The sequence below is a fragment of the Ictalurus punctatus genome, chromosome 9 (assembly GCF_001660625.3).
Source record: "Ictalurus punctatus breed USDA103 chromosome 9, Coco_2.0, whole genome shotgun sequence".
NCBI lineage: Eukaryota > Metazoa > Chordata > Actinopteri > Siluriformes > Ictaluridae > Ictalurus > Ictalurus punctatus.
This window is the reverse complement of record NC_030424.2, coordinates 3,029,222-3,100,242: the sequence shown is the minus strand read 5'-3', so window position 1 is coordinate 3,100,242 and position 71,021 is coordinate 3,029,222. Positions and strand designations below refer to the sequence as shown.

General features: G+C 40.2%; 4 protein-coding genes across 9 annotated transcripts in view; 2 read left to right on the top strand and 2 right to left on the bottom strand.

The window, feature by feature from the left end:
• map7a (microtubule-associated protein 7a) overlaps positions 1-11,560 on the bottom strand; it is an 11,860-nt gene extending 300 nt beyond the window's left edge. The window contains exons 1-15 of one of the 2 annotated variants that reach the window (XM_017476281.3): positions 11,224-11,560; positions 9,702-9,809; positions 8,402-8,476; positions 8,142-8,305; positions 6,955-7,057; positions 6,718-6,831; positions 5,849-5,991; positions 5,635-5,744; positions 4,432-4,655; positions 4,102-4,249; positions 3,807-3,975; positions 3,331-3,414; positions 3,086-3,133; positions 2,776-2,989; positions 1-1,957 (exon numbers count right to left, since the gene is read on the bottom strand). The exon at positions 1-1,957 is cut by the window's left edge and continues 300 nt beyond it. In XM_017476281.3, coding sequence (XP_017331770.1) covers positions 1,947-1,957; positions 2,776-2,989; positions 3,086-3,133; positions 3,331-3,414; positions 3,807-3,975; positions 4,102-4,249; positions 4,432-4,655; positions 5,635-5,744; positions 5,849-5,991; positions 6,718-6,831; positions 6,955-7,057; positions 8,142-8,305; positions 8,402-8,476; positions 9,702-9,809; positions 11,224-11,332 — 1,824 coding nt within the window. In that variant the 5' untranslated portion in view covers positions 11,333-11,560 and the 3' untranslated portion in view covers positions 1-1,946. The remainder of the gene's footprint in view (positions 1,958-2,775; positions 2,990-3,085; positions 3,134-3,330; positions 3,415-3,806; positions 3,976-4,101; positions 4,250-4,431; positions 4,656-5,634; positions 5,745-5,848; positions 5,992-6,717; positions 6,832-6,954; positions 7,058-8,141; positions 8,306-8,401; positions 8,477-9,701; positions 9,810-11,223) is intronic. The other variant, XM_053682862.1, reaches the window with a different exon arrangement.
• A 15,069-nt stretch (positions 11,561-26,629) lies between these two features.
• Positions 26,630-34,396, top strand: LOC108269564 (uncharacterized). The gene is made up of 6 exons (XM_053682650.1): positions 26,630-26,723; positions 28,627-28,875; positions 31,122-31,203; positions 31,811-31,865; positions 32,156-32,463; positions 34,360-34,396. The coding sequence occupies exons 2-6, from the start codon at positions 28,629-28,631 to the stop codon at positions 34,394-34,396; spliced, it is 729 nt and encodes a 242-aa protein (XP_053538625.1). The 5' UTR covers positions 26,630-26,723; positions 28,627-28,628.
• znf395a (zinc finger protein 395a) lies at positions 32,313-40,621 on the top strand. 5 transcript variants are annotated; one of them, XM_017476282.3, is made up of 10 exons: positions 32,313-32,463; positions 34,360-34,602; positions 34,679-34,866; positions 34,950-35,056; positions 35,148-35,338; positions 35,448-35,548; positions 36,623-36,845; positions 37,848-37,943; positions 38,571-38,692; positions 39,050-40,621. In XM_017476282.3, exons 2-10 carry the CDS (start codon positions 34,399-34,401, stop codon positions 39,159-39,161), a joined length of 1,344 nt encoding a protein of 447 aa, XP_017331771.1. In that variant the 5' UTR covers positions 32,313-32,463; positions 34,360-34,398; the 3' UTR covers positions 39,162-40,621. The 5 variants fall into 5 exon arrangements, with proteins under 5 accessions (XP_017331771.1, XP_017331774.1, XP_017331773.1 ...); XM_017476284.3 differs by lacking the exon at positions 32,313-32,463 and adding an exon at positions 32,544-32,801; XM_017476283.3 differs by lacking the exon at positions 32,313-32,463 and adding an exon at positions 32,544-32,903.
• A 1,424-nt stretch (positions 40,622-42,045) lies between these two features.
• Positions 42,046-51,657, bottom strand: pnoca (prepronociceptin a). The gene is made up of 3 exons (XM_017476286.3): positions 51,574-51,657; positions 46,190-46,342; positions 42,046-44,984 (listed from the first exon to the last, which is right to left on the bottom strand). Exons 2-3 carry the CDS (start codon positions 46,310-46,312, stop codon positions 44,394-44,396), a joined length of 714 nt encoding a protein of 237 aa, XP_017331775.1. The 5' UTR covers positions 46,313-46,342; positions 51,574-51,657; the 3' UTR covers positions 42,046-44,393.
• Positions 51,658-71,021: the final 19,364 nt, after the last annotated feature.

The window sequence follows — 71,021 nt, the reverse complement described above, 5'->3', positions numbered from 1 at the left end:
TGCTCGCTCGACCATTTAATAATGATCTCTGTGGTGCAATGCTTTTGGGAAACCCAGGACGGTTATGTTCTTACTCTTATTTGGAATAGCTGATTAGCAGCAAAGCTAAATGTAAAGTTTACTGATGAAGCAGCTGAGCTCAGCGCTCGTATCCCAGCAGCAGGGTGTAGTACCGCACAGCAAAGCACATCTGACGCAAAAGCACTTCGATTTCGTACTAATAAACACAAAACAACCGCTTCACAACGGAGGTTCCCGAAGCCGAAGTCGTACGCTTGTATACGTAACAAGTAAGAAGTCTGTACATCAGTGTGTGTACTGTTTATAGATTAAACACTTAACATTTCTCCTCGAAAGCATCTTCACGTTTCAGGTGAAGCTCGTCGGGTAACACTTTCTCTGAAGCATGCGTCATAAGGCTGACATAACCACGTTATAAACCCGTCATGACAGAAACGATACTGCCAGGTTTATTACAATGACAACTTTCTTAACGTTTGATGACATGATAGCTAGCTAATGTTACCAGTGCTCTAGTTTGCATAGGTTTTATGATATGACATGTTGTATAACGTTGATACAACATTACTCATCTCTGATTGGCTAGCAGGTTCTAATACATTATGGTTTCTATAGTAACAGCTCATTCACGGGGTCTTGTACGGCAGACGTTGATCATAAACTAATAATAATAATTTTTTTTAAAAACAGACTTGTAATATGTTGTTATTTAAGAAAAAATGTTCAATTGACCATTTACGGAAGGAGTCTCCAGTGTCAGTGCTTTGTAACAGCCAGTTTTTACTTTCTTTTTTCGAATTTCAAGAGAAAACAGCGAGGCTGGTGAGGAAACGAGTGTTTATAGCTGCTATAACGTAAGTGAGAACAGGATTTAACTTGTTTAAATGTAACTACAATTGGATAAAAATTACGATGTGTCTTTCTTTAATAAATAATAAATAATATTGTAAATATTATAAGAGGAGTAAAACACTTCCGGATATGTTGTTATAGGAAAATAATCCGCTTTCACTTCAGGGTGGTAACAGTAACATGAGTTCCATATTAAATAGCTAACCGTTAGTTAGCTGCTAGTAAACCAGCTCACATTTGTCACAGGTTGACACAAGTGGCGTTTTAGCATCAGAGTCTTGATTTTTATCCTCAATTCCTCACTGTTTAATTAAAACACAGCCAAACGTGTCAAAATACGAGGTTTATCTATCAAACACGATTTGGCTAGTCACTAAGATTAGCCAGAATAGCTAGTTCTGTGGCTAAATGTTTTCAGATATCACGTTATCCTTTGGTAATTTGCATATCGGAAGTGATTGGTTAAAAATCCTGTGTTGTGACATCACAAACTGAGCTGTTCTGAATCAGCTGTGTGGTTTAAATGGAAATTTAACACTGCTTCACATCGGGATGCACTGTTGATTATTTAAAAAAAAACAGCACCCCCCCCGAGTGTATTATTCCTTACATATATATCATAAAATGTTATGAGTTGCATTATGACATGTTACCGCTAAGTCTATGGCAGCATTATAAAGCATGTTTACCTTAACATCTACCTTTACTATAACGCACATGCTAGCTAGAGGACACTTAGCAAGAACTTAGCACGTGATGTAAGCGGACAGTTATCTGTAACGCTGACGTGACAAGTCTGGACATGACGATGCGCCATGACACGGGTTTGACGTGGTTGTGTCACGTTTATGAAGTTTTCCGTAAAAGGTTACACTGGGAAGTCATTAGTTAAGTAGCGAGTTACCAAAACGCCAAGGACAAAATAAATAACGTTTCAGCAGGGGGTCAAATACTTCTGTTTCACTTCAAAGGTGCGAAAGGTGTCGAGGGTTCTTAAAGTGCAGGTGAAGCGTTTCTGCTTGTTTTCATACATAAAGTACAGAGTTGCAGGTTCCTTGGAGATCTTCTCATCTTTAGATGACTTCTGAAGGATGAAAAAAGGAAAACAATTAAAAAAAAAAAAAAAAAAAAAAAAGAAACTGTTAAGTTATTATCCATGAATGTGAAATTCTAAACCATTCACAATAAGCTACCCAACATTACAAATTCACCCTCATATAAATACCAGGATCTATAAATATACATGATATGCAAATTGGAAAAACTTTCTTGTTATTCTGCCATATTAAATAGCTAACCGGTAATTTGCATATCGGAAGTGATTGGTTAAAATCTTGTGTTGTGACATCACAAACTGAGCTGTTCTGAATCAGCTTTGTGGTTTAAATGGAAGTATAACCCATGAAACAATCTATATAATAGGAATTAGCTAGTCCTTTAAAGATTACCCATCCCAAATTGCTAACAGGCTAGGTAGCTGCTGATGACCTGGCTCATATTTGTCAACGCAAGTGGGATTTCAGTTTCAACTGTCATCATAATTGTTTTCACGGTGATTTGCATATTGGATGTGATTGGTTAAAAGTCACTGTGTCTGTGTTGTGATGTCACAAATTCTGCTTCGCTGAAGGTTTTATACAAAATTATTTTTATACAGATAAAAAGTGTGTTTAAAATGGACACATGACCCAAGAACCAATCAGAATGAGCTATTCGAGAGGAGTTCAAACATTTAAATCAAGCTTTTCGCTTTAAGGGAAGTTTAAATTGTTATCTCCGTCAGTGGCTCCTGGTTCAAAACGGATTAACCGAAAGACTGTGGTTACTGTGCCATCGTAGTTTACTACATCATGTTAAAGACGTCCCTGAAGGCATAGCTTTTGATATTTTTTGGGTCCTCACCTGCCCTTTGATGGGCCTGGATCTCCTCCAGACCCGTGAGGGTGCGGATGGACCTGCGCTCCTTGAAGGCCACTGCAGGAAGAATGTCCTCCTCGTTGGCTAAGCTCATCATGGAGCCCTTGGCCGGGCTGGGAAGCTTGATCACTTCTTCTAAGGGGAGGCTACGGAGGGACGTCACGTTCTCATTCGGTGGCACAGACGACAACTGAGGTTTCTACGAGACAACGTGAATTTACGTATGAATACGTGGTTTTCTTAAGACTTGTGGAGAAACAACTATTGAGGTATAATCCGTAATTCTCTTTATTACCATCTCAGCATCTGTCTTCCTTGTTCTTTTCATAATTTCTTCTAACCGCTGTGGACACCAATATAACATATTAGGACATAAAACAGCTCTTTGGGTATTTTATTTTTCTGTATGGAGATGGAGATAGAGATGGCTGGCCTGTAATTTTCTAGGATGCGAGATATAAATAATGTCGACGAGGCCAGCGTTCAATCTCAGTGCTCGGGATGACCTACATTCACACCGTGAGCTGACGGCCATCTTACCTTCTTCCTCTCCTGCCGCTCGGTTTCCTCTCTCTGGAACCGCGTCTCTCTCTCGAGCTTCTGCCTCTCCTCCTCTTCTTCCTTCTGAAAGCAAAGACAGAATGTAGTACCTTTGTGAAACATACAAAAGAATATTGGATAGTTAAAGAATATTTAACTACAGTTACTGTAGTTAAAGGAGCAGTTTGAGAGGTTTAGAGCCCTCTGCTGCCCGTGAGGCGAACTGCAATTGCATTTAAAACATGCATCACTGATATGAATTTAACCTCCTTCTGTGTTTTAACTTTTTTTTTTTTTTTTTTTACGGAAAAAAGACCAAGACGTTAGCAGCTTGTTTCTAGATTGGGGTGGAGATCATTTCAGGGCCAGAAAAAATGCTGTTATAGAAAATTAATTAATCAACACCTTCTGACCAATCAGAATGGAGAATTCAACACCACGGTGATTACACTGAAGCGTATAAACACACGTGTGACCTGTTGTTGAAGTCTCCTCTCCTCCTCTCTTTGCTTCTGAGCCTTCTCCTCTTCTGCCTTCCTTCGCTCCTCCTCCTCCTCCCTCCTCCTTTTCTCCTCACACCGGGCCTCCGCCTCATGCCTCGCTCGCTCCTCAGCTCTCCGAAGGGCCAATTCTTCTCTCCCTCGCCTGAACACACACCCACACACACACACACACACTAATGCGTAGTAATTGTACACTTTTACGACTTTAAGAAATACATTTTTGAAGACTGAATTCTGTATAGTGTGCATTCTCCCTCTTTCTCCTCACCGCTCTGTTTCCTCCCTATGCCTGCGTTCTTCTTCCTCCCTCTCTCGCTGCAGCCGAGCTTGTCGTCTGTTCTCCGCCAGCAGACGTGAAGCCTCTTCAGGGTCTGTGGTTCCTGCTGAGGGTCTGCTCTGGGTTCCGACACTTGGCTCTAAAACAACAACAAAGAACAGTTGTTCTGAGTAAAAAAGCACCAATGTTTGACCATGAAGAAATAACCGGGTGCCAAAACTTTAGGGAACGTGGTGGGGAAAAAACCCTATAACTCGGCAATTCTGTCCTGAAGTCAAGCTTTTAAACTGGTTGCGGATCAAAAGCTGTTCTTTCGCTCACCGTTAGGAGTGCGAGGGCATCCAGGAGCAGCCGGAGGTCTGTTAGAGCCCGGGATTTCCCGGACCAGTCCATCACACCCAACATCCTCGTGCGAGCACACAGCAGCTGGCTGGTCACGTTGAGGCCGATGGGAGTTCACTGTGCTCTCTGGCCTGGGATTTTCCTCCTCAGGCAGGGCGGGCAAACACTCCTGACTGGGGGACACTCTCGGAGTCAGCCTCAGTCTAGTAACACAGAGAGAATCTGTTGATTTATCTTCATATAAAACAGCTCTGATTATATAACAGCATCTCTGACAGCACTGCAGCTGCAACTACACAGCTGTGTAATTGTTTTCGTTAAGTGGCGCTAAGTTAGCGAATGATGACCAGTGATTGGTAGTTGGCTACCAATCACAATCAGTGATTGGTAGTTGGTCATCATTGGTCATCATTGCTCCCAACAACAACAACAAAAAAATTCATAGATCACTATTGTTCTTAGCATTATATCACTGATTACGTGTCTTTCCCAACAACCAATCACTGATCACCATTATTCCCACTGACAAATCACTGCTCACCATTTTTCCCCCAACAACCAATCACTGATCAATATTATTCCCAACAATCAATCACTGATCACCATTCTTTCCCAACAACCAATCACTGATCACTATTATTCCCAACAACAAATCACTGATCACCATTCGTTCCCAACAACCAATCACTGATCACCATTGTTCCAACAAAAAAAACAAAGCAAAATCACAGATCACAATTGTTCCTAACAACCAATCACTAATCTCCATGGTTCATTGCTCCCAACAACGATTCACTGATCACCATGAAACCGTGGACCGTGAAATGTGAAGGATGTGGAGAGATTCTGTATGGAGTAACGGTCTCAGATCCCTCGCCATGTATTCTCCAACCTCATCAGGGATTATAGGAGAAGACTCAGAGCTGTTATCTTGGCATAGGGAGATAGCACAAAGCACTGACTAAAAGGGTGCCAATAATTGTAGCACACCTATATTTAACAAAGATATTTTTAGATAAACCTGTGTTTTGTCTGCAATTGCTTGATATCCATGAGAGCAGAGTATTTTTGTGAATTTTTTTAAACAAAAGAGCAAAAGCTTAAACAATAAAGACAATTTTCCACTGCCTTCTTTGCTCATGTTTTCCAAGGGTGCCAATATCAGTGGCGTATATTACATACCCTGTTAACGAGGATATTGTTTTGTTCTCTGTCCCTGATGTGGAGCTGACTTTAACTCTCGCCGAGTGAGAATGGGGCTTTTTCCGTTCTCGCCTCTCGAGATTTGAACCCTGAGACCCATACGACACGCACAAACAGAGACAAAGAGCTTCCATTACATTAGCAAGTCAGTGCACATTATTAGCAGTCTTAAGAAACAAAGCAGAACTCTCACCGGTTTATTCCCGGAGGTTTGGTGGCTGCCATCCTTCACCCCGGGCCTGAGAGCCTTGCAGTGTGCCGATGCTCCACCAGGTTTCTGAGGACTGCTATTGCTCATAGTGTGGCATGAAACTGCACGTCGACAAATATGAACAACTGAACAATGACAACATGGGTTGTTTTTTTTTATAAAATAAAAAAAAAAGAATGAAAATGAGTGAAGCAAAAGAGGACGAGAGAAAAGCAAGCACTAGCGTTAGCACAGCTGCTTCGCCTTCGGTTTACTGTAAATCTCTGAGCGATTTGCTATTTTTAAAGGAGCAGTTTGTCATTTTTAGGGCTCACGCTGCTGAAACTTATGCTTTCGGAATCATCTAAGCAGTATTAATTCACTGGGAGGTGGAGCCAATTTCAGGGCAAGAAAAAACATAAAAAGAAGCTTTAATATGAAGAAAATAGCCTGATCGACTGGATGGGAATATTCTGAACCAAAATGTCTCTAAGATGCCCATGAATATGTAATATTACTACATTGTGAAAATTACAAAGGGCACCTTTAATATACTATAAACTGCACCTTTAATGCATCTCTCTAGTCATCTCCTCTCTGCTGTCTGCAAGGTAACCCACTCCTCGCCTCAAACTACTTCTTTAGAAGTAGAAGGCGGCAAAGCTAAGCAGTATTACTTTAACAGGAGCTAATTTCAGGGCCAGAAAAATGTCAAATAACACTTTAAAATGAAGAAAACTGTGTTGTACAGCTACACAGTGCTTCACAATGCTTCTAAGCTGTCATCAATCATTACAGCTCGTGAAACGTTGTTAAACTTACAAACCGCACCTCTAATATACTACAAACTGCACCTTTAATACACTGTTTACCTTCTTCTCTGGACAGACATATGGCACTCCTGCTCCTGGCTAGATAAGAGATGGTAGGAGTCTGAAGGCGATTAACCAGGTTTATCTCCCACTGACTAAGAGAGCGACGTTTAGCTGGAGAGAAGCAAACCACAGACACTTAAAGCAAAGAGGATCGATACGAGGTTAACGAAGAACACGCGAGAAGCCAAAGAGAAGGGTTTAGTCTTTTAAAGACACACACTCGCAGAATTTTACCGTTTGTGTTGTTCTTGGGGTTGCACACTCTCCTCTGTGTGCTTCTCTGTTTGGCTTTCTGGCTCCTCTCCATGGTCTTCTGCACCACAGACTCGTACCGCTCCTGAGAGAAAAGTCCAGAACGTTACGTTACACTGCTAGTTTGCGTAATAATATTCACGTAGAACCTCCACGTCCAAGTCAACAACTCAAGTCATAGACAAGTAAGTCCAAGTGAAATCACAAGTGATGAAAATGACATCCTGGACTTCAGTGGAAAAAAAATTAGGACTCTAGAACCTGTGGGAAGCCTTAAAGGTTCTACATAGGATCCTCCAGGAGAAGACATAGAACCCTTTTGAGAAATTAAGAAGCATTATATCCGAAATTATCCAAAGGACCTTTCCTCTTCTCTAAGAGTGTAGAGAAACCGTTACAGGTACGCTTATGTGTCGCTTATCCAAAGGACCAATGATGAAGCTTTAAATGATTCATTTTCTTCTACGAGTGTGTTGAAACGCTTAAAGCTTCCATGCAGGTTCTATGTAGAACCATATACCACTTCTTCCCCAAGAAGAACACTTAACTATTCGAAGAACCCTTGACGAAGAACCGTCATTCTTCTACTACATGACGACACGAGTATTTCCCTTTCCGAAAGGGTTCCAAGTAGATCAAAATAAACATTTTTTAGATAAAAAGGTTCCTTCTAGGAGTCCTCTTCATCCTGTTCATTTGGAGGAACCCTTAAAGTTCGCAGAAATAGAACCCGATCGTAGCAACCGATAAATGCTGTAAAACAAAAACAGTTCACATTCAAGCGTTCTTTGTCATGTCCATTTGGAGGACCCTTCAAAAGGTTCTACATTACATGGAACCCTACAATACAACAGCATTGACATTTCACAAAGGATCCCAAGCAGATCCTGTGTATTTAATGAGCTAAGAACCCTATAAGGAACCCATTTTTCTATCAGAACACTGTTAGCCACCAGGAAATGTCCAAAAAAATAAGGCAAGCAAACACTCTTCGAAAAAAAAAAAGGGTTCTTTCTAGAACCTTAAAAGATTCACTGTCCTGTCCCTCTGTGAGGGTTTTTTTTTTTTTTTTAAAGGTTCTATGTAGAACCCTACAACAGGAAAAAGAAATACTCTTCCTAAGGAAGCGTTCTATCCATGAACCCCTTGAGGAACCCATTTAGACTCACTCGCTCTTCTTTGAGCCTCTGTCTGCGTTTTTCCTCCACCGCGTTCCTCCTCCTCTCCTCCCTCTGCCTCTGCTCCTCCAGCTTTTTCCGACGCTCCTCCAGGTGTTTCTCGTAGTACCTCCGGGCTCTCTCCTCCCGGACCAGCCAGCTGTGCTCCCGTGATGCTAAACACAGCCGCAAGCTAACAGTTAAGTAAAAAAACAAAAAAAGACACGTGAAGATAAAAACACGTAGAAAATGATGCTTGTGGAAATAAATACCGAGCTGTTTGAGGTGCTCCTCTCTCCGTTCTCGAGCCAGTCGCAGTCTCTCGTCTACCTTCAGCGTGTGGGACTCTGAGAAACACACCTACAGTCACCGGCTGCTACGTTTTACACGTTATACAACATGCAAAAAGAATACTTTTATATTTTACTGAATATTATTGAAAGTTGTACTCTTACGTAATTACGTTTCCAAGAAATAAATGTACTTTTAACTCCTTACATGATTCGTTTAAGCTTTCAAAAGTACTCATTAAATCGTCAACGTTTTGTTTCTAATCCAGCCAATGACCGTGCTGCGGGGGTTGTCTCCGGGTACTCCGGTTTCCTCCCCCAGTCCAAAGACACGCACGGTAGGCTGATCGGCGTGTCCAAAGTGTCCGTAGTGTATGAATGGGTGTGTGAGTGTGTATGTGAGTGTACCCTGCGATAGATTGGCACCCCGTCCAAGGTGTACCCCGCCTTGTACCCCATGCTCCCTGGGATAGGCTCCAGGTTCCCCGTGACCCTGAAGGATAAGCGCTATAGAAGATGGATGGATGTTGAGGTAATTTTCACGAATTTGTTAATATTAACTGACGATATTACCTCAGTTTTTGTGTGTGTATGTGTGTGTTTTGCTAACACCAGGTTCGACTAGCATAAATTCCAGTAGCTAACATAATTAGTTTGGCAGCAAGTCGAATTCTAGCTATTGCAATGTTTACAGAGAACGAATGATTTATTTATTTTTTCAGGCAAATTTAAAAAAAAAGAGAAAATAGTTTTAGATAAGAGATGAAAGTTTACATAATTAAGATGACGTTTCAGCAGTTTTTACTGCTTAATACTTTTAAGCACTTTTAATAGTAGCAAGTTTTTGACTTTCGCTTGCGTACATTTGATCCACTGTTTAGTGAGTTTGAAAGATTTCAAAAGATTCTGAGATATTATCTCTATTTACTTTCATTTCAGTATAATTTCTCAGTACTTTGTCCAACCTCTGATCTGATCTAATCTGATCTGAAAACACAATATCAGTCTCATGGTTAAATGAGGACACTGAGTGAATCAGATGATTTTTTTTTTTTCTTAATCTGATTTACTAATGGATTTTTTTTTGCTTAGAGCTTTAAAAGCTCTTGTCTTTTTGTGTGTTTTGTTGTTGTTGTTGCCCCCCCCCACTTTCTTTGACCAGTACAAAGAGGCCCGTTGTGCCACTGCACCACATCAGCACCACAGTCTGGCCCGAGACCGCTGAAGTGAAGGAGGAAAGCAGGACAGCAGGACTGACGGTCAAGCTCGAGCTGTTTCGCACCTGCAGCAGCAGCAGCGTTTCCGTTTCTTCTGAGGTTACTCATCTGTGCTGAGGGAGAAAAGGACGCTCGCTTCTGCTCCGGTTTGGACTTCACATCGAGGTTGGATCCTGACAAACAGCATCAGATCAGAATCAGTGACTCTGTTAAAGGTTAAAGGTGAAAGGTGTCACGGTTGAAAGTTTTACAGACCTGTAACGTTCATGTTCAACGTCTTCCTAAAAACTGTGATTCACAATATGACCGTGTGATGGATGCCGCTAATTTCTAATGTACTAATGTTGGGGGCGGGACACTTCAAATTCTACAGAGCGTATGATTGGACAGAAAATCTGATAAGGTGCTGAAGTGCAGTATGATGTCATCAGAATCGTTGATCCGTATCAGTGGTAGAGAGAGACGGTAAATTTTGAACTCGTATATCTTCTAAATGCGAATTTTGTCATTGTTTTGGAGCGCACTAGCTTATAGCTAACCTTAGGGCGAGCATATTCATACTAAAAGCCAGAAAACTTCCATTTTGATTTCATGGGGACTTTAAGTGGGCGGCCATCTTGGACAACCGGAATCACTTTTTTCTCAGCACCCCCTAAGCCCCGCCTCCCAACGTTTGAAGGCGGGACTGTAGCAGAAAGCTGCGAATGATGCAGATGACCATAAAGTTCTGCTGTTACAGAAAACTGTATGGACTTTGAATTAAGCGTGTACGTATTTTAGTTGTGCAAACTCCCTCGACACCTACAAATACGCTACTTGCCATAGCGAAACATAAATGAAACAAGCTAACGGACAAAAAAAAAAAAAAAAAAAAACGCTCCTGATTACCTCAAGCTCAGTTTTAAAGCACGTTTGTGTTCATGTGAGCCGGTTTTCTGCTTGACGTTGGTTGATAAACAGAACGTCGCCGTAGAAAACAACGTTTTGCTTTGTTTAGATTGATTTAGCACTTTAAGATCTTTAATAACCAGCAGGCCGACGTCAGACCCGTCCAGTGCTGACTCTGAGAGTGTTGTGCTGTTCTCCAGCACAGCCCAGGGCCTGAACAGAAAGCTACAAAGACGTTGTTTGTTTGCGTCGAGAGTGTGTCCGGGGGATGGCGTGGATGAGATAACAGATCCAGAGCGCCTGACTACGGTTCCTCAAAAACTCCATACTCGGATGCTGGATGTTAGGACAGAGCTTGTGAGAAAGGTATGCTTTGTGTGAAGTCAGATTGTTCCAATCTTTGCTCTGTGTGTGTGTGTGTGTGTAGGTGTGTGTGCGCGTGTTACATAACAGAGAACCATGTGATTCCAAGAGAACCCTTGGGAATCAGTAAGTTCGTCGTACGGTACATGGGACGGTTCCATCTGTTATGGTGACACAATTCTATACTGTATTTATTCATAAACATCCTGAGAAGCGAGCATGTACTGTGTACATTGTGTATGTAAATGTCATTGACACACATACAGTATCGTCCACCAAAAAAAAAAAAAAAAAAAATACCTCATCATGCTCGTTAGTGTTAATCCGTTCACCCACCTTTCATCTTGTCTTCTTCTGGAAGGATGGAGAGCCTGGGGAACGTCACCTTGCCAGCCTGCCTCCAGTTCCTCTGCTGCCCTGCCAGGCTCATACATGGAGCTGGCATTGTGCTGTTACACCCTGATTCTCCTGTGTGCTGTATCTGCTCCAGGATGTGTGTGTGCGTGTGCGAGAGAGAGAGAGAGAGAGAGAGAGAGAGAGAGAGAGAGAGAGCCTGGGCTGCGTCCCAATCCCACTCAGTACGGAGTGCTCTGTAAATGAATCTATTTTGATTTGCACTCTTTCTCTTCCCCTTTAAGAGTCTGCATCGTTCACGTCAGCAAGGATGAGGCGCATTTGGAGCTGAATAAAAACACACACACACACACACACACACACACACACGCACGCACACGCTCCACAGAAGTTACCAGAGCAACAGTGAAATATCAGTTTGACGGCATGACATTACCCATCTGTTAATAAATGGGAGGATAAATATTACATACAAAGAAAACAAATATAAATAAATCTTTAAAATAATTTGCATAAATGTGGGAAAAACTACAAACAACTACATTAAAATAAAATCTTCAGAAATAATTGATATAAAATTGCAATACTTACAGAGACAAACTAAATACGGGGGGAAAAAAACGAAATAAATATTAAATAACTATTTTTAATCATAGAAAAAAATAATCTCAGGAATACATTTGCATAAAATTGCAACACATGGACAAAAACTTTTAAAATAAACAAAGACAAATCAATCTTCAAATATAAATTTAGTAAATTTATTAAATTTAAAAAACAAACATTAATTTAATAAACATTCATGATAAAAAAAACAATAGCAGTGATATAAAATTCCAGTATAAACACAGGCAAAAAAATTTAATATACGGACTAAACTAAATAAATATAATTTTTTTTAAAAATCTTAAAAACTAATTAATATAAAACTGCAGTATAAACAATGGAAAAAACTATACATTAAAAATATTTAATAAACAAACAAACAAATATTAAATCTTAAAATATAAATTGTGCACATATCCCATAATGCCCAGCTCTACAGTATGCATGTCTCAAAGTACATTTTTTTAATAAACCGCCATTAGGTGGCGCTCGGGATCACATGATACCACATGATACCCCCACCCACACACACACCCACACACACACACACACACACACACAACCCCAGGACATTCAATTATTTATTCTTGGCGTCATTTAATTTTTTTTATTTTTTTAAAAAATCCTTTTATACAGACATTTATACAGTAAAGTGCAAAAGTTTGCGCACACATCCCTTTCAGCTAGGAAAATGTACGTCTGTTTTACACTGAATCTGATTTACAATGAAATTCTATTAAATTAAGTTTAATAAAAGATGCTGATGTTGATATTATGTAAGGAAACAACGAGTCAAAGCATTTTGGGTGAACGTTTGAGGGTCAATTGAAGATCCAGAGGCGATAAAAGAGCATGGAGACGGTTACAAAGGCAAAATGTGCACATTTACAGCACTGAGCAGCCGAGCTTATCCACAGAGACGCACGTAAGAGCTTTATGTCTCCATAAAAACAAATCCTTATGCTGGAACAAACAGATCAGGGTCAGGGCTAAAACGCTGTTAGTTAGTCAAGTCACGTTACAATATATTTATTATAATGCACATTGAAAAACAACTTTCATTGACCGATAAGCTGTGAAGTTTTTTTTAACACAGTTAAGATAAAAAGAGAGAAATTATAAACTAGAATAAAATAGAAGAGATAACAAAGAGGCCCTCAACTCCGTGTTCAGCAACTGATATCAAATCAAAATGGCTGCTCATAGCATCAGCAATACCTTGCACTGTATATACATTAGCTTTAGATCGCACAACATATATACAGACATTGGAATCTTCTCCCATTCCTCATGAGCAATGGCCTCCCGTTCGGTAATATTCTCGGGTTTGCGTGCTGCATCCGCCTTCTTCAAATCCCACCAGAGATTTTCTATGGGGTTCAAGTCAGGCGACTGTGACGGCCCTGTAGAATCTTCCAGAACTTCTTCTGCAACTAAGCCTTGGTGGAATTTCAGGTATGCTTGTGATCATTGTCGTGTTGGAAGGTCCGATGATACCCAAGCTTCAGCTTCCTCACAGATGGCATGATGTTTTCTCCTAGGATTTCCTGATACTTCAGTGAATCCATCTCACCTTCCACACGCTGCAGGATTCCAGTGTCAGAGGATGCAAAGCAGCCGCAGAGCATCACCGAGCCTCCACCATTCTCGACTGTGGACAGAGTTTTCTTTCTTCATTCTTCTTCCTCAAGACGTACCGCTGATCCATCGTGCTGAAAAGTTCCAGTTTTGCTCCATCGCTCCACAGAACAGAATCCCAAAACTTCTCTGCCTTATTTATATGATTTTGAGGCGACTTTTCTTCTGCTTTTGGGTCAGTAGCGGTGAGCGTCTTGGAGTTCTGGCACGGAAACCTTCTGCGTTTAGTACGCGCCTTACCGTTCTCGCTGAAACCTCAGCGCCTGTTACACCGAGTCCTGCTGCAGGTCTTCTGCGGTCGCTCGAGAGTTTTTCACAACCTGCCTTCTGCAGCCGTTGATAGTTTTTTTTTGTTTTTTCCCCCGCACTTTTAGGGAAGGTCCTGATGCTAAGTGGCAAAAAATATGATATAATTATATAGTTAAATATGATCGTTCAAACGTTAAAAGTACATGTCCGCGCATTTGACTGAACCTTTACATGTAGTTCACAGAAACAAACTCTCCTCGTGTTCTAGCTAAGCAAATGTTGTGACGTGACACAAAACACACTCTCTAACACACTCTAGATGTGTATGTAAATATCCTGAGCAAAGGAAATGTGGTATGTAATTACAGGGAACACTGATAAGAACACAGAGAGAGAGAGAGAGAGAGAGAGAGAGAGAGAGAGAGAGAGAGAGAGAGTGAATGTGAGAATGAGAGAGAGAGAGAGAGAGAGAGAGAGTGAGAGAGGGAGAGAGAGAGAGAATGAGGAAGTGACGCTTTTCAGTAAGGTGTATATCACCTGTGTGTGACACACACACACACACACTTTCAAACACTCTCACTCAGACAGGAGACGGCACTGAGCCTCATATTCAACCACACTGACATGCAGGACACACACATGGAACAGGAGCTCTGCTTGTGATCTAAGAAAAAGGTCAAGAGGTCAAGAGGGACATCATCAGCAGTTGGACGAACGTTTCAGCGAGAACACGTACGTGACTTCATCTTCCTTTTTTCCTTTTCAACGAAATTAAAAGAACAGAGCTTAGCTTGTGTATACACCTGCATCACACTTCACTATCATTTTTTTTTTTTACGCTTTCATTTCGGATTGTTTTTTTTAGTTTTGTCTTTGTTCCTGAAAGAGAGTCGTTGTTAATCATAAACAAACAAAATTTTTCGGAATATTTTCTTGGGTGAGGTGAAGTGAAAAAAGCGCTGCGGACTAGTGATAGTCTTATCTCAGGCTGTAAGAACCAGTTCCCGGCTTTAATTGCGGTTTTGGGGTGGGGCTAAAACAGCACATCCGGGCTTTTAACATCACACATCATGACCTGACATTTTCATTCCTGAACTATATCATTAAATAATAATAATAATAATAATAATAATAATAATAATAATAATAATAATAATCCTAAATTCTGCATAAATTATTGTTGTTATTTAACTGGTAACTCTTTAACTGGGGCATTTTATTTATTTATTTATTTTTTACAAACTGGCACAAAGTTTTCCATTATAGCAGCACGGTACATTTAATTAGTGTACGAGTTTCATCAAATTAATGGAGGTTAATTAACCTCATATTAAACATACGGGAACAGCGTTCGGTTTATTCGCGTGAGGAATTGAGGGACGATGCGTCCTGGATATATTTTGACTTATTTCATTCAAGCAGCAGACAAACCTTGAATTATGGCACGATGCCAAGTGGGCGTTCCCATCCTTTGTTTCAACTTTGAAGGGGGGGGGGGGGGGGGGGACTGCAGTAAAACCGCATTACACACTAATGTACTCAGCCAGCGCTGCGCTCTCCTCCCAGTGATCTACCCAAAGAATTGGACACACCTGATCTAGTGATACAGGTGACGATATGCATCAGAAGCACTCTACTGAGCACCTCTTATAGTTTTATTTAGTGTTACAATCTAAAAACAAACCGATTGTGTCGTAAGTCTACACAAAAAAAAAAAGAGAAGCCAATTAGTAATAGTGTGTAGAGTGGCTGAGAACTAACCTATAAATTACTTCTGGCGCACCATGATGAATGGAGGGTAATTAAAGTGTCCAAGTATAAATACACCTGTTCCTGGAAGAACCTGGAGTTTATTACTTCAACAAACAACGTCATGAAGGCCAAGGATCTATGAAAGAAGTCCGGGTCAAAGTTCATGAAAATGAGGAGTTGGTTACAAATAAAATATCCCGCAGATATAAGAACATTAAATCTCAAAGACGGGTTTAATCAGAGAAGCAACCAAGAGGCCAAGGCTAACGCTAAACACGATGCTACCACTACCATGCTTGACGGTAGGGATGTTGTCGTCCAGGTACATTGGCCTTGCATGTACTTGGAATTTGTTTTGGTATAAGAAATACCTTAAACGGTACAAATACCACAGATCAGATTGTTGTTCAGACGCAGGTTAAATGGTGGTTTAACATAATCGGACATATTCAGAAGGGCTTTTTTAGGTTTCGGTCCAGGATTTTAACAAGAAAAAGAACACCGTCTTCCTTAGTGAGGTTGTTTAACAGTCGAACCATTTTCTTTTTAGTAAGAAGGAAACGTCCAGCAGGTTGGTCGTTTGTGAGATTCACGGCTCGTTATTTTATACGGTTTATTTAAAGGGGTGTGGCCACATGGGTATCGCAATGATCTGGAACTACAGAGCGCCATGTGAAGCCAATACAATAACCTCGCGAAGCGACTGTTAATTCTACAGAATTGTAGCGACTAATCTGGACGCTCCCCTTTTTAAATGTCGTAGCAAATACAAATTAACGTGACTAATTGACTAAATGTGAGTTATAGCAGGTTTCATGTTATCCTTAGAGATCAACTACTCAATGACTTAAAGGTGCGGTTTGCAATCGAGGCTTGCCGTGATGGTCAGGTGATAATCATATCAGACATGGCTTAGAAACATTTGCAGATTAAAATCTGACCAAGCATGTGGATCGGGGTGTTTTGTGGTTATTTTCAGGCTTCGCTCGAGACTATTCTAGCTCAGAATTAAGCTCCGCCCCCAACACCTGCTCAGCTCTGACCCTTTGTCTGTCGGTCGATCGGAAGACGTGGGGTCGGATTTGGAGGAAGCGGAAGGATTGGGAAACGTGTCGGCGGTTTGTATCGCAAGAAGCAGCGAGCTCTAAAAATTACAATCCCGCTCGTTTTCCCCCCGTGTCTCATTTGTCATAAACAAAACGTATCAAAACATATTTCGCCATCGAGATGATAATCGAATGGGGTGAAGAGAGTTTAAAAATGTAGAACTGATGAAGCGGGAAACAGGTACTGAGTGAGGAATGATAAAGACACAAGACGCAAGACAAAAATGAATACAATTCAAGACAAAGTGCAGCGGGATGCATCGTCACATAGCGTTCATGTTGGTTTCTTCAGGGTTCTCCAGGTTCCTCATCCAACCCAAAACAGCCAGTAGGTGAATTAGTGACCCCAAACTACCCCTGAGATGTGCATGGTGCCCGGAGATGGACTGGCAGGGGTTTATTCCCAACGCGATCCCAGTATTCCTGGGATTAGTCTCCAGCTCCATCACATAAACATGCATTGATGAATTAAATAAGCTATTAAATATATAGGTGTAACGTGTTCATTGTGGATGCAGATGTTTTCTGCCCAAGTGTTACTGTGAAAACAAAATAATATCCTTCGGTGAATATACGTCATTTCCTCTTGCCATGATCAGACACTGTGAGAACCTTCACATCAAACAGACAGTTTTACACCTTTACAGCCCGTAACTCATCACCCATAACACATCACTCGGGTTTCTTTCTAGACTTCTTTAGAATCAGGATCATGGCAGCCATCTACGTCAACCTGCAGGCGTGGGAAGCGGCAAACCTCCCGGGGATGGCGCTCCTCTCCGCGGTCATCCTCATCGTCCTGGCCATCACGCTCCTCGCTCTCTGTACCAGCTGCCAGAGGTGAGGGCCGCCGTGGAACGCGTCTCGGCTACGAGTCTCGTTGTCCTTCTCGCTCTGGGGCTCTTCATTCGTCTGCTCCTTTACTACGGCAACATTCCAGGACAGCACGGTCAAGTTTGTCAGCTTGAAGGAATCTGTCAGGAATTAGGCGTGACCCAGTCATACCAGAGTCTGCAGACAAGAGTTACAGAATGAAATAAGCGTTATTAAATATAATGATACAGATATGAGTTTGAGCTCAAAATAAATAATATTTTAAGCTTAACGTCAGCTGAAATAAAGAGCCAGACTGGGTCAGGGATAAATCTCATTTAAAGAAAGAAAGAAATGTAAAAAAACAAACAAACAAACAAAAAACACAACAACAAAAAAAACAAAAACAAAGAAGCACAGGTATTTTTAGTGATTGTATAATTATAACAACAACACCACCAAATGGAAACTTTTATTATATACAATATTACAAGTTATGTTTCATACCTTTTTGAATTACTAGTAGCTTTTAAAAATAAATAAATAAATAAATAAAAGCAGTACTATTGTCACACTTTAAGAGAATTATTACCTAAATCAAACATTACACACATTGTTTACGTTTTCAGCCATTTGAGGAATTACCTTTCCTTTACCTTTAACCTCCTTCTTTTCAAATAATAATATTAGTAATTATTGGCACCCGCAATAGACTATTTAAAATACATTTAAAGAAAACAAAAATGTTTTGTAAAAGTCACTTACTTTTTGAATTTTTTTATTTTTTATTTTTTGAATTGTTCCTGTATCCAGGAAAGCATCCTCTTCTTGTCTTCTTTGACCATTTCACATTTTTTGTTTTTGTCATTCGTCACCATGTGGAAAACCAAAGAGCTTTTTGACACGACGGAGACACCTGGCTGTTGAGCCGCATACTGAAAAGACTAATACGTTGGACCAAAAGTCTATACGGCTGCACTCATTTACAAGCCAAATCTCCCTCTCGCTCCCTCTCCCACACACACACACACACACACACACACACACACACACACACAGAGCAATAGACCCCCAAATTTTTTTCGTTACCTACAGACAAGGTGGTGTGATTAAAGAACGACACATCATACTTTTTATCAGTTTATAGTTACATATGTCATGGAATGTCCTTGAAATGAGTTAGTTCCTGTTCTCACTTACGTTATAGCAGCTATAAACAGTAGTTTCCTCACAAGCCTCTCTTTTATTTCTTAGTAAGTTAATGAGATTTTAAAAAAAAAAAAAAAAAAAAAAGAGTGTAGAAGTGTAACCTCCCCTGTCCTGAGGATGTTAGAAAATTTTAACCAATCAGAAATGTAAATATCGGATCCGGAACTGAACTGAAACCGATCAGATCAGATCAGATCAATTGAAGTGTAGTGAGCTGTTTTATTAGTAGTTTTATTGGTTTTGTATTATGCCGCGCACCATGTATCGAGATGTGTATCGTATTTTCTAATAAATAAATAAATAAACAAACAAACAAACAAACAAAGTGGGAGATTAACCTCTCTACTATATCTTGAATGTAGTCAAACTTATCTAATATTTCCTAATATAAGATTCGGACAAACCAAATGTAAGATTATTAGACCTAATTCTAGACAGCAAGCTTGGACTAATGTTATTCTATTGCCCGATAATTTTGTTAGAATTAAGTATTTATTTCCAGAAAGAAGCAAAATGATCTGATTTTGTTTACTGTGATCGTATAATAAGAAATACTAGATAAATACGACTATATTCAAGATATTGTCATTTGCTAAGATGTCATTTTTGCAGGGATGTAAAAAAAAAAATTGTAACATAGAATTCCTCTAGAGCTGCACTTACAGATATTTTAATGAAGGGTGCCAATAATTGTGGTGATTAATAATTAGGTTACATCTTGCAGTTAACTTAACTTAACCGCAGCCAGCAGGGGGCAGTAGAGGATTTCGGTGAATCTCATTTTTCAAACGCGTTTGGGTTTAAAATTAAAATGAGATTTGTAGCCACTAGAGGGCAGCCGAGATTTCTCTGAGAAATGCATCATGTGGCATGTGGATGACAATTAATGTATTTTTATTACATTTATGCTAATAAATGCTATCTTAACATCAGCTATTTTGTGGGTTTTAACAGGCAGTCGTTTTCTCTGGATAACAGCGTTACAGCGGACAGAAACACACCCACAGTGGTTCAAGTTGTAAGCAAAGCCATTATCCGTTATGCCAAATTTGATCCATTTTCATCCAGATTTGCTTTGTCAGGTTTTAAAGAGTTTGTACATGTGTGAACAGGTGAAGCCGGGAAACGCCGCAGAGAACCCCACTCCAGGAAGGAGTAAGCATCACAACAAACAGAGCTGCACATTCCTGTCTGTAACTCTATCAGCCAGCACTCATACGACCAAACGTTCTTTACTCTTATCTCAGCAGATCTCACTGTGCTGCCCGAGGACTTACAGCTCGGTCCCAGTCAACAGTTCAAAGCCTGGAGGAGTCACACACTAGGCACGCCTCTGTCCTTCTACACGCACTAGCACACAATCTGCTTTACTGAAAATGTCAGACCTTAGTCACGTTATGTTTTGTACGGCTTCCTAAATGATGATAAGACGTGACATCTGATAGTCCCATCTGTCATGTTTGTGTGACTACCATACCAAAACGTCTCGTTACATAAAACTCATTAAGGGCTGTTCATGAATTACACCACTAATACTGCAGAATAGGTGTTATAACGAGACAAAAACGGGTGTTACAACAAGACATTTGTTAGTGAAAGTCTTACCAACACCGTGTGGAGCGATAGTTCTGGTTACTTTTGTGATATCTTGCGCCACCAAGAGGAAAATGAGGCCTGATCCATTTACTTTGAGCTAGCAGCGTTCCTAGGCATGTTTACGTTCAGCTAGCAGTATTAGCTGCATATTAGCGATCTGCATTTACTTTGAGCTATCAGTTACCTGTTTGCTACTTTTGCTAATATTGTTAGCTAAAACTAGCTTCATTCATAAGCAAAGCATATAAGTGTAGAATGAGACCGCTAATAGAGAAAGTCTTACCAAAGCTGTTCTTTTCTAACACTGGAGTAATAATACACTAAATACCATTTCAAATTACATACACTTTTCATTAAAATTTTGTGATTTTCACACACGCTCAGTCAGAAAATGAGGCACTTATGTATTTAAGCTAGCAGTTAGTGTTCACTGGTTGTTTGTGCTGCTAACGCTAAGGTATCAGAGCTAGCCATTTGCTAGAGTGGCTAGTCTTGTTTACTTTGAGGCTAGTGTTGTTAACTTTAAAGGTTCAGGTTTACTAGTGTCGCTAACTTTGAGCTAGCAGCGTTACCCATGTGCTAGACTTGCTAGTCTTATTTATTTTGAGGTAGCAGTGTTTTTCAAAACGAAATCTCGTCCCCCTAAAAAAAATTAATACAAGTAATAAAAATGTAGTTTACTTACAACATGTGCCATCAGTTGCAAAAATGAAGCACTTCTGTATTTATTTTAAACTACCACTGTTAGCTCAACGGTAGTTTATTACCAAACTAGTGTTGCTAGTCTCGTTTACTTCAAGCTAGTAGTGTTAGCTAGTTTCTAGTCTTGTTTACTTTGAGTTAGCAGTGTTTGCTAGTTTCTAGTCTTGTTTAATTTGACCTAGCAGTGTTAGCTAGTTTCTAGTCTTGTTTACTTCGAGTTAGCAGCGCTAGCTAGTTTCTAGTCTTGTTTACTTTGAGCTAGCAGTGTTAGCTAGTTTCTAGTCTTGTTTACTTTGAGTTAGCAGTGTTAGCTAGTTTCTAGTCTTGTTTACTTTGAGTTAGCAATGTTAGCTAGTTTCTAGTCTTGTTTACTTTGAGTTAGCAGCGTTAGCTAGTTTCTAGTCTTGTTTAATTTGAGTTAGCAGTGTTAGATAGTTTCTAGTCTTGTTTACTTTGAGTTAGCAGTGTTAGTTTCTAGTCTTGTTTACTTTGACCTAGCAGTGTTAGCTAGTGTCTAGTCTTGTTTACTTTGAGCTAGAAGTGTAGCTAGTTAGAGTTGCTAGACTTGTTAACTTGCTAACAGTGTTTTATTTGCAAAACACAAATGTTTTTCAGAATAGAGCCCAAAGAGAAAATAAAAAGTGCTGCAAGATTTCAAAATTCACAGATTCTTCCATCTGAGAAAGTACTTCCATCTCTGGAAGGATGAATTACACATATTTATAGCCTCATTTACAAATAACTGACTAAAAAAATGATCGTTTTAATAGTAAGTAATCTCTTCTAAGGATGCCATGTCTTGCAAAAATGTAAAAACAGATCATTATTATATATTTGTAACGTCATGATGTATCCCCCCCCTCCCCCGCAGAACGCAGCCCACAGACGGCGGCGAACGGTGTCATGGTGGCTCTGTAGGGTGTATGACGATGAGTATGTACGCAAATCACGTTTTTGCACACATGAACTAGCAATAAATAGAGCTTTTGTCTTTGATCCGTCAATGCTCTTATCTTCTACAGGAACAGCATCATCCTGCTCAGGATTTAACCAAATTTTTCATGGAATTGAGTCTCGAACTCTGTCTACGCACACTGAAAATGCTTACCATAAAAAAATTTTTTTTTAAAAAGACAAAACCTCTCAAAAAAGATGCTAATAACACCACCCACACCTTGCTGTTTCCATACCATGACTTTAGCACATCTACGAAACTGTTGGAAGAAAGAAAGTTGCAGAAATCTTCACGGGTGGAGCTCCGTCTTTTACATCATGACTCACTGTGCAATAAGCCAAAGCTTCTGGCTAGCAGAGGAACCGGATGATTGATCTTGGTGGTATTGATATTAACATCACAAGTGTGAGTAAGAGCATCTAGCACACCATAAGAGTCAGAGGAACCTGCTCTACCTTCGCCAGGAAGAACATAGAGAACTGAAACGTTCAAGCCTACTCTTAAAGAACCATCACCGTACAGTCTTACAAAAACAAAAAAACTTGGGTCCTCAAGCGTTCTAGATTTCTGAAGGGGTTCGACAAGAAACCATATATTAGCGGTTCCTCAGGAGGAGACAAACCCTTTATGGTGCCCACTGCAAAGGTTTTAGACTGGGATAGGAACTTTCTGAGTGAGCTTTATCTCCACAGTTACAATCAATTTCATGGAACTGCACTGATCAATGTTTCATTTCTAAAACAATAACATGTTTAAAGTAATATCTAAACCAGCTATCTCTACGGGGTGTAGGTCAATTTATCTTGCAAACATATGATGTTTTAAATATTATAAAAGTGGACGCGGATTTATAATTTTACCTTCGGTGTTGGGGAATCTGAAATTTCTGAAAAGAAAAAATTTGAAAATTCAAAGCACTAAAAGCGAAGTATATCTAGATTTATCCCATATTATTATTATCTGAACTAGAAGCGATTAACAACTAACATGTGAAAATTAAAGAGTAGCTTTTGGTAAAGCTACCCAGTCAATTATTTCCCAGAATTTCCCTAAAATTCTAAAATCATGAAAGACACATTCCAGCTCACACTACAGTCTGTCTGTATAAACGGTTCGCACTGGGCCTCGTTTATCAATCCTGTTGCGAGTCTCTTTTTTTCCCCCTTTTTTCCCCCCCATACACCAAACCGAACAAAAAAATTCCCACCAGATGTACAAACGTTTCCCTGATTTTCTTCATAAAACTCTCATCTCTTCATCAAACTCTTCATAAAACATGCGTACATTGATGAATGGCTGCAAAGTGCTGATTTACATTTAGCCATGTGCACAAAACACCATAGAGACAAAGCGCACAGAGAGCTAAAAATGACAAAATGGCAACCGGACGCTAAATATTCCAGTAATGCTGCTCAGCCACCGTGGCGCATATCTCTCTAGACACACGCCAACTCTTCCTCCTCTTATAGGACGCCATTACTTGTGTCCTAATTGAACAGCAAGTCTTATGTAAATTTATACCTTCGACTTTCACGAAACGTTTATTAAACCGGTGTGTAATTGACACGAATAAGCGATTTAAACTCGAATCGGTTTATAAAATCGCAGTAACTCATCATTAATTATACGACTCGAAGCCGATCAATCGAGGTACAGTTTACCGAGTGTCCTTATTTACACAAACTCGAGAGCTAAACTAACTGGATTTTCATGAATACCACATTTACTTGTGTAAATACTCTGCAAACGATTGACAGAAAACCTGTTTGTTTTCCAGCGTGATAAACGAGGCCCACGCCAAGCCATCACCAGTTAATCAGTAATCACCTGCGGTAGAGCTTCGCGAATAGGACGTGAACCGTAACACAACCAAGGATGTCGTGTGTGTCTGTGTGACTGAAAACATGCAAAAACCTAGTCAACTCCTTGTAACCTCTTTTCTTTTTAAACTATTTTATACGCATGTATGCAACACACAATGGCATGAAAATAAACGAGAGAAAATGTATCTGTGGCGGGGTTTTTTTCTTCCATTCTCATACTTTTCCTCACTATTAAGAGGGACTTTAGTCTCTGTCGTGTCTCAAGATAAAATTGTCAACTAGATGCCCAATGAAATCAGGATAAGCAGGTTTCTCTACCTACCTGTCAATCATGTTACTCCAGAAAACTCTCACTTATACTATAGCCTTCAGGTGTTACAGGCTAGTCGTGCAGGTTGGGTATTACTGAGCTTCAGGTGAGGTCTGATAAAACAGCCAACAGTACTGTTAAGCCTAATAATCTTAACACTTGTAATAACAGTTCTCTCTCAGGTAAAGTAAGAGTAGCTTATTTACCCTTTAAGACATTTTGCCTAAAGTGTTACAGCAGAAATTAAATCAAATCAAGTTTTCTTTCACTAACACCTTGTTCTGAAATAATCTGGAGAGAGCCGTTGAGTTTTTTTGACACACAAAAAAACTATTTAAATGTAATAGTAATAATAATAATAATAATAATTCTCAGCTAGGATGTCATTTTTTTCTGGATAGTATAAGCCAGTACTTAGAATAAGTTAAATCTGAAACATTGTTGGACAGTATAAATACATTTCAGGCTATGAATCAGGGAAAGGAGATTATTATTACTGACTATTAACGATTTCTGATTAATACATCGAGTTTATTATGTACAACTAGCGATCTACGTATTCCATACAGTAGGTACTATTTACACAAAACTTACTGTACTGCAGTCTCACCTTTCCTCAGTTGGTACTAGTTCCTTTCTAGTTTAAAACAATAGACAACATGCTTATACACAATAACCTCTCGACCTGTTAGTCTAGGAGTGCCTCAGGGTTCAGTTCTTGGCCCCACCAACTTTTTTTTTCTTTTCTTTCATTTTTTCTCATTCACACATTCTCACAATTTTTGCATGAACACTACGAATGTCATTCGGAATGAACAGATAATGTTTTCTGATAGAAAAACACAAATACAGATATGAATAGGAGGTTAATTGTTATTGTTTTTTTTTAAGAGACCACAGCTGTACATCAGGACGCAAAAAAAAAAAAAATAAATAAAATTTTTTTTAAAAAAAGTCACGTTCACTGGAGGTTTTTAAATTTCATGTCAGCGCAGGACAAAGACAACATTCATCAACGGGAGCATGTGGTGCTGCATGATGCATTTATAACGTCCTCCGTAACGGTGGTTTCTCTGAAGCTGGTTTATATTTTTGGGAAATAGAACCAATCTTAACTCATTAGAAAATATTACAGATTATGAAAACAGTCCTGTACACATCTCTAGTTGAGAACTGGAGTGACGTAGCTGAGGTTGAGCAAGAATTCACGTACCACGCTGATGTTTCTAGATTTCTTCCACTATTTCCTGGAACATAGTGGGAATTATGAGCTGTTACAAGGGTGATGTTACTGCAAACATTCTGTTTAAGTCTTGCTAGCGATGTCCTCCAAGTTACTTTGCAATTTTGGTCTCTTTTCTGACGTTAGTGAATTGACTGAAATGGTGTTATTTCTTCATTGCGACATCGCTGACCTCTGTAGGCTTCTAAGTAATACGAAAGATGCTAAAACTGTGGTTCGTGAACTTCCTTATTTGATTACTGATTATTCAATTTCCTTTTAACCGGTGTCCCAGACTGCACTGCCATACCAGGCTCTGATTAACACTTTCACAGTCACATGCGGAAGACCTTCAGATCACATGTCGGACTCGATTCTTCTGGGTCACAACGTTTTCGGTGTCATATGTCCTCATACGTCCTCATACGTCCACATGATTATTCACGCAATGCTAACGTGACACACAGATACATAGCGCAGATGATTATATACAGTACAGTGCATCTAAAAAATAACGTTCTGTATATTCATTCTACAATAACGATGTCCATAAAAGATCAACAATGTCCCCATAACGATTCCTTTATATTTAACGTCAAATGAATGCATCCCTTGGTTTGTTTAAACACATTTTATTCATTACCACCAGTTATAACATTATTAATATAGAATCATTGATTGATGGGAAAGCATGAGCACATGACAAAGATATTTTATTTCAACACATTTCTTGATCCACGTCTGAAATCAAGTCCTGGTTACACCACTGCGCTGAACTCTCTACCTCTACATTCAGTATCTGTAATGGTGTAAGCAATTTTATTTCCGTTAAAGGGATATGCCAGAGTTTCTCAACCCAATCTCGATATCTATATCTGTAGTGCACGAATGATTACTATTGACAAGACATTTCAGAAAACCAGTTTATTCCAAACTCAGTCTAAAGTCAGCTAAATTATTCAAATACTAGTCTAAACACTGTAATTATAAAGGCATTTACGTAAGACAGACATGAGAGAGAGTCCAGAGGCTCAGGAAGGCATTTTGACACACAGACAGGATGTACAAAGTGACATCATGCTAAATGAAGTCATTATATGTTTCCCCCCCAAGAAAATGAACAGTGTGGTTCATTTTTTTTTATCTAACAGAACGTATTCCGAGAAAATATACAGTACAAGATAGATGACACTGATAACACGAACGTTTAAGGGTTCTAGATGTATCCTTCTTTTCTAAAAGTGTATGAAAAAAAAAACATTATTAATATTCTTATTATTATGCAAATTCCAACTCTTTGGAATGGAAGGTTAATGTCCTACCTTTCCAAAAAAAAAGTTATAGAAGAGGAAACCTGTTGAATGTTTCAACAGGGACAAATGGAATAAAAAGAAACCCCACCTAGAAACTAAAAAGCAAAAGGTCACTGGATGTGGAAGGTTGGAGGTGGTGGGGGTCAGTAAAGCAGATTTTATCTGAGCTTGAGGATGGTCTGGTATTGGTATGGTGCTGTGTTTCGTTCATTCTATTATTTAATTAAAGAAATGACTCAATGTTATTTAAATTCCCTCGAAAGACATCCGGTTCTTAAAATCTACCATTATAAAGCTTTTTTTGTTAGGCTTTCCTATTTGTGCTGTACGTACTATGTGGTATTTGCTCCTGATTTGAGTCTTTTCTTGCTCTAACTCAATCACTTCACCTCAGCTGTTAATTAGCTGATCAATTAAATCAGGAATGTTGGGAGAAGAGAAACACTAAACTGTGGATTCTCCAGCACCAGAGTTGGGAACTTGTGAATTTGAGTGATGAGAAAACACAGTTTTGTATTTATTTTGGACTCTAAACACGAATTATGCAAGAAAATGAAATGAGTGTCTGACTTAAGCCGTGTCATTAAAGAATCTGGTGTGGCTTTAGCTTTCTTTTCGGTGTAGTAAAGGGAAGAATGTGAAGAATCGAATCGTTCAGAAAGAATCTTTGAAGTGAACCGGATCTAAAAGACTTGTAAATGTGGTGCTGATTATATTCGGTCATATATATCTTTTTTTTGTAACAGATGAGTCAATAGAAACTGGCAGGCATTTAAGTTATGTAAATGCCCCTCACTCAGTTTAAAACAACAACAAAACACACAACCGAACGACTCGGAACGAATCAGTGAGTGAAGGAATCGAATCACTTTGTTGTACTGAACTAAACAAATCGACTCACTATAAATGAAGTGCTCTGTACACCACTGTGGCATTCATTGTCTTACTGTAATTATCATCGAGTTCATATTACGTACATCAGGTTATTAGCAGGCTAATGCTAAAGCGCTAAAAAGTAGTTTTTACCGGAGCTCACGGTGAAGGGGGGCGGGGAGGTGGAGCTTGTGATGCGACGTGCAGCGCGAGCTCGCGGAGCCATGTGCTCTTCTGCACGTTCTGCACGTACACGTTCTTTTATTCGCAGTGCAACTGCACAGCAGTTACTCATCAGCGCGCACGTAAGAGTCGTCCACTGGGTGTGCGCGTGCATGCAAGAACACAGCAGGGTTAACCAAAAAAAAAAAGAGAACACCATCACTTGTGCGATCCAAGAGAGAGAAAAAAAATATGCATGCAACAAACAAACAAACACACAACTCCGTTACGTGCATGCATGACGTCACGAGCACTCATTTACAGGCTGCACTACAGTAACCTACATAACCGATGAAAAGCTATGGGTTGTCATCTATATAACATTTTTTTTAAATGGTTGCTTTTCGTGCAACTTATCTCTCTGTCTCTTTTAAAGAGAGTAAAAGAAGAGCGCGAGGGTGGAGTTGCTGGATTTGTGTTTACGGATTAAGGATTTATGGTGTGTGTGTAATTAGAAACCACACTGAGCTATGCTATGGAGCAGTTATGTAATCACTTCCCTGTTGCCCCTGCAAGCATGCATGCTGCTCTGCACATCTCACTGCAGCTCATCTGAACATCCAAACAAAGTGGAATTCTCATGCACTTGATTAATGATTAAAGTGCAAACATGGCATTGTGGCATTGGTATTGCACCTGGACTTCTGTGGCACTACTACTATTACTAAAGCATGCACTTGTGAGTGAAAATGCGTGCACATTATTCTGCCATTATGCTGTGAAATTTACATTTGTTCTTGAGATTTCTCTTCCTTTTTTAGATGATCTACTCTGCAAAAATACCTTCTTTGCCATTGTGGCCAATGCCTCCTGCACGCAGGGTTGCCAAATTGCATGGGATTTTTTTTTTGACTCTCAGTCTAGAAATGAAATTCCTCCTTAATGCACAACAAACTGTAGCTCTGACACATGAATGCTGAGTATAGAGTGAAAAATAATCAAGCAAAAATGCTCCCAGAAATATACCCGAGTATAACAACACGTTTTTATTTCCAGGAATGAAGTTTAAAAACAAAGAAGAAGAAGCCGGGTTTGGGAGAACAATCTGGCAACCCTGGCCACCAGTCTGGCGTAAACAAGTCGGGATTTTAGGGTGTGAGTCTTACGAATCGCCTTTCAGCCAATCACAGCTCACATCCTGCCCACATGGCTGGGTTGTTTACTACAAGAACTGGAGAGAGGAACCGAGAAACCCAGGAACTGACTCAAACCGGCATGTACAACACAACACATACACTACAATGGGTATGCCTCAAAACACACACTTCTGTACTACTATAGACTGAGGGTTACACAACTGTTCACACACACACACACACACACCTTACATTAAAAACATCAGGATGATGAGATGTATAAGCCAAACATTTAAAAAAGTGCATGAGATTCTTCTTTAAATGCGAGCAGTAACTGTCAGCAGTGCTCACTGTACACTTTAAGTTCCTGAAGTTGTCGGAAATCTTAAAGTGTACAGCTTTATCTCTGACCGTTACAAAGCGCTAACACTGGAGACTCCTTCCATAAATGTTAAATAAACATCTTATAGAATGCGCACAGCTCGCCATGTTACTGAGAAATCATAAACTCCTCTGTCCTGAAGACATCCATCCATCCTTCCATATTCCATACCAATTATCCTACATAGGGTCGTGGGGGAGACTGGAACCTATCCCAGAAGACTCGGGGGACAATGGTCCTGACTTACAAATAAGGAAATACAAGCAAGGTGATATATCAAGCGGAAAACAATACAAGTCGTGCTACAATGCAAGATTTATAATTGAGTTCTAGAGAAGCTAAGTGCGCGAGGTGTAAGAGCCAGAGAAAGTTTTATTTATTTATTTATTTATTTTAATAAATAATGTGGGGGTTAGCATTTTAGGGGTTAGTTAGGTGTTCATGGAAGAGGTGGGTCTTTAGCTGTTTTTTGAAGATAGTGACAGATTGTGCAGTCCAGATTGAGGTCGGAAGTTCATTCCACCACTGAGGAACCGTTAGTTTGAATGTTCTGGAAAGGGACCTTGAGACACGCTGAGTAGGCACTTCTAAGCATCGGTCGTTAACCGATCGCAGATTGCGTGAGGGAACGTAGCTTCTCAGGAGAGTGTTGGGGTAAGGGGGCGCTGTTCCAGACAAGGTCTTTTACGTGATCATCAAGGCCTTGAATTTGATACGGGCGTCTACAGGAAGCCAGTGGAGGGAGATGAAGAGGGTGGGTTCTTTTGGGCTGGTTGAAGATGAGACGTGCTGCTGCATTGTTGCAGTAGTCCAGTTTTGATATGACAAGAGTAGTATCTGCGTAGTCTGTTCGGAGAGATAGGGTCTGATTTTCTTGATGTTGTACAGGATGAACCTACCGGACCGTGCAGGTGTTGAAATGTGGTCTGTAAGGGTCAAGCTGTCATCAAAAGTCACCCCAAGGTTCCTGGCTCTCCTGGTTGGCTTGAGTTTGGTTGAGCCGAGCTGTACAGTGAGGTTGTGGTTGATTGAGGGGCAGGCTAGGATGACGAGAATCTCAGATTTTGCCAAGTTGAGCTTAAGGGGGTGTTTCCTCATCCAGTTTGAGATGTCAGACGGGCAAGCAGAGATTCGTGCAGAGACAGATGGATCATCAGGCTGGAAGGACAAATAGAGCTGGGTGTCATCGGCATAGCAATGATATGAGAAGCCATGAGGCTCAATCACCTGCCCCAGAGATGTAGTATAAATAGAAAAGAGCAGAGGACCCAGGACTGACCCCTGGGGAACCCCAGTTGTGAGTTGCTGACACTGATACTGGACACTCCTTCCACAAATGTTTCAAGTTTTATCGTCATGTGCATAAAGAGTGCTGTAAGCATATATATACAGTGAAATTCTTTTGGTACTGGTGCAGAGACAGAGTGCAAAAATGAAACAAAGTGTAAACACGTGCAAAGAACGTTTTTTTTTAAACCCTAAACATTGTACGCAGTCAAAAAAGTGAAACGTTAGGGGGTAGTGCACATACAGTTAACTTTGAGTAAACATCCATTTTCCATACCAATTATCCAACACAGGGTCGCTGGGAGCCTATCTGAGTGATCAACACAACATGTTAAATTATTGTCGGATTACGTTGCCGACTGCGCTGCCGACCTCATCATCCAACTCTGAATTCCCTTAAAGTGAATGTTCGTTGCTTTGACCTTTTGATTGTGAGTCTGAGTCCTGATTTGAAACCAAATAACCACAGGTAAGTTAGCGTTCATCACTATTTAGCGTTAACGCTGCTGAAAACGCCTGGCCGTGTTTGTGATATTTAGTCGGGGAGCTCACGAAAATGTTTTCATTGTAAAACCGTAACTCAGCGAGTGATAATTAACTTTACTTATCGCTACGGCTTCAAATGTGAACATCCTGTACTGCTTCCTCAGTGTTAGCGTGACACAACTCGCGTCATGTGTTTATGTTGGCTGTGAAATATGGACCGAGGTTATTCTCTAAATCTCTGGGTCTGTATCTTATCTGAGGCTCGGAGTTAGGGTTAGCTACCTGGATGCCGTCATCAATCACAGTAGGGATGAGTGATGCTAACCGAGACGCTCACCTGAGGTAATAACATTACTTTAGCATACAGCTCGCGGTATTCCCATGACCTTTTTGAAAGTTAACATTAACGTAGCATCACACCTGTACGCCATGATGTAATACAGAGAGCGGGTTAACGTGAATTACATTTAGCAAGTGTTTTTGAGAAGGCAAGCTGTAGTGATTAGAATTAGGAGGATGGGTTAGAGTCATGTTTGTTCATGTATTCGGTGAATGTTAATGCCGGGTAACAGGTGCAGACAGTCAGCGGCTAACGGAACTTAGCTAGCTCAGTAATGTCGAAGCCAAAAGTTCTTCACAAGGTCAACATGTTAAAAAGAGAGGATGGGGTTTACAGTAGATTGTAATGCTTTCCACTATCTTTCCACTATAATGTTGGTTGACTTAATTACTGCAGGTTGTGCAAATAAATTAGCGGTGAGGTGCTAAAGGCAGGAAAAGAAATATTCACAAGTTAGCTAGATTTCCCTAGCGAGTCTACAGCGCCATTTTGTTCATTAGGAGAGTATAGGTCACATTTCCAAAATTACCCAATTCTGTAAAGCAAATGCATTTGTCTATATTTTTGTAGCTAACAACTAACCAATACAATTTTTTTGCTCTTTTACAGCTTTTCACATGGAAAGGAGTGGGACTCCTGTCTTCCCAGATGGGCCGGGAGATTCGTAAGAAGATGCATCTTCTCCAGTTCTTACATCTGTGGAACGTTGAAATGATTTTTAATAAATGTCGCCTGAATGTCATGCAGTTGTTTGTTTACGTTGTGAGCATTTTAGTAGAATTTTAGCATACGAACAAATAGCATTTTAGGATGATTGGGGGGGGGGGGGGGAGTATAAACAACACATCTCCGTGTTATTTTGTACTAACACCCTGATTGTGTTGAAAGCAACTTAACTAGACACGTAGGTGTGTTCAGACTCAACACGTGATGGTGTTATTTATCTGTTTTAAGAGGGTCGAAGATGAATCAACGACCTCTGACCTTGTAAAAGTGAGCCGTGAAAGGCTTCTGCAAGTGGACACGCTTCCTATTACAAACCAAGTCCATCGAAGTGGAAAGCTGAAACGAATGAGTGACACGCCCACCGGTGCACGCCTTTACAGCACGCGCTCCTTCAGCAATCCAGTGCGGGTTTTGTCGCGTGCCAGGAGTGCGCATTTGGAAAGGGTTTCGAGTCGGAGCCGGTCAGAGCAAGTTCAGAGTGAAAAAAAAAAAGAAAGAAAGAAGGGGGAGTGTGAGCTGGAGAAGACTACAAGCAGGTACGAAATGTTCATTCAAAAAAGAAAAAAGCTAAGGTATAGATTAGTATGTACGTGAGTGCGTGCGTGGTGGTGCAGTTGAGCGCGCGGCGTTTGCGCATTTGTTAGGAGAGCGTTTTTTTATATATATATATATATATGTGTTTTTTTACATTTATTTTATTTTTTTGCAATTTTTAAATTTTGTATTATTAGACCGAGTGAAAGTAACGAGTGGGTGTGTTGGAGTTCGACATTCCTTTAAGGGACAGCAAGCGCGTGCTTCGTGTATTCATGCGAGAACTTTAAACAGACATTCTGTAAGGAAGGAAAAACAAACAGCGCGCGCGCGCACGCGGGTGGGTGTGTATGTGTGTTGCACATTGAAGAGCAAGCTTGCTTTGCGATACACGGATCTTTATTGCACTTATACTACAGTAACCAGAGGCAAAGTACACAAGGTCGGTGTATATATATATAAGAGCTTGAATATCTCTGTAGGCTGCTGCATTAGTGTGACGTCATCCATACATCGATGACGCGCCGGTGGGTTCTGTGAACTGATCAAGAAGCGCGCGAGGGGTGTGATGGTGGCTTCGTTTGCCTTGTTTTCATCTTTCAGGCTTTAGAACCTTTAACTAGAACCCGTGCAGTGCACTCAAGGCATTTCCTGTGGGTGATGGATGTAATGCAGCTGGAGATTAAATGTCTCTCTCTCTCTCTCTCTCACACACACACACACACACACAGACACAAAATACTGCTGAGCTTCTTAACTGTTTATGCAATATATATGAAACCTGTGCATTATCGTTACAACGGATCACGTGACTTGAAAGCTTTGTTTCCATATTAATTAACCAACCGTGCTGTTGTTGAACATAATTAAATGACAAAAAAAAAATTCTAATCAGACACTGGGAAGTTTATAGAGTAGTATAACCATGGTGCAACAGGAGGAGGAATGCCACTTGGAAAGCATGGAAAGTTCTATAAAGATCACTTTCGCTCATGAATCAGCCTTTATCGGAATCATGGAAACTTAAAACCCAGCTGTGCATCGCTCCTTCCCACTGCCTTTCATTGTAATGGCTTTTAGGGCCGAACGTTCCCTCATTATTTTGCCCATAATGGGTATAACTCTAACCAGAATCACAGGAGGGAGTGTATACGGGTGTCATCGTGTTGCAGCCCACTCGGATCTTCTCTCATGCTAATTCGGATGTTCGAGAGAAAGTCCAAACAAAGTGTAAAAGAAAAGTCTACGACCTTTCCAACTGGCAGTTGTCGCGCTACGTGATTCGGCTCACGAACGGTCGAGTCCTGAACCGGTGATCATGAGATCGTGGTGTCGCTGTCAAGTTTTGACTGGTTTTCGTTTGATGAGTCAAAGTGTGACGCCCGGTCTTTCAGGATTTTGCATCATACCGTGTCGTGGTGTTTGAGTAACTCAGCCAGTGAGTGGACACGCACCTGATTGCCGGGCTGCTGCGTCAGGGTGTAATCAGCGGGGGTTTGAGTGTACAGTTAGGCTTTAATTATCGCACGGCGTGCTGTATTATATCGTAGTATTTTTAACACCGTCCTTACCTAATCGCTTCTAGTCGCCTGTCGTAGTTCTCAGGAAAGTGATGTTTGATTATGGCGGAATTAACGAGACTCGGCGTGCGATCGAGTCAAGCCTCGTTCAGCACTTAACGAGAGCAAAGCATCTACCTTGACCGGCGTTTGTTGGTTAGTTGACCTGTTGTGTGGTTGAAGAACATCCAAAAATGGAGACGCTGGAGCCTCCTTCCATACATGTTAAATAAACATCTGGACATTTGAATGCGAACGAGCTGTTACTATGGAAACGATAACGTGTTTGAACGTGTGATTTGCAGCTAGTCTCTAACCCAAACTTTTCCTCTTCCTCAGCTTTTCTCTTGGTGCAGCTGATCTCCTGCAGGAGTAGCGATGGAGAAGGTGCTAACAGCGACGGTGCTTCCGAGGAGCCGGTTAGGGAAGCGCTCTCCACTAGGAGCCTTGGTGTGCAACTCTTCAGCAGAGGGTCTCGTGGACATAGGAGGACACGGAGACACCGACGGCGTTCCTGTGATCTCCGGGATCGGAGCAGGAGTCCACGGTGTCCACAGGGTCAAACTGCACCCGGGACAGCGGGTAAGCAGGAGTTCTGAAGTATCGAAGGACGATGTTTTGTCGATTTTGCTTTCTGATCTGTTTTTGTGTGTCTCAGGTGTACGTGCATTGTGGTGGACAAGAGCGTGCTGGCGCTGTGGAGCAGCACAACCACGTGGACAACGAGGTGTCCATATTCATACAGCAGCTCAATCAGCGCGTGCACCGGAAACTGGAGGACGTGTGGTTGAGCCCGTCAGGCGTCCTCGCTCACCCTGTGTCTTTATCAATCGACGTGCCAAAAAGGTTTGGTTTTGCTTTCGTCAGGGATTTTCTGTTTGCTTGAATCGTCTCAGCTTGGTTCTGATCTTCTCTGATCTTCTGTTCAGGAGCGTAGAGAGCGCGGACATGGACGAAATCATGGCTGCTATGGTGCTAACCAGTCTGTCCTGCAGCCCAATGATCCAAAGCCCCGTTCATGGAGAACCAGCGCCAGGTTGGCTGACTTCCAGATTTTTGGTGTGACTTCCTTCGCCATGTCAAATGTGTTTTTTAATAAAAAATTTCTGCATAACTTTTGTTCGCAGTGTCAAACGGGACAGATAGCACTGGTAGCGAAATGTCTGATGGTGGTTACTGGAGCTGTGACCATGGAAACAGCAGTCCTGCGCCGTCTCCACCTGACGCAGAGGCGGACCGCACCCCTCCTGTCGACGATGGCTTGGACATGGAGATGGATCAAGTGTTGTTTGATGAACCAGCACCGAGGAAACGCAAGGTAAATACTTCCTTCTGGTTTTGCGAGGTTTAATATACAGCAGGGGATTTAAAAAAAAAAATGTTTTTGTGGGACTAAATTGTATTCCTACCTGCTTTATTTCATTTAGAACTCGGTGAAGGTGGCGTACAGGTGCCTGTGGCCAAACTGTGGCAAAATCCTCACCACTATTGTAGGCATGAAGCGCCACATTCGTACTCTTCACCTGGGGTAAGTTTCCACAACAGGAACCTTTTCAGAAACCATTCGAGAACTCGCAAAGGACCAGGACCTATTTTCATTCCCGGTTCGTAGTTTCAGAAATGTTCCAGAGTAGGTATCAGGAACCAGAGCTTGCTGATTGGTCAGCGGCACGCTTTACAGAACAGCCTAAACTTTAAAAAAATAAAAAACCAACAACAATCCTTCAAGGGTTCTTAGCTTGTTATAGAGATTCTGCATGAAATCCCTTTGTTACTGTACTTTTCCATAATGGTCACGTCCTGGAATCGTGAAATTCTTGTTCGAAGATGCTCTCTTTAGTTCCTTAGGAAGTTTGAGAACTTTATTAGACACATTTGTTTTCTCCAAGAATAGTTCAGGAACTCTTTGGTTCCTCAAGAAAGCCCAGAAACTCAGTGGAAACATGTCTGAAACTGTCTGAACTGCTCCGGAATCTTTGGTTCCTCAAGAAAGCCCAGAAGAAACATATCGTAACTGTAGGAATAGTTCTGGAGATCTTTGGTTCCCCAAGAAAGCCTAGAACCTGAATAGAAATGCATCATAACTGATTTCTGGAACTTTTTACTTCCTCATAAAGTTCCAGAACTTCAGTAGAAAGAAGTATTTACTGACAGAATAGGTCAAGGACTCTTTGGTTCCCCGAGAAAGCCCGGAACCGCAGTGGAAGCATATTGTAACTGTTGGAATAGTTGTAGAACTCTTTGGTTCCTGGGGGAAAGCCCGGAACCTCAGTAGAAATACATCGTAGCTGATTTCTGGAACGTTTTACTGCATAAAAAAGTTCCAGAACTTCAGTCGAAGCATGTCTTAACTGACGTGTTAATTGTCCAAGAAATACATTTTAATTTGAACAGGATTATTCCAGAACCTTTTTAAGCTTTATAGAAGGTTCCAGATCTTTGGCAGAAACGTTTTATTTAACAGGGTCGTTCCGAAACCTTTACGTTTCTTAGAAGGTTCCGGAACTCTTTTTAGAAACGCATCATCTGCTCGCCTCTCTCATTCGGAGCTGTTTGAAATCCGGAGCTTGCTCTAACACTGTACTGTGCTCACCTTCACCAGCCGACAGAGCGAACAGGAGCGCTGCCAAAGAGAAGAAGACTTCTACTACACGGAAATCTACCAGGACGCGGAACAACCGGCAGCTCCGGCCGGCTCCGGATCACCTTCCAGTCCGAGCCATCAGAGATCCTCTCCACCGACGCCGGAGCCTCTTCAACCCAGCCCGCTCAGCCAGTCGGCCCCCAGCAGCATCTGGCAGGTCCACTCCGAACATTCGTACCAGGTGGGTCACGTGACATGAGCACCTTGTCCTGCTGTCTTACTGTGATACACTATGGTAACTATGGTAACCACGATATTACCACAATATTGCGCTACTTATGTTACTGTTCCGTTAACAGCAGGCAACGTAAGACGGACACATAGTGTAGTTTTTTTTTTTTGTTTTTTTCAAAAATTTGTGTTTTAATGGTTAAAAAGTCTTTATAACACACCGTGGTCATGCTTTACGCAAGATCCACTCGTATTTTAGTCAAAATGTAGGCTTTTTTTAACAAAAACCAACAACAGCACCCTTTTATCAAACTGCCTGTGGTTAACCCGGGGTTTCACAAGCCTTTGGTTTGGCTTTTTTGGTTTTGTTCCAGAAACCCAACTCCTTTGCACTCAGCGGAAACGCGTCTAAGCTCTAACTCTGGATTAGCAGCTGTCATATGACATGGAGTTTTCAGGTAGCGGCGAGAATTAAACGAGCTACGACTAACCTGAAAGGAAGTTGTGTAAAAAAAAAAACAACAACAAAAAAAACAAGTACAAACCATTGCGTGATGCAGTTACGGAGTGAAGTAACAGAATTACATACGGAATAAATGACTCAGTGTCATGCTGTTATAGGGAAATAATCATCTACGCACCAATAACAGCATGTCCCCGAGTTGGTTTATTTCAATTAGGGACTGTTACTGGAGACTCCTTCCATAAACACATTGCTCCTTACGGAAGACGTCGCCACGTCGACGGTGACACCGTGTTTTTTTTTTTTTTAATGCGTTTGTGTGAAGCATCTGTCCTACACGTCCCTGTGAATGAGCTGCCGCTATATAACGTAGTAACGTAGCGAGCGTGTTAATATAAACCTATGATTTGCATCTGCGCTTCTGTCAGAAAAAATTAAACCGCTGTTCAAGCCTGACGTCCATCCAAACACGCAAACCGTTGACTTTCATAAGGATTATTGTTGTAAGAATCGTAACTCATCGAGCCTCTCTGGCGTGTTGCTTTACAGGCTCCGCCTCCTGTTGGTTTAACTCCGTGTAAAGCCGTGTGTGTGCCTGTCCTGCCTCGCTGGGCGCCTCTCGTCACGCCACACCAGAACAAACAGGTCAGCTTCTTCTCCACCAGCTTAACCTTTTGACTGGAAACATGTTGGGAAATTCTGCCAACGTGTTTTAAGTACGTGCTCAGATCCAGAGGTGCTGATGGTGCTTCTGCTATGTGTTATGACTCAGTGTGACTCTTGCTGACTGTCGAGTCAAACATGTGCTGGTGTGCACGTTGCTGGTTTAGGCAACGAAGCAGGCCATGGTGTGAAATCTTAAGCCGAAGCAAAGGTTGAATAGACTGTGTGTTTTCCTCAAGGCTGTAAAATGTCCATGGTGTGCTTGTTTTGGTCTTTGGTCTGCTGCCACTCTCAGTTATGGTGATACACTGCCATCTAGTGGGCAAATCATCAAATTGCAGACGTTGTATTTGTTCATTTGTTTGTGTAAATATACTGTATGATATGTATCGTATTTAATTGTTGCAATTTATTGTCACGCAGTAAGTTTATCGTGACACTTTTCAAACACAGAGTAAGAGATTGGATGTTAAAATGTCTGATTTTGTTCGATTGTTTATTTATTACCCAACCTGCAGTCATGAAACTACTCAAAGTATTTTCCACGTATTCACCACGTGACCGTGGTGCGATCTTGTGTGTTGAGGTTGTGTTTCTTTTCTTCTCCAGGCCGCTCCGTTCCGGCGTCGTTCGGTCAGCGTAGGTGAACAGTGGCTCCAGAGCCACAGCGCCCCCTCCAGGCCTCCACACCTCGCCAGTGTTTCACCTCCAAGAAGCCACTGCGCCTCACGGTTCGTCCGCTTCATCCTCGCCCTTTAATTTATTTATTTAGGAAAAAAATAAGTGTGTCTAGACCATTAGCATTAGAATATCTTAAATACTGAATTGACACATTCATCAATTTATAGGCATTTTTTATAGGCACGGTTTTATTTTGGTGTCATGTAATTTGAAAAAAAATATATATATATATACTATATATATATATTGGATAATGAGTCTCAAAATCTTGTATATAATAATAATAATAATAATAATAATAATAATTCTGAGAACATCATCTACATTATCATTTGGTTTGCGTGTCAGCTTTTCTGTAACGTTGTATTACTGAGCAGTTAACGTTTTCCTATTGGTTCTCCTAACAGGAGGGTTCGAGGCGAGGCTAAAAAGTGCCGGAAGGTATACGGTATCGAGCACCGGGATCAGTGGTGTACGGCCTGTCGCTGGAAAAAAGCCTGCCAGAGATTTTTGGACTGAATCTGGTGCTGAGCTGAACGACGTACGAACCAGAGACTGAGGAATTAAACGCGAAGAGGTGGATCAGCTACACCGCGGTGGAGGGGAAAACAGACGAAAACCTTCCTTTTTTTTTAAAATTCTGTACATTTTATAAGAGATGTTTTACCGTTATGGCGCAGCGTTAACTCCGGACCGATCTACGCCGCAGTCGGTCTCTCACACCGCATCAGTCTTCCTGAGGTCGTCCACTCGGTGCCGATTTCTTTCGATATGCAACAGCCATGTTTTCCGTGAAGGCTCAGATTAATCGAGGGTCGTGACACTCCGTATGGTGACTCTTTTGTTTACCGCGAGAGATTCGCAGTCATTCCAGAAAACCCGACCCGTCTTTCAGTTTCATCGTTTTTGTATTATTTTTTTATTATTTTTTCGGCGATTCGAAAAAGCCGAGGTTTTACAGAAAGACGTCGTTTTTTTTTTCTTTTTTTCTTTTTCGTGTTGGGGTTTTGTTTCGTTTTTCAGGGCAGGAAGTGAACGGCAGCTCGACGGTGAAAGTGATTTGTATGGACGTGCTTTAAAAGCATACACGCCTTTATGTTTATGTATGCCATGTATACCAGCTGTTACGTGTTTTTATAACGACAAAAAGAGCAAAAAAAAAAAAAAAAAAAAAAACAAAAACCAACCAAACACTTTTTTTTTGTTGTTGTTGTTGTTTTTTTGTATTAAGACGTCTAATGACTGTGATTGCAGTCATGATCCGTCTGTTTCTACATCTATCATCTCATATCTTACGCGCGAAAGACATTTTCCTTTTTCGGCTCCAGGGGGCGAATTCGTCCAGCGAGATTTGATTTCAGCGATGATTGTTTTCGTTCTTATCGTACGCCTTCCGTTCCAAATGAACCCCTTTTTCCGTTGTCCTGTTTTCACTTGTATATCTCATCACTCCCTTATCAGCACTACTTGGACTCTGTGTAAAGATCCAGAATTCTGAATTTGTTTCAGCGTGCGATTGTAAAAAGGACGTAGCTTATTATGACGCGTTCCGAGACGATCTCCTCATTTAAAAACCAAACAAAAGGAACATTCTTTCAGAATGAGGTTGCGGTTCGTAAGACAAAACTTTGGCAAAACGAACCCGTCAACAGTTTAGTGGAAATTTTTGCAGGGTCCAAGCATCCGATTCGTGTTCATATTTCGAACTGCTATCGCGTCTTTCCGTGTTAAACGTCCGCTCCGAAACTGTCGGCTTTACACAGCGTTAACCTTGGGATACGGAGATGAACGAACGTTCGAGGAGGTTCATCGTCAGGTTCGCCAAAGTCTGAACTATCTTCATACGACAATATTATCATCATCATCATCATCATGCTCATCAGTTATAACCTGTACAGTATTTTGCATGAAATGGCTCTGGAGTTTTACATTTTGAAATCGTCATTTTCATGTTTTAATACACTTTCTATGTAAGTCAACGTGTCGTTATTGTTTTTTCTACTTTCGACAGAAGAGCACTGCACACATATATATATATACACACAGTATATATTTAATAATACCGAATAAAGTCCTGTATAATCACGAGGACTTCTGGATTCTGGAAACGTCTCTTGAAGTCTGTAATATCTCTCGTGCTGTGAAAGATCATCCTGATCATTTAGATCTCATTTGCCGCTGTCGATATCTTCTTCGGGCTTTATTCCGTTTGTCGCTCAGATGGAACTCAAAAAGATGTCCGATATGAAACACTGAACAATTTGCGCTTTGTAAATGCAAGACTTAAAGACTTATCATATTTAGAAGAGGTGCGTTTATTAAAAAAAGCCGTGTCTCTTAACAAAATATCGGTCACAGATCTACTCACGGCTGCGAAGGACTTTTAATTCTGCACTGTTTTTTTTTTTAAAAAAAAAGTTGTCCTAGGGAAGTCCGCGTACGCTTTGTTATTCAGTATGTAGACCAATCAGAAGTCGGGTCATTTCGGCGACAGGTAGGATACGGTGGGCGATACGACAGACATGTCACACCACGATACTTGAGGGCGTTTCTACCATACACCATGTGTATCATGCTTATATAATTGAGCTAACCGTCTCTGCAAATCTACAGTAGAAAAACAAACCAAAAAAATCCTGTTAAACTGACTTTGACGATACTTTTCTTTAATGCCTATGAAGACTACGTTTTTTTTTATTTAAAAAAAAAACAAACCGCTAAATCAACAGCATCCGTTCAGTACCATTTCGTTTGTAATTATTAAAAACGTTTAAATAAAAAATACAGCACTGTACCAACGATATCTCAGAAAAGTGTATCGTGTAATCATTTATCACGATATCGATATATCGTCCCGGCCCTAGCGACAGGTTTCCTTCTCAATAACAGGAACGAGGTGTTTTTGTTTTTTTTTTAAAAAGGAAATTCTGCCCCACCTCAAAATTATGATTAGAAATCTTAAATCTTATCGAATAGAAAAGATTTGCAGTATAAACAGCCCACTATGTGCACAGTTTAAAGCTTAAAGCTGACCGTTTGTATATTTCGGTATATTTGTATATTATATCAATTCTTTAAAAATAAAAAACTGAAATGATTCATTCATTTAAATAGTTTGTATGATGAACACACGTCGAAAAGCACTTTAGATTCGCTCAAACAAGCAGACAACGAGACACACAATCATTTGCTTCATGACAAGCCACAAAAGAAATAGTAAACTATTTTATTGAGATAAATTGTTTTTTTGGGGTTTTTCTTCTATGTACAATTAATATGATGAGAAATATAATGGATTATATTATAATAACAGTAATAGCAGTAAATAAATAAATAAATCAATCAAATAATTGTTTACATAAATACATTTCGCTTTTCTTAATTCCCGTCTTTTTTTAAAAAAATTATATATAATTACAAGTATTTGATGATTTTCTTTTTTTCCGAGGTAAGGAAATAAAAACCAGATGCGGAGGACTTTCGGCGCCGTATTATCAGTGAAACTGAAGAATCCGATTACACAGCGGTGTTCGTGATTGGCAGGGAGGACGGATCGCCGTGCCTTAATGACCTCTAGGTGTCAGTGTGGTTCGTATCTAGAACGCTTAAGGGTTCTCCAGCTTGTCCCTCCTCCACGTAGAACTCATCTAGGAACCGTCGAAGAACCGTTTCTGTTCTAAGAGTGTATCGGCATATAAAGATCTTACTCTCCTCGCGGAAATTTCTAGAATTTTGCTTCTCCTAGACGTCTTAACAAACTACAGTCCCACCAAGAACTCCTGTTATTCCATCATTCAGCAAAAACGAAACGCCGAACGACGGCTAACGCTTTCCACGAAGGCCATACGTACGCGTATACAGTATGACTGACCTATGAATACGTTCGTAACACGTTACACTTCATGACACGCATCACAGGGCGTTATACACACTGTTTTAATCAGTGTTTTATAATGGAAAGGCATACGTTTATAATAGCAGTGTTTATAATGTATTAAAAATGCATCATAAGGAGTGATTATAACACATTATATCACCATGTGTGCCAAAGAAATTCAGCTTTAGTTTGTTTAGTCAATGATGATTTGATTGATATACATGGACAGCCATGTGATGTTATAGCCTAAGTATAATAAGCTATAATGTATATATCTGTGAGATATAATGTAAACAAAAATCTTTATTACATCAACAAGAGTCTTATTTCTCTGAAATTTCTACGCTGCAGCTCTATATCAATTTTAAGCATTAATTTAGATTTAAAAAAAAAAAAAAAACTCTTTGGTATAATTCATTTAAAGGGATTATAATGTGTTATAAACTACTACTGACATTATGCCGACGATTCATAATGCGTAACGAGGACGGCTATAAAGCATGATGTATTTTCATCAGTACTTATATTATGACGATGTGTATAATGATGTACAGTATGAATGTGCTATAAATACTGTATGAAATATGACCTTCATAGGAAGTGCTAGACGATGTAGCATTTATTTACGTTATTATTATTATTAATTATGATATATATTTTTAAATCATTCATGAATATTAAAAAAAAAAAAAACAGTCGTGATTGTACAGGGATCCCAGCTTTAGTGAGTACACCTTGTATCCGAAGCACGTCCTGTTCCCGACAAACTACAGCATGCATTATTGGTGTCCTGCATCTCCTTGGGTATCTTTGCACACTAACCTATCGCAGTGCATCGTGGGATTTCGAGAGTACGCCGAATATTCACACGAGCGAGCGATAAACCTGAAGGGGAATTATTTCCTAGCTACGCCCACGACACCGAGCCGCCGTTTCAGCCGCCATTTGCCTTGAAATCTTCTCGGTTCGCTTCAAAACGAGACACGACGATCGGCTCGGACGATTCCTCGGACGTGCGCGATCCGACGTTCCTTCAGTTCCGCGCTCACAACTTTACTTCCTGCCTGTGATTTGTTCCCCCTTGCGCACAAATTACGCGCTTTCATCTTATCCTTAACTATACGTGAACTCTCGTGATCATCACGCGTTACGAAGAAAAACCTATCACAAAGAAAAATAAAGCAGGGAAGGAAGTAGCGGAGACCGTCTGCGCCTCCGTCGAGTGTACGTAGCTAGTACAGTTAGCTTGCTTTGCTAATCTGACAAAGAAGCTAGCACGTAGCCTAAGAGGTTCGATTTTCACACCGATTAGTGCGTTATTTATTTTGCGTTCATCTAGTTCACTTTAGAAACGGTCTATAGCGAATAGCGTTTCTCATCTGAGAAAAAAAAAAAACAACAACAACAAAAAAACAATTACCGGACAGGCCACGCCCACAAGAGACAAATTACATGCAATGTAAGAGACTTGCTAGTTGTGAACGTAGGATATCTAGGGCACTAGATACCGTATATAGATATAGTTAGCAAAGCAAATTCCAAGATAAGACACCCCCAACATTACTTTTGCTTTCTTTCATGGGATTAAAGTCTTTATTAAGGTTAATGTCAGATCCCACTATTAATGGCATTTTTTATTTGCACTGAAGCATGGTACCAGTATCATCCGACAGTCACGTTTCTGATAACTGATGAAATAACATTTCCTGATAAAACGTTCTTGGCTAAACAAGGACTCTTACATTTGCTACCATTTTGTAGAGGTCTTTTTTTTTTTTTTTTTTTTTGATGAAGGTGAATTAAGTGTATTAACAGATGAAGGCTTTGCTGGGGAAGTGTAGTGTGGAAATGTAGCGTAGCGCTCACGGCGACGCTCACACCTTGTTCTGCCGGGTGATGTCAGTGGACACGCTGTTGAACTTGCTAGCGCGAGTGGTCATGCCCAAGTACTGCTTTAGGAACTCGCTGAAGCGTTTCTGGTTGTTCCACTTGCGGGACGACTTGCGGACGCCTATGAATCCGCCGTATCTCTTCTGCATAGACCGGCCGGGGTCCATGAACTTCCTGTAGCCGTACTTGCTTTTCAGGAACCCTCCGAAACGTTTGGTGAGGTTCACTGGTTCGCCTTCTTGGTCGCTTTTTATCTCCCAGTCCGCAGCGTCGTGTTCTTCCTGCTCATACTGAGGCTGGACGGCCGTGCTAAACTGGGAGATCTGGTTCTCTTGGTTGAGTTCGTCCAAACCCAGAGCTCTTGCCACGTGGTCGAACCTTTGCAGGGTTCCAGAATAGGTCAGAGCTCCGTCAGATTGACCCATCGGCAGGACGGTTTCCACTTCCTCCTCGGCTCTTTTCGGCATCGGGTTCCCTACGGACAGGGACGCCAGGGGCTCTTCCTCCAAGGCGGTCTGACACCTCTCCCACGTGAGGCCCGGATAAACCGCGCCGTGACATTCCACCATACAGACCTGAGATCGTACAAGGACGAGCAAAACGTGAGGCAAGATTTATCTTTGTTTTTGTTTAACCCTGGTTCCACATTTTAGCACAAAAAACGCCTTGTATAAAAAGGCCAGCGCGCCAGTTCCTCCCTGTATGAAGCTAATAAAGATGGAAATGTGAAGGAGTTAAGCGTTAAGTCACGACGCATCAAATGGTGCGTTAAGAAAGTGGACAAATTGGGAAAACCCCATTCTCGTTTCTCGTTTCAGAGGAATTAATTAGCTGACATAAATTAAAAGGAGTCGTGAAGAGAGAAAAAAGAAAAAAGGAAATGCCACGATTCTGTTCGTTCATGCCGCAAAGTTATAAAGAACGGCCCGGGGAGGTTCCCCCAAACACCAAACCGGGACAGCTAGACTCCATCAGTTTCCGCCACCGGCCGCGCCAGATGATGTTGTTGTGTTTTCCATTTAATTATGTGCAGAGTTAATTAAATCACCACAGCTGCTTTAGACTCAAAAAAACAAATTAGTGCTTCCAACCCCTCGAACGCTTCCGATCAACATCGGGAAACATGGAGATGGAGAGATCCGGAAGGAAAACGCATCCGAATTAAGGAATACGATATGTCGGCGCTGCAGTCTAATTAAATATCTACATCGTGGTTAACGTCTAACGCGTGTACTATCGGTCGAGCTGAGTGCAAAAGTTTGTGCACCCTTAGCCTTGTATTTAAAAAAAAAAGAAAAAAAAAAGGATATTTCTGAATTCCATGTAAACGTGGATTTGTATTTCCACTTGAAATACGAATGACGCCTTCTTGTAAATTAACTACATAATGCGAACGTCCTATCCTGACTGAGACAGACGTGGATAGACGTGTTTTGGTAGATGTAAAGTGCAAAATGAAAGTTTCCTTCGGAAAACATTTGCACCGAACTGCCTAGAAATCCAAGTCATATTCTCGCAAGGGTGCACAGTGTAAAATGATAACGACGTGTCAAAGGAGCCAGCTGTATTTCTAGAAAAGGAACAAGACTGAGATGTTTTGCCTGGGGGGCGGGGCTTATTTCTGGGCTGTAAAAACAAAGGCACACGAGAAACTTCTATGACACAGCAATTTTGAAAATCACAGTTTTACCGTTAAAATGAAATGATCATCACAGGTCTGGAAACACTTTTAAACATTACACACGGCACCTTTAATAGACACGAAGTGTATGGTTCTCACCAGTGTGTCAAAGCCGTGGTCTTTGGGAAGGATTTGGCTGCAGGTGAGACAGTCTCTCTGACAGTCGCTGCGTCCGTGGACAAACAGTCCCATCAGCAGGAGAGTCCATAATGGCGTCTTCATTATACACTGATTGTAGTGATGGCTGAAATTCTGCACAGCGAGAGAGAGAGAGAGGAAGAGAAAGGGCAAAGACGATGATTTCCTCCATCATTCTAATTAATATGACTGAATTAAGAAGAAAGCCAAAAGAAAACAGCACACCAGCGAATGATTAGAGCAGCATTTGACATCTTCGGTGCTTAATTAGCTCCATTGTGGAACAAATTTCAGTGGGGACAAAAAAAAAAAAAGCCAGTGAATGTCTGAGCAGATTAGAACCATCGACCTTACGTTACGACGAGAAAGATATGCTTGTGCGTATGACAAACTCCGCATCTGGCGAGTACTTCATTAGCAAAACTCATCATCGTCTCTAATTGAAGCTTGAATTTCGCTGGCGGTGTAATGAGACCCGAATGGAAAAGAGAAGGAAGGGGAGAAGGGGCTCGGGTTGACTGCCGTCGCACGGTGCAAAGTCACTACAAAGAGAAAAGACAAACGCAAAGAACATCTAAAAGATAAAAGAAGAAGAAATAGGACTGATAATAGATCGACGTGTTGACAGGTTTTCCATCTGCTTCGACAAACACACCCTTCACGAGGACTTTGAGGTCGGCCTGACGCCGAGGCAGCGCTGAAAATTCCAGTTTCCGGGAGATGTTCACCAGCCAGCGCAGATCCCAAAGAGAAATCAGGGTGAGAAATTACAGGGTGGATGAAATAAATGATAGACACGATATCTATAAATGTGAAAAAAGATTTATATTGAAACATCAATATACAGCACGCACTGAGAGTTACAGGTCTCATACCACTGCTGGGAAAAAAAAAACCCCAATAGAAACCCTCATAGAATTTGTAATGGTTTTAATGGAAACTGTAATGGGTCTCGCTACTGGTAATTTGTTGCCTTCTATTAGTGGCGCTTTGGTTACATCTAGTAGATACAATTAAGGATCAATAATGGTTTTAATGGTTAGCTGATGGATTGTAATGGTAATTGTAGTGGAAACCATTAGAATTTCTGTGTTGGTTTCTATTGATTGGGCGGGGGGTGGTTCAGTAGGGATGAGTCATTGATTATATGATTATCTACCTGTTCACACTGGTGTAGATGCACTGCCTCTAAGTCTTTAGAGATAAAATATCAACTCGGAGCAAAGTGTAAATAGACCGGGCAGATGTCCAGACTTGTTCTCAAAAATAGTTTATCCCATCCCGCATTTCATCATTCCTTCCATTCGGTATAAACAAGTAGAAACAATGGAACACCATGAAGAAAACATTCTGCCCTTGAGCTTTAAAATAGGAGCGTACACACTGTCGATTATTTACCTGTAAGAGCACGCCCCGAGTTGTTTTACTTACTTTCACTCGTTTTCCTTTTTTCTTTCTTTCTTTCTTTTCTATATGATCTATATTTCTGTTTTCAGCCTCTCTTCTGTTTTCTCTTTTGACTCATTTTCACTCTTTCCTTTTTCTTTCTTTCTCTGTATACACTCCCTCCTTCGTTATTTCCTTCTTTCTTTTCTATATCATCTATATATTTCTCACGCCCCGAGTCGTTCCACAACAGCAATCTGCCAAGGGTTGCCATTTTTATCGATTAAAAAACAGCATACTTATAGTCTATTACGCACTGACAACTGGGCTCCGAAAAAAAAAAGAAAAAAAAAAAGAAAAGAATTAAAAACGAAAAAGTGATGTCGTTTTTAAGCGTTTCTCTCATTCTAGAGGTTTTTGGAGACTGCGAAATAGAGCTGTGTGAGAGCTTAATTAAGATCGTGAGGTGAATGCCGCTGTAAATCATGGCTCATTTCACCGGTTCACTTGATAATCAGTGATAAATGCCAGGGGATTCTCAAACGCACGCAAATGGGGACGTTGAAAATAGTTTCACAGCGGTAATTATTTCCGACGTTGTGGTTTGAGTCGGGAATCCTAAACGCGGCGAGTCGCACACCTGTAGAAGTGATGCCACAAACAAGAGTGAATATAAACGTTCGTAGTTTATGAAATCATCAATGCCACGATATTGTGGCCGTCCTCAACGGTTATCCGTTGAATTATTCCAAAAGTTACGTGATCACGTTCATCGAGCGAATGATAAGGACAGCGAACCTTTAGAGAAACCCGCCATATTTGATTCTGCAACAGTGTCTTGGCGTAAGGAACCATAAATGTTATCACACCCACACACTCTCACACAAAAAAAGCCATAAACTAAAAACAAAACCTAACAGTTTTAACGACGCTTGCTCACGATGCTAATTAAAATCATTCAGATTGATGTTTAGGACAAATTTGTCAGTGCTTAGCTAGCTTAGCTAGTCAATTCACAATGTTTTCCATTGAGAACAAAGATTTTCTCAGGATTTAACAAAAAATAATAAGACTGATTAGTTATAAATCTTTTACATTAGAGAATGACAGTATGGTACTTTTACGGAAACTTTTAGCCACACAAGCTGAGTGCTAAGCTAGCTAGTTAGGTAACTTAGCTAATATTAGCGATGAACAAAATGGTGGTTGTAATGGCAACGTTATACACTGAGAACATCGTGATGTAAATCAAGTTACAAGTGATAAGTATGAGCTAGTTTACAAGCTAGCCGGTTAGCTGTGTAAGATAACAGGAGAACATGGGTTTATGGTTTATTTTTTTTCTCCCCCCGATTTGCTTATTTATGTATTTGGGTATATTTTAAGAATTTTCACAGATGCTAAATATCTAAGTTTCTGTCCATGTTAGCAATGTTTAATGATGTAATAAATGTACATAGGTTATTTTTAATAGTTAAAAGTCCTTGATCCTCGATGCGACACTTCCGTCTGTCCAGCTCGAGCCCAACTGCACAAACGATTATAAGAAAAGTGAAGAAGCAATCAGTGGAGGTTTGTGTCCATCGATAGACTCTGTTCTTTTACCGCTTGATTTAAGATCAGCATTAGAGGTGGTGTAAACATGCTGAAAGCATGCGATCGATGAAGCGACCAGAATCATTGTAGGGCATTCTGAAGCGTAATGAGGTTTGCAGGTTCTGAGAGACACGACCCGGTGGATCGTTCTGGGAGACGGTGAGAAAAGTCCATTATTAGGAGGTCTGATTTACTGGCTGGATTCATCATCGTCGTCGTCGTCATCGTCATCACCTCATTGTGTGGTCCAAGGTCACATGTAGCACACGTCAATACACACGCTAGCATGACACGCGAAACAGTCTCAGTAGAACACTATACGGTTCTAACCTTTTATACTGAGAAGCTTTAGCGAACTGTAATAAGGTGGAAATAAAACTTCAGCGCACGGTGATGCAGAAAGCTGGAGACGATCTGAAACGGAGTCTGATTTCATTATTTATAACGCTGTTTACGTTCCGAGTGAAGGAATGTGCTTTGGTGGGCTTTGGTGCACTCCACATGGATTTTCAATGAAAAAAATGCATTTTTTAAACTTAGATACATGGATGAATGGGAGAATTGAAAAGAAAGGAATAGAGAGAGAGAGAGAGAGAGAGAGAGATTTGCTACAAAGAAAGAAAGAAACAAGAAAAGTTTGCGTCCCCTATGAATTTTGAATGAAATAGGGAAATATATTTCTGCTTAGACAGATAGATCAACTTCATCGATCCCAAAGAGAAAATCTGGACTGTTGGACAATTCACCTAAAAATCTCAGACAGAACAACAATCCAAAACGAAAGAGGAGCAAATGTTAAGCTGAGAGGATTCAAGCGCGGCTCAGAGGAGTCACTTGATATCCCCTTTGTCCTGGGGTGTACAAACTTTTGCACTCAACTGCAGTAATACAAATGCAATCGGTTACGGACAATAAACGAACACGAATCACTGTTATATCATGAAATGCAAAATGCAACAAGTAAAGTGTCTCCGTGCAAAAGTTTGTACACCCTTAAGGACAAAAAAAGAACGGGAAAAAACCCTGAAAAGGACCAATTTCAGATTGTTAGCATTTAATTATGAACTAATTACGCTGAATTAATATATTCTTAGTATATATTTTCAGGTGGCTTCTAACTTTTTCAAACACAGCACGCATCAATTAATACGCATGAGGTTTAATGCACATTTGCTAGATTTTTATCTTACTAACGTTTAGGCAGTTCAGACCTCATTTATTTCACATATTTATTAACGTTCAAGCATGGGAACATTGTTTAATCACATTTCAATTGTATTTTATGGTTACTATGCACACACACACACACACACACACACACACACACACACACACACACACACATATTCAGGAGTGCACCTTACAGCATCAAGGAGTTAAGAAATGAAGTACAAACGACAGTCAGTACAATGTGACGTGCCAGTATTTTATATCTACAAGCCTTTCCACAGATAATCTTCACATCTCTCCATAGCTGGGTTCGGCTTTCTGGATGGAATGAACATGAATCTGCCTGAGGTTGGTGAAGATCATTGCTAAATCTGTGCTATTTATTTATTTATTTATTTATTTTTTATCACCAGTGCCAAAACCATCTTATTAACCCTCAAGTGAAATTCCAGAGAGTGAAAAATCTGTTACAGGAAACATTGTTACTGTAGGTCCTAAAAACGGTTGCCCTTTGTTTAAAATGTATTAAAAGAAAGTGAAATAAAATAAAAACGTAATTAAAAACAAAAGAGAGCAGTTTAGTTTGAAATTGAACTTGTGGCGTTTCTAGCAGCTGTTTAAGGTTCATTCGTTACGTCCCAGGTTTGTGATCCTTCGTCTGCAACTACTGACAGAAAACCGTATAGGAAGGAGTGAATGATTAAGTCACACGTGTGCGTAGTCCCTTAAAAACATCACGTGACTAGTTCCTTTCCTTTAACGATCAAAGCCTTAATTCAACACTTCAGAGAAGATAAGCCTTTAAGCTGAAGTGCCCTGGGGTTTTTAATGACGATAACGATCGCGCGCTCGGAGTACTTGCGTTGATCTCAGTACGAATCAGTCGATCAAATAATAATAATAATAATAATAATAATAATAATAATAATAATAAGGGGATTGTGGAAATGAATAGAAAAGAAATGAGCCCTGTTTGCTGAAACCCTACACAGGACCAGGTATTAAAAATGTTCCATTTAATCTTATTCTAATGGAGTAAGTGATGCTTAATCAAACTGTTAGTTAGTATTAAAACATTGCATATAAATATTACAAGTGAAATGGTAATCCTTTTATCTTTATATCTGGTGAAATATGTAATAATGAATAGCCTTTAAAAATACAACCAGAGGTAAAGGAGGTGCTGGACGTACCTGTGCTGAGGGCAGACGTGTACCTGTCGTGAGAAATGAAAAAGCGTCTGTAGTGTCCTGTTCTCTGCTCCTGTTAGGATGTGAGAGGACACTGTTGCTCGGCTGTCTTTATAGCGACACGCCCCTCTCTGTGCACCAACCCCTGAACCCTCCCTTCCTCCCTCCATCCATCCATCCATCCTTCTTGTCTCCTTCTTATCTTAACAACTTACTCCTGGAGGAAAAAACAACAACAACAGCAGTACAGCCTCTAACGTCGTGAAGTGAACGAGTAAACAACGTCCTCGATTGTATCAGGGAGGATGTCCTCCTACGCCATGTGTCACAGGCACAAATCAGGGGGCTGTAAAAACAATGCAGGCTTTCGATTTAAAAATAGTTTGAGCCACAACGTTCTGGGAACGTCACTCACACGACTTCCCCGGGTCAAGAAGGAGGAGAAACGTTGCAGCAGCGTTGCAGGAGCGCTGATCGATGGTTTTCAGCACGAGACCTCTTGAGAGAGTGACTGTTACCAGATGTGATGAGGAAAGAAATAACGAAAGAATAGAGAAGGAATGTGTGAAGAGAAATAAAGGTAGTAAAAGAAGGATGGAAAGAAAGGAATTAAAGACGGGGAGGAGACAACAGAATGGAGAGGAACGTAAAAAAAAAAAAAAAGTAAAGCAGAAGAGAAGAGAAATATGTATAAATAATATAGAAAAGAAAGAAAGAAAGAGGGAATGTGTACAGAGAAAGAAAGAAAAAGAAAAAGGAAAAGAGACTCAAACTACGTAAAAAGAGAAAACAGAAGAGAAGAAAGGCTGAAAAGAGAAATATATAGATAATATAGAAAAGAAAGAAAGAAGGAATGTGTACAGAGAAAGAAAGAAAGAAAAGAAAAAGGAAAGAGTAAAAATAAGTAAAAAGAGAAGTCAGAAGGAAGACTGAAAACAGAAATATAGATACTATAGAAAAGAAAGAAATAAAGAAAGAAGGAATGTGTACAGAGAAAGAAAGAAAGAAAGAAAAAGAGTACAAAAGTAAAAAGAGAAAACTGAAGAGAAGAAAGACTGAAAAGAGAAACATATAGATAATATAGATAAGAAAGAATGAGAGAAAGAAAGAGGGAAAGAAAGAGTAAAACGAGAAAAAAAAGTAAAAAGAGAGCACATAAGAGAGACTGAAAAGAGAAATATAAAGATAATTATATAGAAAAGACAAAGGAAGAAAGTAAGAACGAATGAAAAAAGGCTGTATCGCATTCAGAAACTGAGATACAGACTTTCAACACAATATTTGTCTATATTTTGTTGTGTGTCCTGGGGGTGTACAAACTTTTGCATTTATTTCCCAACAGAGCTTGTGATTGTTTTCTGAATTCTACACTCACTGTGTCATTTCAATTCTCTCTCTCTCTCTCTCTCTCTCTCTCTCTCTCTCTCTCTCTCTCTCTGTGTGTGTGTGTGTGTGTGTGTGTGTGTGTGTGTGGGTCAGAAACGGGCAGATGGTATCTGAGCTGTTTAGTATTTGAGCTTCCGTTTTTACCCTCTCTCTCTCTCTGTATGAAATGCATTTTCCAAAACAAAGCGAGTTGTGAATGATAAGCTGAGAGAGAAGGAACGAGGATGTCTCTTCCCTCCCACACACTCCTGCAGTTTCACCACCTACTGACGGAAGCTTGGTGGGAATTTCTTTTTTCTTTTTCTTTTTTAACAAATGATGTAAGATCTTCCGTTTAAACCGTTTTCCAAAAAAGTCTTTTTTGTTTCCTGGTTCCTGATAACTGATCAGATACTCAGTGTGTAACAGTGTTGCACCATAACACGATGACAACAGCGCAGAGAGAACGCTGCAACACACAACCCAGAGAATATATCCTATATGGATTACACACACACACACACACACTGGAGCAGCAATACATTCATAGCACTACTGACTATGGTGTGTGTGTGTGTGTGCGTGTGTGAGCGCATTTTCTGTCCAAATAGAAAGAAAGATGTTAGAGGTACATACTATAAGATGTGCTTACTTTAGCTAGCTAGCTAGCTAGCTTCATATATTATACGATATATTGATGTATTTAAATCTCATTACAGTGCATTAATTCTACTGTATAGGTTTATAATGTGCTAAATGAACAGGATATCCCAGAAAAGTTGTCTTTTTGAGTGCACTCACTAAACTACGCTCACTCAGAATCTGGAAACTGCTGAATTAGCTTAACTAGCTGTCCTTGAGAGAGAAGCTATAAACTAAGAGCTACTTCAAGGCCGTTTTTTCAAACCATAACGGCGATGTTTCAGTGCTACATGCCAGCAGAAATGTGTCTGACCCCCATTAGCTCCTGTCCTCTCCGCCCATCACCTCAGCGACAGTCCTTACTCCGTCACGGCCGCAAAGGGACCTCCGAGCAGCGTCCGCAAATCCTCTATCTTTAGCCTACAAGGTCCCATAATCAATCATCAACCGCTGATACGGTTTCTAACACCTAGGCTGAAAATTCTAAATGAAGTGTTCTGAAATATCCTGTTAACTTAGCACAGTATAAACATGTGCAGTAGAACTGATGCACTATAATGCTATTTAAATATATCAATATATAATACGTGAAGCTAGCTCGCTAGATAATGAAAGCACTTACCCCAGTTAATGTACCTCATCCAGTCTAGCTGCTTAATGTTAGCACTGAACAGTAACGCATAAACAATTCCTCACAGAAATCCTGTCAGGTGAGCTCAGCTTAGCTGGCTAATGCTGACTAGCTCATTAGATTAGATTGTTGGCTAACATAAAGACCATAAACATTCACTAGTTGGAAAGTTACACCCTCACAGAAATCCTGTCAGCTTAGATCATGTTAGCTAGCTGGCTAATGAAGCACTTAGCTCGTATTAGATCAAAAACAGTAACGATTATGGATGTTAAGTCCTCACAGAAATCGTCACGCTAGCTCATGTTAAGCAGCTGGCTAATATAAGCAGTTAGCTCATCTTATCTAGTGTTTTTAATCCTATGTTCTTTCCCCCCTCCCCCAAAATGGTTGTGACAACATATTCCCCAGTCATGTAGCGCATAAATGGTTTTACAGAAATATTAAAGGAGATAAAAATTGTCCGTAAGGGTTTTCATTACATCGAATGTGTAGTGCCGCCACCTCAAGGTTTGGCATTCTGAGATGCTTTTCTGTGCAACTCGGTTGTAAAGAGCCTTCAAGCAAGCTCGAACCAGTCTGGCCTTGAACGTATATCAAAGGTAAATCATATGCCGTGCTAACACTCAGGGTCAATAATAATAATAATAATAATAATAGTAATAATAATATGTTCCACCTGATATCGATTTATTTAGTCCTCATTATTAATGAGATTAAACCCAGTTCTCTGACGTCGACTCAGCTGACCTTAATGCCTACATTTAACTTATAGGAAACGTGTCCTTCTGCATGTACCGTGTGTGTGTGTGTGTGTGTGTGTGTGTGTGTGAGCACAACGCTTTCAGACTCCATTAGAGATTTCTGCTCCGAGTTGACACAAGGCTGCGGACGAAGTGCTATAAGTGATGCTTATTTGTGCGATAACTCTGCACCCCTTTTTTTTTTTCAACACCACTGCTGCACTCTCTAAACACTGTAATCAGTTCAGTCAGCGCACACTTCGCCTTCCTGTGATGAAAAACCTTTCAGGCATCGAAGCCTTTAATGTGGCGTGTATGAATGCTGTTATGGCAGGACGGCTTCAACCTGACACCGGCTTAATTGCGTATCACTCATGTAGCAGGAGGCATGTTGAATACGGTGTTGGATTTCTCGGTTTCCGAATCCTGACCAACTAGGGGATTAGTACGAAAATGATTCGACATTAATGAGAAATTGCGTGGATCGTAATTTCCTGTAATCAAATAATCAGACTTATTCATGGCTCATGTGGCAAGCTGATAACATTTGCATGTAAACTCCGAAATTGAGAAAAAGCGTACATGTTTCGTAATTAATAAACAACAAGCATCATCACAACAAAGACACACCTATACGAACGTACCTTTTTGTTACACTGATGTTTTAAAAGTGCATCAACAGACAATGAGACATTGACAGTGTTTTATCCACAGGAGCGACCGATCACATGATCGCACCTTCATTGAGGATGATAATGTGGCAATACGTTTAATCTTTTAAAATATAAATAGTAGATGCTTTTTTTGTGTTAAAGAAGACGCATCTTCCTCTGGTGTATGCGTCAGTTTTATAATCACCGGCGTAAAAATGTTTATGGAACTGGAAACAATTTAGAATCGTATCAGCTGGTTAAAAATAGAGAATTGCGACTGAATGTTTTTCTGACTTTCGTAGTTTTAACTTTCGTCAAAAATAAATACATTTTTAAAAAATCATTCCTTCTGGCCATTTCAGGAATTGTTTCATCGCTGAAAGGATGTTAATTGCATTACTTTACTTTGTTCTTTAAATTAGGAGAGTCCTCACGTAATCAACGTGCCCCCCCCCGTCCCCCCCCGTCCCCCGTAGCTGATTAGCTAAACCTATCTCATTAACGTCCGCAAAACTTCTTTGTGACTGGACGTATCCTTTGCACTGCAGCAGTGTGAAAGGCTTCTGGGACCCATCGGCGAGCTCAGTCTAACGTCTACGTCAGTTTGGGAAGAGTTATAATGAGATGCTCTCTATTTTTAGAAGGTCTCCCAAATCGTGTGTCCGGGGTGAACGTGTGCGCTGCGCTGTCATCTTCTGACGTCCCGATCTGCAATTCAGGACGTCCTAGAATAGTGTCTCGGTGACGTATGCTTCAGTGAGTTGATGATTGCCTAGGTGTGTGTGTGTGTGTGTGTGTGAGAGAGAGAGAGAGAGAGAGAGAGAGAGAGAGAGACAGACGAATGTGTCCTACAGTAAATTCACATGCAAAGCAGAACTATTCTGAAACCAAAGGCTCCTGGGTCACAAGAAAAAATTATTACTTTTCTATTTTGAGTTAATACACAGCTCAGAGGCATTCAATCAACCGTTTTGCTCTGGGATCATTCTGTTCATTGTCTATCTGCATATATATATATATATATATATATATATATATATATATATATATATATATATATATATTCATCACCTCCTGGTGCTTCATTAGTGGATGCTTTCCTCTTTTATAAATGGAATATTTATTTAATATTTTGTCATTTATCGATGCATTTGTTTTAATGATCAGTTACACCCGGCCTAATGACGCTTTACCCCGAATTGAATGAATTCCTCGATGAGTTTACTGATTCGGGGACGAGAAAAACATTCTTTATTGCTTCTTCCCATCATTTATTTATTTCTTCTCCCAGCTCCAAGCAACAGCGCCATATTGTTGTTGTTGTTGTTTTTGTTGTTGTTATTATTGTAGGAAATATTTGCCTGTTATTAGTTTCGGATGTTATCTTTAAGCAAATCCACTCGGAACGACTCGCATATCCATTTTTACAATTAACGTGATCATTAACGCTATCCGAGAATGATTTTATAATGAAATTCCGAGTTTTTACTTTTTTGGATTACCCACAATGCCATGCTGATGGATAGCGCATGCAGTGGGATTAAACCCTCAGTTCGTCTCTACCTAAAGACTGAAACGCGGTGGCGCTTTAACGTCTCTCCAGCTCTCTCACCTCCTCATCCGTGCACTCTGCTCGAACAGATCAGCTTCCAAAGTTTCAGCACCGTCACCGCATCACGTAGATCTCTAACTAGCCGGGCCGAGTCTCGACTGCGGCGTATAGGCGCGTCGGGTTCTGGGACGTTGGATTTCTCGTTAATATGACGTTGCACGAAAACGGTGAGTGAGAAACAGTGAGGAACCTTATTAAAAAGCCTTATCGTTTTTTTTTTTCTCTCCTATTAAACGCCATTGTGACCAAGCTAGCAGTAAGATCAGCGCGACACACTACCGCTAACTTCTCACTGGAACAATGAAAACACAGCCCCAGCCATCGGATTTGCACCAGAATCGCTGAACACATCAGGAATATTTCATAATAAACATATGTAATGTTTCAGAGGGCAGGCGTCGCGCCCATAGCAGCAGTGACGGATCAATTCGCCCCGAGTGCGATTTAAAGCTCATCGAACGCAGCATGGACTCGTGGTTTGATTGGTAAACCTGGAGAGTAACGAGAAGACGTACGTGTCATGTTTATGCAGCCTATAGGACCTTTCGGTGCGGTCACTCTGTACTTATTAGAGAGCGAAGGCGTAGGATCTGTCATGGGAGGTCCATAAAATGAATGCACCGCAACCCTTGGTGGAAAAGGAACTCACAAAAATAGATGGAAAATGTCTGAGGGAGGCAGGAGGAGGCAGGGACAGTAACCTTTCTGCCGTATTTATTGGGATGAGTGACACACTCGAGCGGCTCTTGAATGAATGCCGTCTGTAGAGATTAATCCATGTGAGAGACTTGCCCTTTTCCCGAGACCAGCTGAAACAAACAAACAAATAAATAAATAAATGAAACATCTCTTCTGGCCAGTGAAATAAATGTGTGTGAGAGAGAGAGAGAGAGAGAGAGAGAGAGAGAGAGAGAGAGAGAGAGAGAGAGAGTCTTTTCTCTTTTCTCCACTTCACCTCACTATTGATGAGAGATTGAGTTCCTCAAGGGCTCTTTAAACGGTTTAAATGTTCTACATGAAACCTTTTGTAAAAGGGAAAGCCTCTGTTTACTCTGTTTACACATGGAGAGGCTGCGGAGGAATGGAAGAAGATAAAAGAGTCAAAAGAAAGAAAGAAAAAGAACCGAAAAGTATGAGAAAAGAAAGAAGAAAAAATGTGGCAAAAGAAAAAATAAAGAAAAGACAGCAAGAACAAAAAGGTAAGCAGAAAGAATGGACCCAAAAGAAAGAAAGAAAGAAAGAAGAAAAAAGTAAGAGGAAAGAAAGGAGAAAGTACAAAAGGGTTGAATGAAAGAAAGAAAGAAAGAAAGAATTCTTTGCTGAAAAAATCATGACAGAAAAGTTGTAGCGAAAGGAAGAACGTAAACGAATGAAAGTAATAAACGAACAAACGAAAGGAAAATAGACAGACAGATAGGAAGAAAAAAACAAGTAACCGGAAAGAAAGAAGGAAAGAACGAACAAAGAAGTAAGACAAGTAAGAGAAAAGAAAGAATAAAAAAAAAAGTTGAAAGAAAGAAAGTCTTTGCTGAAAGTCTAGAACGTAGAAGAGTCGAAAGAAAGAACGAAAGAAATAAACAAGCAAAAGGAAGAAAGAAAGAAATGCATTTCTTGAAGCATATACTCTGCATGCACAAAGCAGCATTTGAAAGAAAAAAAAGAACTCTTAGTTGAAATAGTCATCAGAAAGAAAGAACGAACATTTTTTAAAAATAAATAAATAAATAAAAGACAGACGGATGGAAAGAAAAAAAAAAACAATTAACCGAAAAGAAAGAAAGAATGAAGGAACAAAAAATTAAGAAAGGAAAGTAAGAGAAAAGGAAGAAGAAAGAACATAAACGCTTCAAAAAGAAAGAATGAAAGAAACAAACAAAAGAAAGAAAGGAATTTGTTATGAACGAGGTGAGAATGATTGATTTGTACCTGAGAGAGAAAAACAGCACAGTTAACCTGTACACTCGTTTGTGTGTAAAAGGAAATGAATGACGCCCGAGTGGTTGAACTGCTTGAAAAACCTGATCTCATGACAAAAAAAAGAAAAAGGATGAATTTAAACAACCAACAGACAGATTTGATCTTTATTTGGAATTGAATACAAATGAAGACGGTATAAAACCTATGAACTCTCATTTCACTTCAACCCAAAACCTTTCACACAAATAATACTTTTAATATCGAATTTAATCATGATAATTGTTCGAAGTGAAAGATTAGGCGTGTCGTGTATTATATAATATGATATAAAAATATGGCTTGCTTTAAATCGTGTGTGAATAACCGACGGTGGTCGAACTCACAGCTTCTCCACGTGTCCAGACGACGTTTGACACAAAGCACGGTGACGCACGTGCATTAAAAAGTATTCATGCACCGGGGTGAAAGTTTTGGAAACGTAATTAACGCCATCTTTATCGGTGTTATTGTGTTCACTGGAGGTTTCTGACGCTCGGTGGTTTCAGGCTCGTCCTCCTGCCAGTTAATTATTTAATCAGCTTTGGAGGCCACGCGGTGCGGGCGTGGAGGGGACGCTTCTCCCACGCTGCCTCGCTCCACTGCACTTCAAGCAATTCCTCTTCCCGAAATTACACCTAAATTGCACTCGGCTTTTGGGCCAGATAACACCGAAGACCTTAAAGGAGGGATTTTCTTCTATCCCTGCGTTAGGAAGGAAGTAGAGAGGGAATTTCACAGTTGGTCAGACATCACCGAAATGCAGGGTAAGCTCTGGGGGGGTTTTAGTGAGCAAATACGGCGGGATATAAAAAGTTTACGCACCCCTGTTAAAATGGCAGGGTTTTGTGATCTAAAAATATGAAACCGAGATCAATCATATCAGATCTTTTGCACCGCCAGTGTTAAGCGAACGTGTGATTTTTAAAGAAGTTGAAAGAAACCCCCCCCCCCCCCCCCCCACACACACACACACCGAGGGTTCTTTTAACCGTTTAAACGTTCTACCTGAAACCGTTTATGAAAGGGAAAGCCTCTGTTTGCAGGGTTCTACAAAGAAGCTTTCAGACTTCAGCAGAGGGACAAGACAAAAAGAAAGAAAGAAAGAAAGAAAGAAAGAACAGAAAAGAAGGAAAGAACAAGAAAGAAAGAAACAAACTAAGAGAAAAATGAAAGGAAGAACAGAGAAAGAAAGAGAGAAAGACGGAAGGAAAGAATAGAAAAGTAGGAAAGAACAAGAAAGAAAGAAAGAAAGAAAGAAAGAAACAAATAAACAAACTAAGAGAAAAAAGAAAGAAAGAAAGAAAGAAAGAAGGAAAGAACAGAAAAGTAGGAATGAACAAGAAAGAAAGAAACAAACAAACAAATAAAGAACAAATGAAAGAACAGAAAAGGAAAGGTTTAAAGAAAACAAAGGAATGAAAGAAAAAACAAACAGAGGAAAATTAAAGAAAGAACAGAGAAAGAAAGAAAGAAAGAAGGAAGGAAGGAAAGAACAGAAAAGTAGGAAAGAACAAGAAAGAAAGAAAGAAAGAAACAAACAAACAAATAAACAAACTAAGAAAAATGAAAGAAAGAACAGATAAAGAAAGAAAGAAAGAAAGAAAGAACAGGAAAGAACAAGAAAGAAACAAACAAACTAAGAGAAAAATGAAAGACAGAACAGAGAGAAAGAAAGAAAGAAAGAAGGAAAGAACAGAAAAGTAGGAAAGAACAAGAAACAAACAAACAAACAAATAAAGAACAAATGAAAGAACAGAAAAAGAAAGGTTTAAAGAAAACAAAGGAATGAAAGAAAAAACAAACAGAGGAAAATTAAAGAAAGAACAGAGAAAGAAAGAAAGAAAGAAGGAAGGAAGGAAGGAAAGAACAGAAAAGTAGGAAAGAACAAGAAAGAAAGAAAGAAAGAAAGAAAGAAAGAAAAACAAACAAACAAATAAACAAACTAAGAAAAATGAAAGAACATAAAGAAAGAAACAAACAAACAAACTAAGAGAAAAATGAAAGAAAGAACAGAGAAAGAAAGAAAGAAGGAAGGAAAGAACAGAAAAGTAGGAAAGAACAAGAAAGAAAGAAACAAAGAAACAAACAAACAAATAAACAAACTAAGAAAAATGAAAGAAAGAACAGATAAAGAAAGAAAGAAAGAAAGAAAGAAAGAACAGGAAAGAACAAGAAAGAAACAAACAAACAGAGAAAAATGAAAGACAGAACAGAGAGAGAAAGAAAGAAGGAAAGAACAGAAAAGTAGGAAAGAACAAGAAAGAAACAAACAAACAAATAAAGAAAAAATGAAAGAACAGAGAAAGAAAGGTTGAAAGAACGAACAAAGGAATGAAAGAAAAAACAAACAAACGAACAAAGAGGAAAATTAAAGAAAGAACAGAGAAAGAAAGAACAGAAAAGGAGGAAAGATACAAGAAAGAAAGAAAGAAACAAACAAACAAACAAACAAAGAGGAAAATTAAAGAAAGAACAGAGACAGAAAGAAAGAAAGAAAAATACATGACATAAAAAATACGGGGGAAAACAATAGGACATAAAAGAGTCAAAAGAAAGAATGATAAAGAAATGAAAATTGCACGAGATCATGTGGGATAAAACGTGCTGATGAAACGCATGCGATCAAAGCTGTTAATGCTCCTGAAGGATAAAAAAAAACCTTTAAACTGTCACATTTCCAACTTTTCTCTCTCGTCTACCTTTTAAAAGAAACACCTCCATCTGGATTCTGAAACCAACAAAGTATACAAAGATGAAAAAATAAAACCCGCTAATTTTCTTCAAACATTCAAACCATGAGTTCAGGGTCAATAAATTCCTTACAGAATTCCCTGATTGGATTGGCGAGGCTGAGCACCTGCAGGAACAGATAAGCTGCTTATCTCTGAGCACCCAGTGTTTTCCAGCTCATTTCGCACCGGGGGCCCATTCTCCTACGATCAGAGAGAAGACAAACACCTAAATGCGAGCGTAATTGCACTTTCACTGTCATAATTACGCCATCACAAAGCTGTGAAAAGTAGCAGCATTATCATTAGCGTCGAATGTCGCGCAGATGTTGATGGAAAACCACACGGCGTGCTGACGGAGGGAGCCAGAGGCGGCAGGATGCGTGCGCCGAGGGTTTTTACTGGGGAACATCCAAGAACACGCAGCGGGGCTCGAGACACAGTTTAGGGGAAGAAATTATGGAATCATAAGAGTGAGGGGGGGGGGAAAAAAACAAAACAAAAAAAACGCAGGTAAACACTGAAACATAATGAAATGGATGAAAAGGAGGATTTGAACTGCAGGCAATGTGATTTTATAAAGAGAGAACAGAACATGGAGGATACACACTCAGAGCATGATTACACCTTTAAAACACACACGTGGAGCTCATGATGGTGGCGATGACGATGACGATGATGATAATGACACACACGGAACACAATGTGAGTAAGGAATATCGGAAAAACGAGCTCCAGTGGATCTGACAAGTCTGTGGAATGCGGATTTTGTTCAGAATGATCCAATCACGTCCAATCTCATGTTCAAAAGTGATTATCATACAGCTGTCATGAATGCAATTATTCCGATTAACCCCGAGTAAAGACGGTGAAGCACGATGGTGGCAGCATCATGCTTTAGAGCTGCTTTTCTTCAGCCAGATCTAGGGTTATTATCGAGGTGGAGGGAATCACGGAGAGCTACAGATACCTTTCGATTTTAGTGCAGAACCTTCAGGTGTCTGCTAGTAAGCTGAGGATGAAAAGGAATTTCTCCTTTCAGCACGAGAACGACCCAAAGCACACATCCAGATCAACAATGGAACGGCTCAATCAAAAGAAGATTGATGTTTCTGAATGACCGAGCCCGAGCCCGAATCTGTGGGGAGACCTGAAGCGGGCTGCGCACCGGAGATACCCTCAGGATCCGATGGACGTAGAATGTTTCTGCAAGAAAGAGTGGGAAAATATCACCAAGGCACGATGTGTCACGCTGATTACACCCAAAAAGACTGGTGTAATAACATCAAACGCCGCTTTAACAAAGTATTCGTTTAGTTTCATTTTTCCCCTAGTTTTCTTTGAATGTTTCTGATTGATTTTTAATCAGAAATGTATTTGTATACGTATGGGGCGCACGGGGGCTTAGCGGTTAGTTCACCTCACACCTCCAGGGGTGTGTAGACGACTTCTATAGATTTAAGGTCAATATTATAACAGTCATCATGACACTGCAGTACAGCCGGATAGGGATATGACAGGGTTATGTCAGGTTTATTACAGGTTTGGGAGGTAAAAGCACAGACACTTTCCAGAATATAACTACGCATGCAAGCAGCATAAAGAAAAAAAGAGAAAAAGAAAGAAAGAAAGAAAGAAAGAAAAAGAACAGGAAAACAAAATGGAAGAGAAGAGAAGAAAGATTGTAGAAAAGAAGAAGCAATAGAAAAGAAAGAAAGAGTGCGAGAGAAAGGGAGATAAATGAAGAGAAAGAGGAAAAAGCAGGCAGAAAAAACGGAGAAAGGAAGGTCACAGTGTGCTGAACAGCTGGAGCGGAGCGAATTCTAGAAAAATGAAGAAAAGAAGGAGAAGAATTCAAAAAGAGAAAAAGAAGAATTTGAAGAAGAAGACTGGAGTCTTGCTGGAATAACCGTATATAATGTTAATGTTGACGTTTTTGTGTTTTTATCAACGTGACACAACGAGTCAGAAAATGGGTGTGTACGCAGATCCGTCTCTTATCGGCGATTAGCTGTGATTTGCTTGTGCAGCTTTTAATGAGGAGTCAATTAGCGACTATAATAACCGATAAAGAGCGGAAATTCTCTGCAGGAGGCACAGCAGGGTTCAGATGAGAGAACCGGCGGGACGGGCGTATAGATATAGTGTTATTCCTGTAACACAAGATAAATAAATAAATAAATAAGTTACTGTTATTACTGCGTATCGCTGTTATTATTCGTCCCGACTTTCGCATCTGCGACGAGCGCTGGCGTATTCATCTGAAGCGCTTACTGTTCTTCTTACAAATGAAGTCTTGAAGATTCTACCCAGAGTTTCTACGGCAACGCACGAACTGGTTACGCGAAACCGATTTTTAACGTTATTGACGTTCGTGGAGACTGAATATATCAGGACAGATCAAGAGAAAAGAAAGGAACATGAAAAAGTAAGAGAGAATCGAAAGGAGGGGAGGTGAGCGTTAAAAAGAAAGAAAGAAAGAAAACAGAAACGTCCCGGACTCGGAAGTTAACCGTTACTATGACAGCGCACAAAGTATTCTGTGTCAGCGAAAACTATATGTGATTTGATTTCTGTTCTTTGATAGAAAGCGTCATGCTACACTCTTACAAGCGCCCAGCTTAACAAAAACAAAGGCTAGGAGAAAAAGAATCCCTAGAGTTTCCATGGTAACAGCTCATTCACAAGGGCTCCACGTAAACGTTTCGATTTTTTTTTTTTTAAATCGTGTGTAGTTTTCGATATGCTGACGATGTTTATTTAACATTTGTGGAAGGGGTCTCCGGTCTCAGCGGCGTTATTAACGTCAAGACCGAGAAGAAAAAAAAAAGAGGCTGGTGAGGGAATGGAGTAGAAGTATGACGTGTCGTTCTTTAAATGGAACGGTTGGAAAATAATAAAAATGGCCTTGGTGTAAGAAGAATAAAACACTTCAGGGAACACTTCAGGCGTTGATTATTTTCTAGAACAGAACGACGTGGAGTGTTTTATCGGACTGGGTTCTGGAAAGTCGCTCATGATTAAACCGTGACATATGGCGAATAAACGTAAGGAAAATTTCAAAGTCATAGTAAAGACGGAATGTTTTGATTACATCATTGTTTTTGAAGCAGCATGTGCAACAGGTCTGACTCCAGACGGCTGATTGATACACACCCCTCCACCCAGCGTGAGTCACCACCCAGCATGCATCTCTCCCTACAGACCCTCTCACAGACTGCTCGCATCTTCTGTGGAGGCCCCCCGTCTGCGCAACGTCACCAGTAAATCACGGAAAAGATGTTTTCTTTCTTTTTTTCTTTTTTTTTTTTCTTTTAAATTTCCTGCTTTTTCACTTAGCTTGTGCTGAAATGATAACATATACTTTATTCTCAGTTTTTAACTTTAAAAATAGCAAAAGCACAAAGTCGTATATATTCCACGTGTTCAGCAATGTTTTGCCCGTTCAACTTGAAATTTCAACCTGTCAAATTGGGGTCGTTTTCTGGCGTCAAACCAACATGGCCGCTCACACTGTGGGCAGTGTAAAATCCCCCTCCTCTACTTTTACATGAGTTTATAGCCGTATCGGCTTTAGTTTCGTTAATATACTGGAGAGGTGTTGCTGTTGTGCAGCAATTTCAGTCCAAAATGTTGCCTGAATGTTTGAAGGTCACTATAGTACAACCGACCCAGTAGTCACCCCAGCCTTTAACTGTAAAAAAAGAGGTTAGAGTAACTTTTTATGAGCTTTATGTGCTCTGACATAGCAAACTGAACACGCGCTTTCATGCAGTCCGCGTTTTTATTATTATTTTTCCACTTGTCGAACGTCACGAAACGATGTTATTACCACTTGCAAATGACCACTTACACATTACAAGGTCATGAGTTGCCATGACAAGCTCGTATCGAGTTGTACAGCAAGGTCATGACATCTGTTAAAGGTGTCATTTAACACCATAATGACTGTCCGTGAAGTGTCACTCGTCGTCTATAAGTCTTTTAAGTCCACTGAGATAACGTCCCGAAACTGATGCGCATTAGAAACAAACGGACGTATTATGCGTCTTCGTTACTGAATTAGCGTATGTATTCAGATTTTATTTAGCTAACTTCCTTGTCAAAATGCCACCGGTATAAGATAGCCGCTACGGTTATGTCTCAGAGGATACGTCTTACTCGGTCCTTGTGTTAATCTTTTCCACACCCCGTCATCAAGAATTCATTACCTTCCTTGTAAAACCCGTTTTACAACAGATGGGGTAAATGTATCGCGTTAATCAATAAGACCGTGACCCATGAGGCGTCCGGAGTGAGCGCTCGTGTCCGGTGTGTAATGTTCTACCAAATATTTGTAAACCCACGTCATGTTTAAGTGTGCTGAAGATTGTCATGCGCTTCTTTCACGTGACCCGCTCGTACACAGCAGAGCAGAGCTTACTGTATGGTGTGACGTCACCCCGGTATGGCTGAGGGGTCTGTCAGATCACACGCTGCCAAACTCACCAGTGCACACAATGTTATACGTGCGGAGTTACTCACTGACTGAGTCACTGTCTGAGCTTAGAGTCTTCGATCACATGCATTCAGCCGTGATTAATAACATCTTCTTCTTCTGATTTGTCTTATTTTTGAAATCCTTGCTTGAGTTTAAAGTGTCACTTAAATCAAAATTGGTGTTTTAGAGCTTTTCGTTCCTGTCCCTTACTGTTATGGACACAATTACAACTTCGACATGGGCAGCATTGTGATGGTAGACGACTGGGTCAGAGCATTTCCAATACAGCAGGTCTTGTGGGGTGTTCCCAGAATGCAGTGGTTAGTACCTACCAAAAGTGGTCCAAGGAAGGACAAGCGGTGTACCGGCGACAGGGTCATAGGCGCCCAAGGCTCACTGATGTGCGTGGGGAGCAAAGGCAAGCCCGTCTGGTCCGATCCCACTGAAGATCTACTGTAGCACTGTAGGGTCAGAGCTGTTTTGGCAGAACAAGCATGACCTATACAATATTAGGCAGGAGGTTTTAATATTATGGCTGATGGGTGTTTAGCCAAAAGTGCTGCTTTGTTTACTGCTGATGCTGTAAGCAGCCATTTTGATTTGACACCATTTGCAGAACTTGGGATGAGGGGGCATTTTTGTTGTTTTATCCTGGTCATGACTCGCGAGTTAGTCAAATGCAGCATAATCGTGTGCTAATGTCGGTCCAATTCAATTCCTCTACAAACTATACAGTATGTAACATACAGTCTAACACCGCAACAAGGGGCGGGTCTTGCTCTACATGAGCAGTTTGTTAACTCTTTTGCAGCAACAGCAGCTGAAAAAACCCCCCAAATTCTCTCACTATTCTCCATATTTAGCTATTTTTCTAAGCAGTGGTCATGTTTGTATTGTCAAGTGGATGGATCTCGAATACTACTGGCTGTCAGACATTTCTACACACAGCCCCTCTGATTTCCTGTTTCAAAAGGAAATACGTCAAAATACAGAATCAAATCACGTCTCCGAAGCCATTTCAGGAAGAGACGAACGTCAGAGACACTTCGAACGCCCTTCGGCAATGCCATGCTGAGATATTAAGAGAAGCAAACTTTTTCAATTATATTTCGGAGTGGAGTTCCTGCACTTTGATTGACACTCACTTCAAAACCTCTTCGCTTCGTTCTAATTTGCCCTTGGATATTCAAATTTAAAATTACCTTGATTGCACTTTGCCTATAGTAATTGACAAGGACAAGAATTTCATTTGCTAGATACTTATAACCTTCGTCGTGTGTTTTTATTCCAGGGGCTCCAGGATTCACAAAGCTTTATAAGGTTGAACATTTCAGCTAACCATCCTGGTGTCTCCAGCGTCAGTGCTTCAGGACAGGTCTTTTCATGCCTTCTCGCTGGGCTAAGCGCTGGTTTTAAGGCTCCTCTCCTAATTATCGAAGATCCTTACATTTAATTAGCAGGCATGAGCAAAGATTCGTTAAGCTACCCCCTGCGTGGAAAGAGGGAGAGCAGAAAGCTTCTCTCAGTGTGTGTGTGTGTTTGTGTGTGTGTGCGAGTGACGCACGAGCAGGCAGCTGAATCAATGAGACGTCAGTGATGTCTTATCATCGTCTGGTGCAGCTTGACTCCGGTTTGTCTCCTGCTGGTAGAGGTCTTGGAGGATCCTTCATGTCCGTAAATCTTTCAGTGTAAATGACACTAAAGCGTATACTGGAAATAACTTTGCTTCAATATAGTGTTTCGAAAAGCATTTATATGTGACAGGATGGACAGTCAGTAAGACATCAGAATCCCTGAACACACACACTCTTTTCGAAGACCAAAGACTTTCCTTTTGAAGCTCAGCACTGAGAAACTTTAGGATTTAGCGATGTAGCACGTCTAACATGTCCAGTAAATTTCATCATGGACACAAACTTAATCATGTGACAGAAACATTCCTGCTGTGAAAAAAGTCCTTACCAAAAATCCTGTCAGGTTCATTCATGTTAGCGATCTGGCTAATGCTAGCAAGGAATATTTTTTTTGCAAAATAATCCCCTCATAAATCCTGTCAGGATTGCTCATGCTGGTTAACGAGCTGGTTAATGTTAGCACTTTCACATTAAATCACTTAAAAAATCCTGTCAAGTTAACTGACGTTAGCTAGCTGGATAATGCAATCACTGAATGTTAGTAGAATTTTAATTTAAAAATCCTCACAGATATCCTGACAGGTTAGCTAATCCTAGTTTACTGGCTAATGTTAGAGCTGAATATTATTAGACTTTAGTAAAATCGTCTCAGAAATCTTCTCAGGTTAGTTCTTCCTAGCTAGTTGACTAATGTAAGTAGATAGCCTATCTGAACGTTGTCGGACATAAATAAAAAATCGTGGGTTCACGCAAATTAGCTAGCTGGCTAATGCAAGCAAGGAATATTTTTGCAAAATAATCCACTCACAAATCCTGTCATTTTAGCTCATGTTCGCTTGACAGGTAATGTAATCGCGTAGCTTATTTTATCTAGTTGTCCTTATGTTAGCACTGAACATTATTAGACTTAAAATAATCCACTCAGAAATCCTGTCAGGTTTGCTCATGTTCTTTAGCTGGTTCATGTTAGCACTTAGCTTAGCTTATCTACCTGCTTTTTGTTAGCACTGAACATTAAATCACTTAAAAATTATCTGACATTAGCTAGCCGGCTAATGTAATCACTGAATATTATTAGACTTTTTAAATAAAAATCCTGACAGAAATCCTGTCAGGTTAGCTCATGCTAACTAACTGGCTAATGTTAGCACAGGACTTTATTGGAATCATATCAGAAATCTTCTCAGGTTAGTTCCTGTTAGCTAGTTAATAGATAGTAAATAGATAGCCTATCTGAACATTGTTGTACGTTAAAAAACAAATCCTCAGAGAAATCCTGGGTTTACTAATAATATCTAGATGGCTAATGTTAGCAGTTAGCCTATCACTGGACTTCTCACAAAAATGATCAGAAATCCTCACAAAGATTATCAGTGAAATCCTGTTCAGTTCAGGTAGCACTGAACGTGTTTGGACTTAAAAATCCTCTCTAAGATCATGTCACAAAATAGTGCACTAGCTAGTTATCTTAGTTACAATCTTATCTATCTGGGTAATGTTAGCAATTAGCTAATCTTATCTAACTGTTTGATGTTGTTTGATGCTGAACATTGGACTTCAAAAAATCCTCACAGGAATCTTGTCAGGTCAGCTCATGTTAGCTAACTGGTTAATGTAAGCGGTTAGCTTATCTTATATTATCTACCTGGTGAATGTTAGCAGTTAGCTCATCATTTCTAAATTGCTAAAGTTACTGTTTAATGTTACAATGGAACATTATTGGACTTAAAAATCCATTCAGCACGTTTGTCAGGTTAGCTTATGCTAGCTTACTGGCTATTGTAAGTAGATATCTCTTATCTTATTGTTCGCAATAGTGCTTATCTTGTCAGCTTTTAGCTAGCTGGCTAATGTAAGCTGATAGCTGGCTAATGTAAGCTGTTAGCATATTTTATCTAGCCCGTTAATGTTAGTGCTGAACACCGTACTTAAAAATCCTCTCAGAAATCCTGTTACATTAGCTCATGATAGCTAGCTGGCTAATGTAAGTGGATCATCTTATCTAGCTTGTTTACTCTGCACTTTTTCTTTTCTTTTCATGCACTTATTAAGGTCACTCAGTTTTTGAAGTTTATCCATTTCACTTACAAACTAGCTTTTCAGGAAAGGTATGCTAATGTTAATCGTTTATACTATTTGTACTTCATGGGACGTTCATTTTTCACGTGCAAGGAATGTGTTTTCTCACATAATTAATTTTTCAGACGCGATTGCGTCACATGAGTAATATTTTCCGCCCACTTGTCAGCACGTATTGTTCGCATGCGTGTGCAATTTCAGGGCAGGGCACGAGATGTCGAAATACATAATAATAAATACCCCCCCATTAAAGGTTTAAAAATGGCACAAAGCAGTACTTCAGGTTATGAATACCTTCAGATTCTCCAAGTACTTTCACCTTTGATCCTTAATTTTATTCTTTCCCTGCAATCCACTAATCCTTCACACACACACACACACACACACACACACACACACACACACACACATACAGAGCTCTCTCTGCATTCCTCATGGAGGCCAAAAGTCCAGATATTCATAAGCTTTTTTTTTTCTTTTCTTTTTTTTTTCAGTTTGACATTTTTCTGAAAATATTGCTGACGTCCGCTTTCACTTCCTGTCCATGACGCTAGCACCGCTTCACAGACTCTCGTAGCTTTTAACATTCAGCTCAGATACTACATACGTGACCGTGAAGCGCTGCACAAACACCTGACGTGGTTATAAAAAGTTCGTAACGATAAATTATTGTGATTTTCAGGATACAACAAAATATTTTTTTAGCATTTGACCATTCCTTGGTGTGACAGCACTCGAGAGCTCTCTATGGCTTATTTTAAGGAAGGGGCAGTTGTTTACCCATGCTACTTCCTCCTCCACACACACACACACACACACACACACACACAATGAAATTGAACCATCTGCCTGCCGCTGTCTGATTAGCAGCCGGAACAATTACTTCAATCGTGTCATCTTAACGAACCCCTACGATAAGCAACAACG

What these genes read in the sequence shown, in the direction of transcription:
- LOC108269564 (XM_053682650.1), top strand. Translation starts at nt 28,629, where the DNA reads ATGAAGTTTAAAAACAAAGAAGAAGAAGCCGGGTTTGGGAGAACAATC. An exon ending in CAACACATACACTACAATGG is followed by an intron (nt 28,876 to 31,121) that starts GTATGCCTCAAA and finishes ATCTTATCTGAG; the next exon opens with GCTCGGAGTTAGGGTTAGCT. An exon ending in AACCGAGACGCTCACCTGAG is followed by an intron (nt 31,204 to 31,810) that starts GTAATAACATTA and finishes GCTCTTTTACAG; the next exon opens with CTTTTCACATGGAAAGGAGT.
- znf395a (XM_017476282.3), top strand. Translation starts at nt 34,399, where the DNA reads ATGGAGAAGGTGCTAACAGCGACGGTGCTTCCGAGGAGCCGGTTAGGG. An exon ending in TCATGGAGAACCAGCGCCAG is followed by an intron (nt 35,057 to 35,147) that starts GTTGGCTGACTT and finishes TTTTGTTCGCAG; the next exon opens with TGTCAAACGGGACAGATAGC. An exon ending in AGAAGCCACTGCGCCTCACG is followed by an intron (nt 38,693 to 39,049) that starts GTTCGTCCGCTT and finishes TTCTCCTAACAG; the next exon opens with GAGGGTTCGAGGCGAGGCTA.
- pnoca (XM_017476286.3), bottom strand. Translation starts at nt 46,312, where the DNA reads ATGAAGACGCCATTATGGACTCTCCTGCTGATGGGACTGTTTGTCCAC. An exon ending in ACCACGGCTTTGACACACTG is followed by an intron (nt 44,985 to 46,189) that starts GTGAGAACCATA and finishes GTACGATCTCAG; the next exon opens with GTCTGTATGGTGGAATGTCA.